The sequence below is a fragment of the Ursus arctos genome, unplaced genomic scaffold, assembly GCF_023065955.2.
Source record: "Ursus arctos isolate Adak ecotype North America unplaced genomic scaffold, UrsArc2.0 scaffold_37, whole genome shotgun sequence".
Lineage (NCBI taxonomy): Eukaryota > Metazoa > Chordata > Mammalia > Carnivora > Ursidae > Ursus > Ursus arctos.
The window spans coordinates 3,778,804-3,842,571 of record NW_026623053.1 but is presented as its reverse complement, the minus strand read 5'-3'; the positions used below and the strand labels follow the sequence as shown (position 1 = coordinate 3,842,571).

General features: G+C 50.7%; 6 protein-coding genes and 1 long non-coding RNA gene across 21 annotated transcripts; 3 read left to right on the top strand and 4 right to left on the bottom strand.

Moving 5' to 3' along the window:
- Positions 1–20,882: 20,882 nt before the first annotated feature.
- LOC113248493 (ribonuclease 7-like) lies at positions 20,883–22,516 on the bottom strand. Its single transcript, XM_044380599.3, has 2 exons — positions 22,312–22,516; positions 20,883–21,916 (listed from the first exon to the last, which is right to left on the bottom strand). Exons 1-2 carry the CDS (start codon positions 22,315–22,317, stop codon positions 21,407–21,409), a joined length of 516 nt encoding a protein of 171 aa, XP_044236534.1. The 5' UTR covers positions 22,318–22,516; the 3' UTR covers positions 20,883–21,406.
- A 3,080-nt stretch (positions 22,517–25,596) lies between these two features.
- Positions 25,597–27,957, top strand: LOC113248491 (uncharacterized). Of its 2 annotated transcripts, none has more exons than XR_003313518.4 (3): positions 25,597–25,838; positions 26,554–26,726; positions 27,214–27,957. It is a non-coding gene; the product is annotated as an uncharacterized LOC113248491 (long non-coding RNA). The 2 variants fall into 2 exon arrangements; XR_006408509.3 differs by having other exon boundaries at positions 25,638–25,838; positions 27,565–27,957.
- On the bottom strand, positions 27,171–39,143 carry TPPP2 (tubulin polymerization promoting protein family member 2). 3 transcript variants are annotated; one of them, XM_057306444.1, is made up of 6 exons: positions 38,846–39,143; positions 36,032–36,227; positions 35,232–35,465; positions 34,317–34,558; positions 33,914–34,067; positions 27,171–28,897 (listed from the first exon to the last, which is right to left on the bottom strand). In XM_057306444.1, the coding sequence occupies exons 3-6, from the start codon at positions 35,304–35,306 to the stop codon at positions 28,670–28,672; spliced, it is 699 nt and encodes a 232-aa protein (XP_057162427.1). In that variant the 5' UTR covers positions 35,307–35,465; positions 36,032–36,227; positions 38,846–39,143; the 3' UTR covers positions 27,171–28,669. The 3 variants fall into 3 exon arrangements, with proteins under 3 accessions (XP_057162427.1, XP_026345759.1, XP_026345758.3); XM_026489973.4 differs by lacking the exon at positions 27,171–28,897 and adding an exon at positions 32,886–33,165 and having other exon boundaries at positions 36,032–36,232; XM_026489974.4 differs by lacking the exon at positions 35,232–35,465 and having other exon boundaries at positions 36,032–36,232.
- Positions 30,772–31,455, top strand: RNASE13 (ribonuclease A family member 13 (inactive)). Its single transcript, XM_026489975.4, has one exon. It carries the CDS (start codon positions 30,772–30,774, stop codon positions 31,231–31,233), a length of 462 nt encoding a protein of 153 aa, XP_026345760.1. The 3' UTR covers positions 31,234–31,455.
- Positions 38,595–47,277, top strand: NDRG2 (NDRG family member 2). Of its 5 annotated transcripts, none has more exons than XM_026489959.3 (17): positions 38,595–38,673; positions 40,244–40,310; positions 41,009–41,089; positions 41,439–41,480; positions 41,869–41,974; positions 42,205–42,325; positions 42,511–42,573; positions 43,539–43,599; positions 43,821–43,907; positions 44,052–44,108; positions 44,280–44,383; positions 44,849–44,893; positions 45,186–45,237; positions 45,510–45,557; positions 45,807–45,842; positions 45,994–46,045; positions 46,288–47,277. In XM_026489959.3, the coding sequence occupies exons 3-17, from the start codon at positions 41,015–41,017 to the stop codon at positions 46,452–46,454; spliced, it is 1,116 nt and encodes a 371-aa protein (XP_026345744.1). In that variant the 5' UTR covers positions 38,595–38,673; positions 40,244–40,310; positions 41,009–41,014; the 3' UTR covers positions 46,455–47,277. The 5 variants fall into 5 exon arrangements, with proteins under 5 accessions (XP_026345744.1, XP_026345743.1, XP_026345745.1 ...); XM_026489958.4 differs by lacking the exon at positions 38,595–38,673 and adding an exon at positions 39,226–39,309; XM_044380580.3 differs by lacking the exon at positions 38,595–38,673 and adding an exon at positions 40,024–40,125.
- Positions 47,278–51,354: 4,077 nt separating this feature from the next.
- SLC39A2 (solute carrier family 39 member 2) lies at positions 51,355–56,403 on the bottom strand. 6 transcript variants are annotated; one of them, XM_044380582.3, is made up of 6 exons: positions 55,999–56,079; positions 54,925–55,040; positions 54,613–54,743; positions 54,338–54,388; positions 51,646–51,754; positions 51,355–51,481 (listed from the first exon to the last, which is right to left on the bottom strand). In XM_044380582.3, the coding sequence occupies exons 1-6, from the start codon at positions 56,001–56,003 to the stop codon at positions 51,444–51,446; spliced, it is 450 nt and encodes a 149-aa protein (XP_044236517.2). In that variant the 5' UTR covers positions 56,004–56,079; the 3' UTR covers positions 51,355–51,443. The 6 variants fall into 6 exon arrangements, with proteins under 6 accessions (XP_044236517.2, XP_044236522.1, XP_044236521.1 ...); XM_044380587.2 differs by lacking the exon at positions 51,355–51,481 and having other exon boundaries at positions 51,670–51,754; positions 54,338–54,383; XM_044380586.1 differs by lacking the exon at positions 51,355–51,481 and having other exon boundaries at positions 51,701–51,785; positions 54,338–54,383.
- On the bottom strand, positions 56,341–63,282 carry METTL17 (methyltransferase like 17). Of its 3 annotated transcripts, XM_026489957.4 has the most exons (15): positions 63,174–63,282; positions 62,870–63,023; positions 62,650–62,784; positions 61,638–61,719; positions 61,310–61,391; positions 60,916–60,989; positions 60,394–60,488; positions 59,794–59,864; positions 59,487–59,594; positions 59,144–59,212; positions 58,273–58,323; positions 57,934–58,026; positions 57,297–57,484; positions 57,095–57,222; positions 56,341–56,439 (listed from the first exon to the last, which is right to left on the bottom strand). In XM_026489957.4, the coding sequence occupies exons 1-14, from the start codon at positions 63,252–63,254 to the stop codon at positions 57,111–57,113; spliced, it is 1,395 nt and encodes a 464-aa protein (XP_026345742.1). In that variant the 5' UTR covers positions 63,255–63,282; the 3' UTR covers positions 56,341–56,439; positions 57,095–57,110. The 3 variants fall into 3 exon arrangements, with proteins under 3 accessions (XP_026345742.1, XP_057162420.1, XP_048073541.1); XM_057306437.1 differs by lacking the exon at positions 57,934–58,026; XM_048217584.2 differs by lacking the exon at positions 56,341–56,439 and having other exon boundaries at positions 56,970–57,222.
- Positions 63,283–63,768: the final 486 nt, after the last annotated feature.

Below are 63,768 nucleotides of genomic sequence, written 5' to 3'. Positions count from 1 at the left end.
CTTGCCATTTGCTATAATGGACCTTGAGGGCATTATACTAAGTGAAATAAGCCAGTGAAAGACAAATACCATATGATCTCACTTATATGTGGAAACTAACACACACACACACACACACACACACACACACACAGACGAGCACACAGATACAGAGAACAGACTGGTGGCTGCCAGAGGTGGAGGAAGGGCAAAATGGGTGAAGGGGGTCAAAAGGTACAAACTTCCAATTATAAAACGAATAAGCCATGGGGATGTCATGTGTGGCAGGGTGACTATAGTTAATAACACTCTATTGCATCTTGGAAAGTTGCTGAGAGTAGATCTTAGAAGTTCTCACCACAAGAAAAAATTTTGTGACTATGTGTGTTAACTAGACTGGTGGTGATCATTTTGCAACAAGTATGGGATCATTACGTTGTATAACCGAAACTCATATAATGTCGTATGTCAGTTATACTTCAGTTAAAAAAAAAAGAAACCAAATGTGGACTGTCATCTGGATCAGTTGTAGTTTCCCTGAGCTAGATGAATCTGGAGGAGGCCCGGTTTGGAGAGAATGTTCTGGAAGGGTTCCAAATTGACTTAGGGACTTTATTGGTGGACAAGGCCAGAGACTCTTTTACATAGCTGTAGTTCATTTGAAAATACAGTTTTATATTCTGGTTTCTTCCTAGAGCGTTGCCCATACGCATTCCCACGCATCAACATACTTCTTGTGGATTTGTCTTCAGCCAAAGTGGTAGCTTGCTGCTTCAGTGAAAGCACTAAGCCCTTGTCCGTCATCTGTTTAGTCACTCTCAATTTTGAGGAATTTGTATTATTTCTAACTTTTCTCCGTTACACAGAGTATAAACAGATACGCATACATTTATTCCTCCCCACTTCGAGTTATTTCCATGTAGCATATTTTACCAAGTAGAATTATTGGATCAAAGAGTCAGAGCCATTTTATAGCCCTTGTTGTCTGGTGAGGCGCTATCGGGAGGCAAGGGTCACAAAACTCCCTTAAAAGACTGAAGAGGTGTGAAGAGGAATGGGATGTATTCTGAAGGGCTCCCAGTGACTGGGGAGCAGCGAACTGCTGCTGACGGAGACGTAGATTCTATTCTATACAGGGCAATTTGAGATATTTGGAGCTGCCAGAAAATGGCACAGGCTGTCTCCACAGGTAGTAGATTCCTCCTCTCTGGAAAAATTTAAGCATAATAAGAGAATACAAAAAATTGTTTTATAAGCTTTCCAGATTTGCAATCCGTGTGTTTTTCTAGCCCCATTCCTCTGCTCTGAAAACAAAGTTTGTTCAACAAACACTTATGAAGACCTAACGTGTGCCAGGTATATCTAGAAACAGCCCGAACCCTCATTGGCAGCCTCCCAGCAGCGTCCTCCAGGGGCCAGGAATCTGGGAATTACAACAGCATGAAGTCATGCTTCCACCCTACCCCCAACTTCAGAACTGCTAAGCATGTGGGTTCAAATTTGTCTCCAGTTCCTTGACATCTCCTTTTCTGTGCTCATTGTCTGCTTCCAGGTCTCTGCCCATATTCCACCCATTCTTAAGACCCCTTATTCCAGAACTTTCTCTCGGTGCTGTGCATGCCTCCAAATGCTCCCAAGCCAAGCCTAGTACCTAAGTGATTGAGTCCAAGTAATTGTTATGTTGTCTTGTTTTTCTATTTCTGCCGAAAGATATTTGTATTTAAAATTAGGATTTTTTTTTTAAATGAGGAGTTTTCGTCCCCAGAGTATCAGTAACTGATGGAATATAGCAGTCCTAATTCCACTAATATAACTTCACTTTCTCACCATGAACATAATGGGTGTTTTTCTCTCTCTCTTTCTCTCTCTCTCTCTTCCAGGCAAGCAGCCTGATTTATTGAAGAAACCAGTTGCTTAACAATCTGTTGGTTTTGAGTTTTGTTTTTTTTTTAAAGTCACCTACCTAGTAAAATACGGTCTCAAAACTCCAAATTTGGCCAGGGAGGAAAAGCCCCTATTGAGGATGAAGACTCAACCATAGTCCCCGAATTTGACTTTCTCTTGGAGTGTGTTTTGCTGAATTTCTCTGCCAACACCACACTGGCCTCGGGGAAGTCCTGCTCCCCTTTCGCAGTTTCTCCAGAATGCAAGTCAGCAGAATGACCCACCCGGAGGCGGCACAGGGCAGAGGCAGGAGGGCACGGAGGAGAGACAGGGTTCCAGGTTCTGCACAGGGCAGAGGCAGGAGGGCACGGAGGAGAGGCAGGGTTCCAGGTTCTGCCCTCTCCACTTCGGTGGGAGGCCTTGAGCCTGAGCCTGGGCCATTGTGTCCTTAGTGACCTCCCTCCCTTCTGAGGCCTCAGTAAGACCAGCAAACATGGGAACACCAGCAAATACAATCACCAAAGGTCACTGTTCACTGTGTCAATGCAAACAGTGCAGAGAACCGACTGGTCTTGTAGTGTCAATGTGAATTTTTAAAAACGTTCTTTTGGTTCCCAGAAAATATATTCGGAGGGCTATCTTGGTGTTTAAAAATTTTTAAACGTATGTTCCCTATAGTAAAGATGCAATCAGAAGACCAGTTCTTCCGTAGCCTTTATGGGTTTTCAAAAATTGTATGTATGTATGTATATGTATGTATTTATTAAGTAATCTCTACCCCAGTGTGGGGCTTGAACTCACAACCCCGAGATCAGGAGTTGCATGCTCTACTGACTCAGCCAGCCAGGCACCGCTTTAAGCTTTTATGTTTAACTTACAAACAAGTACATTTTAATAATCACCTTAAAAGATTGTATTTGAGGGGCACCTGGGTGGCTCAGTGATTAAGCGTCTGCCTTCGGCTCAGGGCCTGATCCCAAGGTCCTGGGATCTAGCCCCACATAGGGCTTCCTGCTCCGCTGGGAGCCTGCTTCTTCCTCTCCCACTCCCCCTGCTTGTGTTCCCTCTCTCGCTGGCTGTTTCTCTCTCTCTGTCAAATACATAAATAAAATCTTAAAAAAAAAAGAGATTGTATTTGATGACTATTTGGTACTATTTATAATTAATAAGACAATATTTAATATTAAAATATATTTTATACTTTTGACATATTCCATGTCCTTATAAAGGAATTCAGTCATCTAACAAACCAGTAAGGCATTCCTGAATACCTAAAACACTAAACTCTAAACAATTTGTAAATATGGTGATTCAATTCTTGTTTCCTTCAATGTTCCTAAACTAATTGTATTTTATTATTTTTATTTTTATTTTTGTCCCAAAGCCCATTTTAAAGGAAAATTCTACTTCAAATTACACATTTAGGGTGTCTGGGTGGCTTAGCCAGTTAAGCATCTGCCTTCGGCTGAGATCATGATCCCAGGGGCCTGGGATCCAGCCCTGCGTGGAGCCCCGCATACATCGGGCTCCTGCTGCTTTGGGAGCCTGCTTCTCCTCTCCCTCTGCCCGCAGCTCCCCCTGCTTGTGCGCATGCCTCTCTGTCTCTGTCAAATAAATAAATAAAATCTTCAAGACAAAACAAATCACACATCTAAACCGATTACACATTTTATTTTTTGTAAGGTTTTATTTATTTATTAGAGAGAGAGGGAGAGGGAGCACGGGCTGGGGAAGGGGCAAAGGGAGAAGCAGACTCCCCCCTGAGCAAGGAGCTGGATGTGGGGCTCAATCCCAGGACCCCGGGATCATGACCTGAGCAGAAGGCAGACTCTTAACCGACTGAGCCACCCGGGTGCCCCACAATTACACATTTTAAATTAGAATTGTAAGGCCAATTAATTACTGTTAACAGATGAAAAAAAATTTTTAAATACTGCAAATACCTGGGTACCAAATATGCACAAATTTCTTAATACAAACATATTAATGCTATGTGTTTGATTGTTTTAAGTATTTCTATCCTTAATTTAAAAATTTCTGGATGTTAAAACAAACTTACCTACTAAGAGAGAACTGTGTCATCCCAGATGGCTGGGGAGCCCCTTTCCAAGTGACTTTTTGGAAACATGTTCTCAGTGGCCCAGCAGAGATTTTGTCCCAAGACTTTTGGGTGGCTCTTCTCAGGCCCCCGATGGCCCCACGGAGCCCTCTTCATGGCTGCTGGGTCATGGGCCCATTCCACAGTCCAAGGCCCCCTAGGTTCAAGTTACGCTTCATCTCATTCTTCAACCCACACACACGGAAGTCAGAAACGCCTACCCAGGTTGCTATACAACGTGGTTGGATGTAACTAATCTAGTGAAGGATTTATCCTATTCTGAATTCTTTCCACACTCTTTTCAGCTTTTGGGGCCACTACTGTTACAGATACTGAATGGTCCAATTGCTCCTAGTGTTGCCTGACTCTGGTTATAGCCCCGGGGGGGGGGGGGGGGGGAGGACGCCGGAAACAAGTAACAGGAGGATTTGTATTTATCAGAGAATGGGTTTGCTTAGCTGGGATGAATGAAACCCTAGGGGAGGTGGGAGAAAACTGCTCTCGAATCTATTTCACTGTACTCTCTCTACTTTCTCTATAACTGTACTTTCTGTTATCTTTGGATGGTGTTTCAAAGGTATTGTTTTTATTTGCCTCCTAAGCTAGATAACGAATCCTTGATTGCAGCACCTTAGGTGTGTTTGTCTAACTCCAAATCACAGTCCCCTCCAAAGCCATCGTGTGTGTTGGGCACACGTTAGGAGCCCAGGATATTTGGATAAGAGAAAACCCAAGAACTTTTGCGCCCTCTTAAGGCAGTACCTGGGATAGATGGGAATTAACAGAAGCAAAGGAACGGGGGGGGGGGGGGGGAATGAGTTCATACAGGTGTCTCTTAGACGAAGCTCTTGAGATTGGGTATGATGTTTCCACCAACCAAGACTGGGAGATCGCAGGAGGAGGGGCAAGTTTGGAAGCCAGGCAGATCGTGAGCTCAGTTCTGAGTGTTTTTTTCCTCAGATGCCTGCAGGACACGGAGGGGGCTGTAAGGGCAGGTAGAAATCGAGGCACTTGGGAGAGGGGGCATGGAGGTATGCCCTTGGGGGCAGGTAAGTGGCCGGTGAGGCCCTGGACGTGTATCAAGTTCCTCCAGAGAGTGCTGTTGCGAGAAGAAAAGAGAGCTAAGAATAGGCCCCTGAGGAACACCCCCATTTAAGGGCAGACGGAGGAAGTGGAGCTGCCCACGACACTGGGGAGATGCCCGAGGGGGAGGAGGGTGGTGTCTTTCTCTCACTTCCAGCACTCCAGTGGTCGGAGGCAGAGGGCTGGCTAGACAGCAACAACGAGGGGCCGAGCGTGGCGTCCGGGCCGCCTGGGTGCTGCGGGGGAAGCTGTATTTGGGGTGGGCCGGTGTGGGTGTGGTAGGTCGCCGGGAGCTCTGCCTTCAGTCTCTTTAGAAAGCTGGGAGGAGGGCTGGGAGTCAGAATTGTCGGATTCTCTGCTTTCTCTGCCACTTCATGTTTCCCCAGACACCCTTGGCTTATTCTGAGCTCTCATCTGAGTAGGAGGGAAGGAGGCCGAGCTGGTGGAGGGAAGGAGAGCGGCCGCCTCACTGCTGAGTGTTCGTGCGTGTCGATGTGTGTCTGTGTGTGCTGTCCGCACACGTGCGCGCGTATGAATGTGTCCCTGTGCACGTGTACGTGTACGGGTGGGTATGCCTCATGTTAGTATTTATGTGTGCGTATGTGTACGATATGCGTATGTTTTTCTCTGAGCTTCTCACAGGAACAGTATAGAAATTGAGAGGAAGCATCGAGACACTTTTACGCCAGTTTGATGGAGTGATTTTATGTTAATCGAATCTAATAATAAGACATTCGGCTTTGCGTTGTCTATATGGGTATGCTCTATTTCGTTTTTCTAGTTATTCACTTTATTGTATCTTATGAAAACGCTGGTCTGTGGCAGACTGCGCACAAAAGTGCTCCTTCCTCGTAGTTATCAGCTCTAGTTAGGACCAGATCAACATTCTGGGAAGGTCCTGATTCTGAAATTCCCAAGAGAGAGAGACTCACTTCAGAAATCCGAGGTTTCTGCTCTGGGTCCTATCAAGGAGGCATGAGGACAGACAAAAGGGGGTCAGGCCTCCGATGTGACGGGCATCTGGGGGGGGGGGCAACCTGCTCTTCCTCCCCTTCCCTCCCCTAAGTGAGATAGGCTCACCAGGCCGTTCTCAAGTGGGTGGGAGACTGAGCCCGCTGTGCCTCCAAGCCTAGGCCTGCTCAAAGGGCTGCCCTCCCTCCTGCTTGCAGAAGGTGGAGCTGATGCCTGAGAGGTGAGACGGGGTTTCCAAGCCTCCATCCTTTCCCTGGGGTTGTCATGCACACTCAGTATGAAAGAACAGAGCCTTTTATTACAGCAAAACCAGACGCCTTGTCCAGTACAGGGAACCCAGGGAGATCTTCCTGCTTTTCTTCCTTAGATAATCTCCCCTGCCTGGATCCCTCTGAAGTGTCCAAACACAGCCCTCCCGAGGCCCTGACTTGGTTGGCACTTGTCATTTTATATTCCTTTTCTTTAAGAGGGTCTCCAAAATTATACACGCCTTAGGCCCCACAAAACCTGGATCCTTCCTTGCTGAGATCCTTAGTGCTTGACCCTGGAGGGGCCCACAGTGTCACACTCAGAAAGCAAGAGAAGCGGCAGCGAAGGGCTAAAGAGAATGGCTCCTCTTTCCTCATCATTTGGAGCGTCCATAAACCCCCCTATGGAATTAAGAGTATGTGAAGTTGGGTGTGTGGGAGGAAAGTGGTATTTGCAAAGAGGGGAAGGATTAGTCAAGAACTCAGGGGTGGAAATTCAGCAGCGATGTCCGGAGGCTGCAGAGCTTGGAGTGGGGATGGGGGGGACACCTGGCTTTCGATAGTATTACCAAGTGCACGGGGACCCTTGATACCAGCTGGAACCGGGCCATCTTTCTGCTGTGGAGGGACATAGACCATGGTGTAGGGAGTGGCCAGCTGCTTCTCTTTGTACAGCAGTCTGGACACCTTGGCCAAGGTGGCAGTTCTCCTGGGCGTTCTTGCAGGCTACGGTGCGGGTCTGACAGGTGGCGGCCACATGGGAGAAGGATTCATGCAGGAAGGTGCCGGGGCCTTTACAGTGCGTTGTGGACTTGTTGACACTGCCCATCGCCGTGTTGCAACTCTGGGGCCTGGGCTGCATTTGCTGAGTCTCAAACCCCTGAGCTGAGGTCATGTGACTGGGCTTGGCCCTGACTGGGACCTCAGCCACCCACAGCCCCAGCAGCAGGGATTGCCGCAGAGGGCAGGAGCCCGCTCTGGCTGCTGCCCTCTCTTGTAGGGGAACAATGGCACAGAGGAACAGCACGACACCACGGGGGGAGACCTGCTCACCCCTCCAAGCATTTCATACCATAAGGCAATTACTGCAAGCTTCTATGGCCTCAGACATTAAGAACAGCACTGATGTTTTACGGTTCAGTCCCAGCGGATAACGTGCCCTTTTATGCCCCCCAATAAATACTTATATTGTTTACCCCTCATAAGAGTTTTATGAGGCAAGTATGATTACTTTTTTTAACATATGAGCAAACTGAGGCTCAGAAAAGTTAAAGAAATTGCCCATCACCACACAGCTGAAGAGTGATTTTAATCACAGGATTTTAATCAATGCCTCTCGGTTTCCAACACCCCTGTTCTTTCCACACTCCCAGGTTTCTTGTTTGAAACACTGGGAAGTCAGACCACAGGGGAAAGGAATCTCAGAAGAAAAATGGGCTAAAGGTCCACACTCCAGTCTCCCAGGCTAGTTCAGGTGTTCCTGAGTCAATATTAAGGTGGTGGGGTGAGGCTCATCCCTTTCTGTTCTGTGGCCTAGGTTCTCACTGAAACTAGAAAAACAGTCACTTCCGGTATGAGAATCCCTGCTCCAGCTGGCCAAGCAGCATGGCGCGTTGGGTTCTTTCTGTGGCAGACATTTCCCCTGTTGGAGAAAGTCTTGGCAGACTTTCTGGGAGCTGGGAGAGTCCTCAGACATATCCCAATCAACTCCCTATTGTACAGATGAAGGAGCTGCAGGTCGTGAAAGAGCGCGTGCCCTTCCCAAGGCCACTGTGAATGGCAGAGCTGGGGCCAGGAGCTTTCTGACTTTCAACCCACCCGTTGGTGTGGTGCCAGGCTGAAAAGGGAGGGAGAAAGTGGTTCCCATAGAGGGAGAGCACGGTGTGTCTCTGTTTGTAGTCTCGGGCGGTGCATGAACATTGCCTTCAATAATTCTCTTCTGATCCTTGTGATAACATTTAGGAGGAAGTCTCCTATTGGAGCAAGGAGGTAAATTCTTTCTCCCCCTTTCCAATGGAGACCGCAGATCTCAGGCTGAGTCTTCAGCTGCAAATAGTATCTGGATAGAATTTTTAAAAATTGGATGACACGGGGGCTCCTGGCTGGCTCAGTCAGTGTACCATACGACTCTTGATCTTAAGGTTGTGAGTTCGAGATCCACATTGAGTGTAAGAATGACTTTAAAAAAATATAAATATAACAATTAAAAATAAAAGGGATGCCTGGGTGGCTCAGCTGGTTAGGTGTCTGCGTTTGGCTCAGGTCAGGATCTCAGGGTCATGAGATCAAGCCCCACGTTGGGTGTAGAAATTGCATAAAATAAATGAGAAAATAAAATTTTTAAAAATTGAAAAAACCCAAAGGAAAAAAATATATATATATATTTTAAGATTTATTTATTTATTTTAGAGGTGGGGCAGAGAGAGTCCCAAGCAGACTCCATGCCCAGCGCAGAGCCCCACACGGGGCTCAATCTCACCACCGTGGATCATGACATGAGCCAAAACCAAGAGTCAGATGCCCAACGGACCGCGCCACCCAGACGCCCCTACATATGTATTTAGTAAGTTATAATACCCGCAGTAAGGGGATATTGCTGCGATTGTCAAGGGACGAAGCAAATGGCTACAGTTGGGGCCCTTGCTCTGGGCTACAGCTGCTCAGGTCCCTGTGGCTGTTGGGCCCCACCCAGCATCTCCACCTCTGGGATTTGTGTGACTTCACTGCCATTGAGATAAAATGCTCCTTCAAGTGGCACAAATCCCTGAGTCTCCTAGCATCTGCGTTGCCAGAGGGGAAACTGCTGGGATGTTTGTCCCTCTGCCCCTGGGGTGGGGCCTGGGTCACCCACCCGGCTCCCCTTTTCCACAGCGGGGATCTCTTCACGCGCTCCTCCCCACAAAGCTAGCGACACTGATTTTTGAGGCCAGGAGAACATTATCCAGCAAACAGTTGACTGGGGCCCCAGAGAGCAAATATATATATCTATTTATCCAGGAAGTCATTTCTCTTTTGCAGGCCCTCAGCCGAGCCTCTCCCAAGGGGTTGGGAGGATCACCAAGGGATTATTCATTAACAGTCGCAGACCCAGGCCTCCGGGCTCTGGAGTGAGGGCGGGGAGGGCGGCGGGAGCCGAGGGCTGGCATGAACATTCCGTGCTGACCAAGATGGTTGACCACAGATTTGCAAGCTCTGAATCCAATTAAGTTGCAAACGTGCTTTCCCTCGGGTAGGTACAGAGCTTGCCGCCGGCTGACCCCGCTCAGGCAGGCCGAGGAAAGGGTTCCTTTGATTATGTGTTTGGTCCTAGTCATTCCTCATGGCCCTTCCCACGGCCACAGTCTCAGGGCCCTTTTACCCATTAAGCACCAGATGCTCAGTGCCTAGGGTTTGGGAGGTTTTCAAGGGCCCAGGCGATGGGAGCCCGGGAAGAAAACTATATTGGCTCCGATACAGGAACAGTCAACTTCAAAATCAACTGTAAAATATGTAATAAAGTTAACTTCACTTATTTTGAAATCTGGCACTCATAAAAAGTTTATTACATTGTAGAACAATCTTAGGTTAGATTTTCTCATTTTATGGGAATTCTCAAGTACTGCAACTGGAAAAGGAGCGATACCAATTACAAATGAGTTGTAATTTCAAAAGCAAAGCTTTACATATCATTTCAGATACATTTCTGCAAGAATGATACTGAATGAGGAACATGTATATTAAACATATTCGCTGTGATGAAGTGTTAAGGGGTCTAGCAGGGCATGGTGGTACTAAACACGAGCCTGCTTATGGGTCCAGCTGGCCCAGGCTGCACCGCAGCAATGGAAGGAAAGGATACCACTAGCCACCGTTTCGTGAAGGGCTGCTTGGCAGTGATAGGTACTTTGTTAAGAATTACAGCTATCATTTTAGAAAGTATTTACTGGGGCACCTGGGTGGTTCAGTCAGTTAAGTGTCTGACTCTTGATTTCAGCTCAGGTCATTATCTTGGGGTCCTGGGATGAGCCCTGCATAGGGCTCCGCGCTCAGTGGGGAGTGTGCTTGAGATTCTCTCTCCTTCTCTGTCCCTTCCCCTACTCATGAGTGTGTGGGTGCTTTTTCTCTCAAATAAATAAATCTTTTTATTTTTTAAAAATTTATTTATTTGTTTGAGAGAGACAGAGGGTGCACACAAGTGGGGTGAGGGGCAGAGGCAGAGGGAGAAGCAGATTCCCTGCTGAGCCGGGAGCCCAATGCGGGGCTCCATCCTGGGACCCTGGGATCATGACCTGAGCCAAAGGCGCGTGCTTAACCGACTGAGCCACACAGGTGCCCCTCAGATAAATAAATCTTTAAAAAGGTGTTTACTGGGGCACCTGGGTGGCGCAGTCGTTAAGCGTCTGCCTTCGGCTCAGGGCGTGATCCCGGCGTTCGGAGATGGAGCCCCACATCAGGCTCCTCCGCTATGAGCCTGCTTCTTCCTCTCCCACTCCCCCTGCTTGTGTTCCCTCTCTCGCTGGCTGGCTCTCTGTCAAATAAATAAAAGCTTTAAAAAAAAAAAAGGTGTTTACGATGTGCCAAGGCATTGTACTATGTATATAACTTTATCTACAAAGCAATTATGTGGTCCATGTATTACCCCCATTTTACAGAAAAGGAAATAGGCTTGGAGAGGTTCAGGTTACAGATTTGGTAAGTGGGACTGAAAATGAGGTAGGTCTGGCTCCAGAGTTATGCTGTTGCTTTTTTTTTTTTTTTTAAGATTTATTTAAGGCAGACGCTTAACCACTGTGCCACCCAGGCGCCCCATGGTGTTGCTTTCTGCCACACTGCTTTCCCGTTTATCGAAGTTGCCTTATGGGCTAAGAGTCACCTGGTGACCAAATTCTGTTCTATCAGACTGGTCTTCCTTTTGTCTCCTGGGCACGTTTTGCTCTTTTCTGCACTGTACTTGCGTTTTGTTTTGTTTCTTCCCTTCCCTGAGAGCCCTCACACGTGGGTGAACGCTCCTGTCGCATCTACCCTAGGCTAGTCCCTCCTGACCTCACGCCCCTCAGCATTACTTCTGGTACCACTCATTTGGGTTCTTGATCGTGTGCCACCTTGTTTTGTTACTTGATGCTTACATGTGTGTCCAGTCTTCCCAACTAGATGGAGAACTCATGGGACAGGAATCGGGTTCTCTCGTGCTTCGCTGGCTCAGAGGGGACACTCATTGACTGTGTTGCCTCTCAGAATCCTCGTCGTTTGTAACGCCGGGATGAACAGTTGCAGAACTTGTAAAATGCCGCCTGGTACGAACACTCTAGGAAACAAGAAGAAACATCCAAGCCCTCGCGGCCAGACCAGAACGTATGAAGAGCCCCCACGGACCCTGAAGGTAGCTCAACAGAGGAAAAGCAGAGAATCAGCCACTATCCCCTAAAGACCAGTGTTTTCAGGATACCCGAGGAAGGGTGGATAAGGGTGCCAGCAAAGTCTGTCTGGGTCACTGGCACGAAGGACAGCAGCAGCAGGAGGCTAGAGGGCAGTCCTTGACCCACAAGTGCCACGCACCGTCAGTATGGGTCCTCAGGCTTCCCTCTCCCAATGTCCTCCTGGTGGTGAGAGAGGCAGACTCTTCAGGAAGAAGGGGTTCTGGAGGAGGGGTGGTGAAGGAGGGGCCAAGGCCACTACGAATGACCAGGCGTGGCTAAGGGGATCATGGGGGGTGCAATTTCTCATCCTTTGCTTGGGTCCTGTGTGAGCTTGTCCAGAAGCGGTTCCCGGTCCCTCGGTGGAGGGCAATGGTGGGGTCCGTTCATGGAGCTTGTGTGCGAGGTTCCGCTGCGACTACTGAACTGGAAGCGACGTGCTCTGGTAAGTTTCTCGGGACGACAGGGTGTGAGAGGAACAGCTGTGCTGTTGCCCGGAGGCGCCGAGGTGGGGACGAGCTGGGATGCAGAAGGCTTGACATAGAATCCACCCAGAGGCAAGCCCAGGGACCGTAGAACAGCAGCCGCTGGAGGCAAGTGACTGCTGACAGTTGTGTCTCTGGGCTCCACATAGCTTTTCAGCTAACTTTCTGCCCAGCAGCTTGACGCCTCCATGGTGGGCCACCTGGAGCCAGGACAGGGGATGGGCAGGAGCACTTCCTCCTGACCGTGATCCCCGCCGTCCTGGCCTTTGACCGGCTCCGGCTGTGCAAACTTGCTGCAATGCTGATTCAAAACTGAGACTGTGATTGTGAATATTTAGTTCCCCAGGGATGTCCTGAGTATGTACAATGACATCCCTGCCCGCGCACGGGAACAGAGAAAGGAACAGAATAGCGCAAACCGAGTGAACGTCGAGGAAATTGAGTAGAGGCGGGCTCAGGCTGGAAAAGCCCCGAGGCGAACGAGAAGGGTGAGGAGACGGCAGGGCAGCGTCCTGCTCTTGAGCAGCTCCGGAGAACGACGAGCCTGTCGTGCTGGCTCGTCAGAATATCCTTCCTCTGCTTGCTAGGATCCAGGATCTTGGCGATGAGTCAACCACCAGGGCTGGGGGAGCTGGGTTGGTCTCACATTGAGGCGGGGGTTTTGTCAGAAGCTTCCAACAGGGAATCTCTCCAGGAGAGATTCTCGTCCGAGGGGTCCTTGGCTCTGAAGGCCCATGGCCATGACGTATCTTGGATCCTGGTTTCTGAACTCTGAGCCTTAGAGTTGTTACAAGAAATTCATTGCCATACTCTTTCTAAAAAGTCTCACGCTTTGCCCAGTGCCTGACCCTGTCTCCCGCCAGGTCCATTTCCTCTTTACTGTGTACCTCCTCGGAGCCTCCTCGGGGAGCCCAGGCCCACCATGATCTTGCCTCAGCAGGTGGACTGTTGCCCTTTGTTCCTGACTATAGGCTCTGTCCTCAAGAAACAGAGCATGGAATCTCCAGCCCAAACAGACCTGAGGCTGGCGGCTCCCGTCACGTGCGTTTTGTGGTCTGTGACTTACTGCAAGCCTGTGAGCAGCATTCTGACCTCCCAGGGGTAATAAAAACGACATGGATAAAAATGATCATGGCTAATATTTACTGAGGGGTTCCTATGTTCCGGTCACTCTTCCAAATGCTCCATGTCTGTTTTCTTTCTTTCGCTCTCTCTCTCTCTCTCTCTCTTTTTTTTAGCATGTGAAGGACCTCCCTACTGCCCTTGTCCCATAACCAGCTTACCTTCCTCACCCAGTTCTTGAAAAGAAATACTGATTAGAGTCTCAGACCCATGGAGAGCAAGTTAAGGAAAACCCCATTAAGGCCAGTGTACTCCTACCTCTGACTGAATGCGGTGGGGGGGAGGGGGCATACAAAGACACAAGATAAATGTCTTCTTTCCCAATTTTCCCGAATTGTTTTGGGGGAAGAGGAAGTAATTGAAAACATTATTTTTACATAAAATAAAACTATATGATGGAATATATTGAAAAATTCAAATAAATTACAGGTTTGTTTTTTTGGTTTTTTTTATAATTTAAACTGTTTTTGCTTTGAGGTAATCTCAAATTTTTATGTAAGTTTCAGAAAGAGTATACTGAGCTCCCCTATATGCTTCAACCAGATTCCCCAATTATTAACATTTCTGAACTGTTTGAGAATAGGTTACAGACATGAAGCTCCATTACCCCTTAATACTATGAGTGTCTCCTAATTACAAGTCTCCTTGCTACATCAGCCCAGCACAGACATCCAGACCAGCAAATTAGCATCGATCTATTATTACCCACAAATGAAATTTTAAGAAAACATATAAAACATCTACGCACATGGCTATTCTAAAAATATTAGTTAAGTGAAACAAGGAGGCTTCAGTGAAGGCCCATGCTTGCTGGGCACGACGTTAGGTGTTTTAATGAATTCTCTTCTGCCATTACCAGCTCTGTAGGGACAAGTCTGAGACACACCGCTCTGTGTCTAGTCGACCACGAAAGCACAGCCCTGGATGCACCAAGTTGGCAGGTAAAGAACCGTGACCCTTACCAAAGATAAAACGTTTCAGGATGTCTCAGGCCCACCCAGAGGTCTGCCAATGTTTTCACCCTGACCCCAAATAGCAGATGGAAAGCGAAGACCTTTGTCCTTGCTGCGTGCCCTTATTCACGTCTCCAACAGCCAGTGGTACAGCCCAACGACATGCTTGACTGGTTTATAATCCAGTGCTTAGGTACTGTTTTGTTCCCATCTCACTGACACAACACGAACATTCAGGTGAAGGGGATGTGTTCCATGGGTGAGAGGCAGAGATGTAAACATGTCAGGATTATGGACACTGAACCCTCTTTTGAACGAACGTGCTTTTGTCTCAAGTCCGGGAATCTGCCTATCTGCAGATTGATTTCCCAGTCCATGGACAGTGAATTTGATCTTGGAAAATGTCTGAGATCCATCTGGGACAATTAATTAGGATGCCAGTTTGGAAATATCACTGGACTGGTTCAAGAAGCCTGAGTACTTACTTAACCTAGCCACGTGAGCTTAGACGAGGTGTTTAAGTCCTCTGGGTCTTATTTTTCTCATTTGCAAAGTGGGGAAAGCTGGACTAGGTGATCTTTGAGGTCAGTGGATACCACCTCCTGTAACCTTTTAATTTGAAGAATATCTGCCGAAAGCTTTGCAGGGGTGTAGATCTGCGTGGTGCTAAATGCCACAGGCCGAGCAGGGACTTGCACTCATTTGCACCAGGTCAGTTTATGCTTGAAATGTGTAAGCTCAACGAAGTTTCTATGTGAAGACCGTTGAAAGTGACAGCTATGATGCTTTCCCACTGCAAGCAGTCCACTGGAAGGCAGGGAAGGACCATGAGCCCTGGGCACTGGTGGCAGTTGTGAGTGATGGAAGACGAAGTAGGAAAGGGAGCTGTATCCGAGAGTGGGAAGAATCGAAGAGTCCATGATGGAGGCAAGGGCACAGTAAGCTCCCCTGGGACTGATTTCAATGTCAGGAGGGGAAGTTGGATTTTCACTAGAGCCCTCTTGCCATTAATTGCTGTGATTCTTGAACCGTTTGGAGAGGAGCTGGCATGGAGGACAGCCTCAAAAGTTAGTGGCCCTAAATCCTCTGCCTTCTTTTTATATCTTTTTTTTTAAAAGATTTTATTTATTTATTCGACAGAGATAGAGACAGCCAGCGAGAGAGAGAACACAAGCAGGGGGAGTGGGAGAGGAAGAAGCAGGCTCATAGCAGAGGAGCCCGATGTGGGGCTCGATCCCGGAACGCCGGGATCACGCCCTGAGCCGAAGGCAGACGCTTAACTGCTGTGCCACCCAGGTGCCCCTCTTTTTATATCTTTTGATTCATGGAGGGTAGAGTTGGGAAAAAAAAACCAAACCCTTTAGTAGGCTTAACAGAAATACTCAATTTAACACCCCCCTTTTCTTCACTCCAATTGAAAGCATTGCCCCCTCCCCCACCCCACTCCAAATTATTTTACCTAGAGAGATAATGCATATTGTCCTTTTGGTCTGACCTTGAGCCTTACTTCATCCACTCTTGGCTAGGAGCTACATTTGGCAAAGGGAGCCTAAGGAGGAGTTTGGCCTCTGTTTAAATCCTTTGTTCTTCTGTCACGGAAGTCAGGCCAGTTCCATCCATCACAGGTTTGGCCAACCAACATTTGACACCACAGCAGTAAATATAAATGATAACACCTCTTGAACTTTTCCTACAGGCCAGCCACTGTACTAAGTGCTTTAAACATATCATCCCATTTAATCTACCTCATATTCCTATGAAGTAGGTTATCTTTATACAGACGAGGAAATTCCAATCTCCCTGTCAAGAAGATTTCCCACCATAATGTGTATTTCCTTTATGGGTAGACATCTTTCTTTACCTCCCGTCTTGGGAACTATGGGCTTCCTACAAGGCCCCATTAGTGATGTGTTCTCACGCTCCTGTGGCTTCATGGGTGCTCCCAGGCTGACTGCTTTGGAGTCCTGCACAGGTAAACATCCTGGCCAGAGCTGTACCTGCTCTTCCTTCTACCTTCCATGGTGGGATAGGGGTTGTGGAGACCTTTAAAAGAGAGAATCTAAAGTCTTCAAAGTCCTTTTGGCAGCTCAGTCATGCAGGAGCATAAGAATGGGCCAAGGCTCTCTCAGAGGAAAGGCTCCTTGGATGTTATTGCTATTGGTATGTTTTCTGCCTGCCGTAGCCCTGGGGTTACCCCCTGAGCCATGGATACTATGAAGACGGCCATTGACATGATGAATCAATGTGTGGAGAAGGGTCCTCATCTCAAGGGCATTTCCTCTTCCCACATTCTGCCCTTGAAATCAGGACGCTTCTCCTCATGTTAATTCAGTTGGCCTTCTTCATAGTGTCTATGGGTCCTTTACTTCAGGGTATGGAGACTTTGGGAAACCAGGGTCATGTAAAAGCATCTCCTACCTAATGTACCTCAGTTCTCAGTTATAGGAAAGTGAGTGAGCTCTAGAACCAGTTCTTGGGTTACTTTCTTTCTTTCTTTTTTTAAAAGATTTTATTTATTTATTTGACAGAGAGAGACAGCCAGCGAGACAGGGAACACAAGCAGGGGGGGAGTGGGAGAGGAAGAAGCAGGCTCCCATCAGAGGAGCCGGATGTGGGGCTGGATCCCATAACACCGGGATCACGCCCTGAGCCGAAGGCAGACGCTTAACGACTGCGCTACCCAGGCGCCCCCTTGGGTTACTTTCTTTACTGAACTCCATTTCTTTTCTTTCTTTCTTTTTTTAGAGAGAGAGTGCACATGGGTGAGCTGGTGGGGGGGGGGGGCACAGGAGGGGGAGAGAGAGAATCTTTTTTTTTTTTTTAAGATTTTATTTATTTGACAGGGATAGAGACAGCCAGCGAGAGAGGGAACACAAGCAGGGGGAATGGGAGAGGAAGAAGCAGGCTCCCAGCAGAGGAGCCGGATGTGGGGCTCGATCCCAGAATGCTGGGATCACGCCCTGAGCCGAAGGCAGACGCTTAACCGCTGTGCCACCCAGGCGCCCCAGGAGAGAGAGAATCTTAAGCAGGCTCCTTGCCCAGCGTGGAGCCCAGAGCCTGACATGGGGCTCCATCTCACGACCCTGAGATCATGACCTGAGCAGAAATCGAGAGTCAAACGCTTAACTGACCGAGCCACCCAGGCGCCTGTACTGGACTCCATCTCTGCTCCTTAGGTCCAGGTTGAAATAATTTTCTTTAAAGCCACCTATACAAAGCTGGGTAACATTTCCCCGCACACACTCCTCCCCTCTCCAAGCTCCCACCCCAGAAACAGTAGAGTTTAATAACTAGTCAGCCTCCTTTTCCCATCCTTCTAGTTTCAGGTAGGAATGTGTCATCACGCTTCAGCCAGCCTTGGTAATTGGCCCAAACCTGTTAATCGCTTTGGACCTCACCTTTGACCTCTGGAGAGCTGAATAACCAAATGCTTATTTCAACATTGTTCTTGGCATCTGTCAGCTTGGCTGTGATCAAGGTCATGTGAAGGAATGAGTGACTGTCAAGCCTAATCAGTTAAAGCGTCAGGAATGAGAACAAGGCAAGTCATTTGGATTCATTGTTAATACCTGGATCATTTTCAAATATTAGTGAGCACGCTAGGTGTAACTTGGGAGTGAAATTTTCCTTATGAACTTTTTTTAAATGTTGAAACTCTATCAGCCAGTAAAAGTATAAATGCACATTTATTATTTTAAGAAAAATGCTGTAGAGGGGCCTGGGTGGCTCAGTTGGTTAAGCATCTGCCTTTGGCTCAGGTCATGATCCTGGAGTCCCGGGATCAAGCCCCGTGTTGGGCTCCCTGCTCAGCGGGGAGTCTGCTTCTCCCTCTCCCTCTCACTCTGTCTCTCTCTCAAGTAAATAAATAAAATCTTTAAAAAGAAGAAAAAGAAAAATGCTGTAATAATGGTTGTCAAAGCTTATACTATATGCAAAACAATAAAGGATTTTCACATAAAGTAAGAAAATTAGTTGACAGTTAATATATAATAAGAGATAGTGTTTAGCTGGATAACTTTAAAAAGAACCTTATGTACTTTTTGAGCCAAAAGTATTTATAACAGTTTAATAAATAGTATAAGAACTATTAAATTCAAAACATAGTATAAGAGATAACAAGGTTATATCTTAATTCTATGATTCCCTGATATCATACTCATTACAGAATTGATATATTAGCATTTATCATGTTAAATAAAGTAATTCTTAAGAACTCTACATTCAGGAGGATCCTTTGTTGAGGCATAACTTACACACAGTCAAGTACACAAATCTTAAGTGTACAGCTCAATGGATTTTCACAAAGTAAGCACATCCAGACCAGGGAAACAGGTCTAGCTTGCCTCTTACCCTTCCCAGTTAGTGCTCCCCAAGATACCACTATTCTGAACTCCATCACCACAGATTACTTTTGAATTATGCTGAACTTTTATTTAATACTATGTAGGTCATGAATCTGTCAAGAAAAAATTTTATTTGGAAATTCCTCTCATTGGAGAGGATGCATTAAAGCATCATTTTAGCCACTTCATAATTTTGTGACGAGGAAGTCTTCGAAACCGTAATATCCATAAGAAGAAAATCAATATATATAATTTATATTTATATATGATAAATACCAATTTATACAATTTATGTTTACTTGAATATACAGAGTTGTGAAAAAAGAATAAAGGGAAAAAATCAATACCCCTAAGTATCTTGCTTTTCTATGCATCTCAGTCAAAGCCTTCTATTTAGAGTGACAAATGTAGAGTATACTGACCGTAGGAAATACAGATTTACACTCAGTCGTTCGGCATTTGGCTACAATGTGTATTTAGTACATCTGTACTTCCAAGACTCATAAACGTATTGACCCCACGTTCTGCTTGAATTGTTCAGTGTTCTGCTCTTCCTTCTGACCATCCCCTCCCTACCTTCTCTCCTCCTCTCAAACCACCCAGGCCGACTAGCGGGACTCTGCTCCCAGGCTTTGTCCTCTAGCCTGCTCATGAACGTCACTCGAGCAGTAGAAAGCCCTCAAGGAAAATGGAGTGGGGGATTTGCCTTCATCTGCCTGCTTGCCAAGGGGAATATGACTGGACTATTATTTGCTACGACCAGTGATCATTATTAAACGTCTACCAGTGCCGAGAGCGGATTGAGGCTACCTAAATATCATTTCCAATCTTTCTGCAATCCTGTTGGGTAGGTGGGATTACTTCCATTTCACTGGAAACACAGCTGCAGGGAGGTTCCTTAGTTTGCTCGAGGTCACATAGCCAGGAAGACCGAGCCAACCAAGATTTACACCCAATTTTATCTGGCTCCAAAACGGACTCTGATTCTGGTAAGGAGTAAAGGAGCCCTGGCAGTGGCGGGGAGGGGCAGGAAGAGAACAGGAGCCCCGGTTGGGAAGGGAAGGTCTAACAAGGTAACTGGGCGGTGAAGTAGGGTGGGCATGGGGCATCGTGCAGTTTGTCTGGGACTGAAGTAAAGGAAAGAAAGAACGGGCTGGTGATGGTCCGGGCTGCGGGCAATGGGAGTGGGATGGGGCATGGGCACCATCATAACAGAGCCAAGGTGAAGCTGTAGCTTCTTCAGTTCTGCTCACTAGAGACGGAGCAATGGTGTCTGCAGCCCGGGGGGACAGGGAGATGGCATTTCCACATCTCAAACCCTCCGGCCTGGGCGGACTGCCAGAGTGGGGAGCCAGGGAAGCACCGAGGCAGGACAGATCATTATCAGAGGAAGGAAGCTCTGGCAGCTCCCACCAGCCTGTTTGTGACCAGCAGGCTCTGGGCCACGGAAGTCCCTTGAGGTCAAGGGAAATGTGATCCTGGAGCAGGGGGATGAAACTGGGACACTCCCCTGACCCTATGCCTCCAGGCCAAAGGGATCCAGCGGGAGCCAGACCCGGGGCCCAGGTCGGAAGAGCAGTGGGCTAGAGAAGGGGGAGGCCCGTTAGAGAGGCAGAGACAGAATGAATTAAGATCCCTGGAGCACCTCATAAACAGCTTTTGGCCGGAGAGCTAATGACCACGATTGCAGCGGGCACAGGGTAATTGGCTCCTCAGAGCACTCAGGGCACATTTCTTCATGCGTGAACTCTTACCTAGTTCTCTCCTCCCTGCAGAGGTCTCTCCTTTTTTGCCCAAGGGTCAAGTACCAAGTGAGCTTTATTTAGAATAAGGAGACCTAGGTTCAAGTCCAGGTTCTTTTTTTATTTTTTTTAAGATTTTATTTATTTATTTGACAGAGAGAGACAGCCAGCGCGAGAGGGAACACAAGCAGGGGGAGTGGGAGAGGAAGAAGCAGGCTCCCAGTGGAGGAGCCTGATGTGGGGCTTGAACCCAGAACGCCGGGATCACGCCCTGAGCCGAAGGCAGATGCTTAACCACTGCGCTACCCAGGCGCCCCCCCCCTTTTTTAAAAAGATTTTATTTATTTATTTATTTGACAGAGAGAGAGACAGCCAGCGAGAGAGGGAACACAAGCAGGGGGAGTGGGAGAGGAAGAAGCAGGCTCCTAGCGGAGGAGCCTGATGTGGGGCTTGAACCCAGAACGCCGGGATCACGCCCTGAGCCGAAGGCAGATGCTTAATGACTGTGCTACCCAGGCACCCCTCAAGTCCAGGTTCTGCTACTAACCAATTTGACTAATTATGCTTTCTGAAAGCTCCATTTCCTCCCCCGAAGAAGGCCTGTAATCGCTCTCGAGTCTAGCTCACCAAGAACTCATGGGGCTATACCATGAAAACCCTAAAATGCTATATCAATACGGAGGGGTACTTTGCTTTCTTTCTTTCCAGCCGCCTCTCTGCACACAGGTCGTGTCCCTACCTCGTTAGCTGGGGCAGATTCCTAGTTCAGGAACAGGAACAGTTCTGCCCATAAATCCCACACCCTCCTTGTCTTTTCATTTCCTCCTCTTGTCATGCTGCCGTGAAAAGACGGGCAGGGGAGAGACGTACAGGGCACAGACCCGGGAACCCATCCTCCTAGCTTGCTCAGCCCCTCTCCTGGGGATAAGCTCCTGGAAAACAGTCACAGAAAGATGAAAGACCACCTCTTCTGGAGCTCAGCCCTCTCAGAAGAGGCTGAACCAGGAAGGGCCCGAAGACATGGGAGGAAGATAACCTGAGGAGTGGCCCAAAGGCCCAGAGAGGGAAGTCAGGCACAGCACAAGAGGGAGGAAGGCCGAAAACCTAAAGGATTTTGTCCACGTGCACAGGAACCAGCTTGAATTTCCCAGAGTCCCCTTTCTCAGGAGGGTCACAGGCCACGATGTAAGAAGCGACCTGTCGCTTCTCTTTGTACTTGCAGCCTGGGTACTTCCTTGAGGTGAGCTCACATGTGCTCAGGGACACAGGCTTTTTGCTCTGGTGGCAGTTCCTTCGGCCCTTCTTGCAGGCTACGGTGGGGTTCTGACAGGTGGCAGCCACGCTGGAGAAGGACTGATGCAGGAAGGTGTTGAAGGGTTTGCAGTGTTTTGTGTACTTGTTGACCTTGCCCATCGCCGTGTTGCATCCCTGAGGCTTGGGCTGCACGTGCTGAATTTCAAACCACTGAGCCGAGGTCATGTTGCTGGGCTTGGCCCTGACTGGGACCTCAGCCACCCACAGCCCCAGCAGCAGGGGCAGCAGCAGAGGGCAGGAGCCCACGCTGACTGCTGCCATCTCTCTTAGGGGAGCAGTCAGGATGGAGGGCTGGGGTTGCTGGGGACAGAGAGCAGGTGGTGAGAGAGTAGTCTTCCTGGATGTGTCCTTCTATCTCATTACCCTCCCCTACTGTCTCCTTCCTCCCTTCCCCTGTGTCTTGTCTCCTCTTCCTGCTCTGTGTGCCCTCCTCGCCCACTGTGACCCCATCCCCCTCACCCCATATGCCTGTCTTCCCTCATTCTGTCCTTCTTGCCTCCTACTCTTTGTTCTGTCTCTTCTCCCTCAAGCCCCCTCCCCCTTGTGTCCTTATCCCTTGCTCTGTGTTTCATCCCCTCTATGACACCACCCCATGTCCCCAGTGCCCCCATTCTGTGCCTCCACCCCAGGATCACTCTCCTCTCTCCGTTACGTGTGTCCTTATCCCCTCCTCCTTCGTCTGTCATATCACTCACCTGCATCAGAAGCCGTCCCTTCCCTGTCCTCTCTCCTCACCCAGGTCCCTCCACAGGCCTCACCGCCTCACTGAGTCCTCCACGGCTCTGGGGCTAAGGATGCCCTTACCTGCCACTGGCCTCGGATCACTTGCCTTTTAACGCCTTAAGAGCCGGCCTGAGCCTCGTGGCTTCTGTTTGGGGATCAGGAAATGAATCAAGCATACGTGCCTTTCCACCTATGTGTCCCAAATAAGTGGATGCCTGTGGGGCTAGTGTGCCTGCCAGAACGGGTTCAGCGATGAGGAAACTTCTTCGCTCCTCACACTCAAAGACTAGATTTGGCCCCTGGCCACATGATTCTGATGACTTTACTAAAGCACCTGACCCTGGTGTCAACCCCAAGTGAATTTCAGGGAGATTCGCCATCTATCTCCTACATACATCTCTGGTTCATGATTCCGGGAAAAGCCAATCACTGTGGCGGCAAGAATAGTTTTCTTTCTAACCTGAGATACAGAGGGAATAGCCGAGAATATTGCTTTGTATGATTTCTTGTCATCGGGACTTCTGCTTATCTTTTGGAGGAGACGGGGGAGACGGGGGGGGGGATGAGCCATCACGGTCACGATGCCCAACAGCACCCCAACTCAGCTCTTCGCCGTGGTTCACGCCTCTGGGCCCCTCAGTGCCAGGTGCTGGGCAGGGCCACCTGGCTTTGCCTGGCGAAGGCGCCCGACACCTTTCATCCCTCGCTCTTTTCCTCCCTCCGTCATCGAGATTGGCACAGCTGAAGCACTGTCCAAGTTTGAAAATGCTGTTGGTGGTGGCGCTTGCTTCGTTGTGCCTTAGGCCTTGACCTTGCATGCGCGGTTCCCTGCGGTATGATAGGTGTGTGGAGAGCCCGAGCTGGTACCGCTCTGGGGGCTCCAGTGAGCTTGGCATATGGCATCCAGAAGAACCGAGACCCTGAGGAACAGAAGCATCCTTCTCTGTGGGTGGGAAGGTCTGGAAACCAGAGACAAACAGTCCTTTTGTTTTCAGGATTCACCTGCAAGTGGTGGGCGATCTCAGAACACTAGGTGGAGGTCCATCTCTGCGGTCCGCAAGTGTTTCTCCAGCACCTACCATGTGCTCGGGTGCTCGGGACAGATCAGTGGAGGGAAGAGACAAAAATCCCTACCTTCGTGGCGCTTACATTCCATCGGGGAAAGAGAGTAAAAAATAAATATACCCTTTGCTTGAAGTGCTAACTGCTAAGGACAAAGGGAGAACAAGAGGGAGGTTGGTAGAGAGTGATTTTTTTTTTAATTTTTTTTTAAAGATTTTATTTATTTAGTTGACAGAGACAGAGACAGCCAGCGAGAGAGGGAACACAGCAGGGGGAGTGGGAGAGGAAGAAGCAGGCTCCTAGCGGAGGAGCCTGATGTGGGGCTCGATCCCATAACGCCGGGATCACGCCCTGAGCCAAAGGCAAACGCTTAACGACTGCGCCACCCAGGCGCCCCAGAGAGTGATTTTTAAATAGGGACATTAAAGTAGGTGACTCTGGGACAAAGCCCTGAAGATGAGAAAGTGAACTTGTGCTTGTCTGGGGAAGAAGGGTCCAAACAGAAGAGCGCTGCGAAAGCCCTAAAGCAGACGGATGCGTGAGTGGTGGAGAAACAGCCAGGAGTCCAGTGTGGCTGGAGCAGGTGATGGGTGATGGCATCGGAGAGGGACCAGAGGCCAGATCATGGAAGGCCTCTGAGACCAGTAAAGACCGTGACTTTTACTCCATACACAGGGTGGAGGCCCTGGAGGGTGGGGGCGGTTCTAAGCAGAGAAGTGAAAGGCCTTTGTGTAGATTGTAACTGTAGCAAAGCCACGTAGAGGGTCTTGATTGGGCGCCTGGGTGGCTCAGGTCATGATCTCAGGGTCCTGGGATGGAGCCCGACGTCCTTGAGCTCTCTGCTCAGCAGGGAGTCTGCTTCTCCCTCTCTCTCCCTCTGTGATCTCTCTCTCTCTTTTGCTCTCTCTCAAATAAGTAAATAAAATCTTAAAAAAAATAATAAATGGTCTCGATTGAAAAGTCTGAGCTCTGGTCCAGAAGTCAGACGTTTGGGTCAGGAAGAGGAGATGTTTGTTTTTGAGGCCTGGGGGACATCATTTTAGTAGACGGAGTATCCAGGATGATTTTTGGAAGAAAAAGTGCTGTTGGAGTTGGGAGGCACCACTAGATGGGGACAGAGAACCAGGAGCAAGGCCCACAGGCCTCTGGCTCCTCCGCTCTCAGGAAGGCCTTGGCTATGGGAACGACGCCGGCGGCTTTGTTAAGGTGCCTGCCTCTCGGCAGTGTGAACTTCTGGATAGAGAATTATGCCTCTGCTGCTGTAGAAATGCAAATGTTTGGAAATAAAATCCATGGTTGAAAGCAGACTGTGGACAGAATGTGGATCAGCACAGGCCTGTCCGGCCCCGGACCGGAGGCCCGGCTCAGGGGAGGGGGTGGGAGGCCAGGAGCTCATTTGAATTCTTAGCTAGGACTCCTCACTTCTCATTATTCTAGAGTGAGATGTTTCCAAACCACGACCTGCATTGCCCTGTGCTCTTGTGTTTTCCTGTCATTATAATTATTCTAGTTTGCTCTTCAAGTCCATTATCCTGAGTTCTCCAGAAGCCGGCCTGAGTGCTCTGTGAAAGTCAAACACCGCCCTACTGTCTCAGGCCAAAGACCAGAGAGAGTAAAGGTTTAGGTCTGCATACAAAAATTAAAGGATTGAAATTACCACCTTCACAACTCAAGCTGAAACCCTTCCTTTGCCTCAGTTATTTGGATAAGGCAGGTGATTTTGTTTATTGGCTGATTTGCCCCAACTCTGCAGCATCCAAGATCTGCTTCACTTGCACTTGGCAGGATAATTTTGCCAGTGTTCCTTCACCCCGTGTAACGAGCAAGAGGAAAAGATGGAGGAAGGGGGACAAGATTAGGGAGAACAAAAGGGGTCAGGCATCAGGCCAAGGACTGATCAGAGAGAGTCTGGCCGAGGGGAAAAGAGAAAAATTAGACAGGGGTGAGCAAGAAGCAGAATGGGGGGCGAAGATGGGAGGGAAGAAAGCCCCTCACACAAGCAGCCTCTACCGGGGAGATGAGGTAACTACCCCCGCCTCCTCGTTCTATGGCCATAGTCACAGCTCTTGGGCCAACCCCTGCCAGGCCACTACCATGCACGTGTGTGTGCGTGTGTGCATGTGCATGTGTGTGTGTTTAAAGTCAATCGGGCGGGAGTCATGAAAGTCCCAGCAGCGCCAGGTGGACCTCTGCCTGTCTTCCCCACAGGACAACAGCTGCTGCTTCCTCTGGCCTGTGCTGAGAGGGGGTGCGGGGAGCTGGCCGAGAGGAGGGCCGGGCCTGGATTGGTGCCCACCTTTCAGAGGCCAGCCTCTCTCTCTTCCGGAGTTCCACACAGCCTCTGGATACCGATGGAAAGCCCATGAGAGTTTCCCTCCAAGCAGGAGCAGATCCAAATTCTGTTATCCTAATTTTGCTGCTTCTAGGATAAATAAAGGTAATGGGCTCCTTTTTGTAGACAGGGAAAGTGAAACAAACAGCAAGTTGGGGTCAGATGTGGGACTAGCTCTGGGTCTTTGAATTCTCATGACCTTTCCTGGAACAGCTGTGGGTCTGGAGGAGGCGGCACTGACAGAAGGTTGGAATCCTTGGCTCCCAAGCCAGTGCCTTTAGACAAGCCAGGATGCAGGAGAGGGGGACCTGCCCCGGGGCTGAGAGGCCTCATTAGGTCACTCTATCTCAGAAGCCATTGTCGGCTCCCCCTTTATCTCCAGAATAAAATGCAGATTCCTTAGCCTGATTTTCAAGGTCTGCCACAATTTGGCAAACCCGTCTTTCGAACTTTGTCTCTGACTTTTCTTCCACTGAAGTGCCTCAGTTCCAGCCAAGCTGGTTTCCTCTACTTTCTTAAACATACCTTTCATAATCCTCTTTATCTCTACTCCACTCTTAACTATTCTTTGAGATCCATCCCAAGGTCCCAGGATGACCCGCCCCTCACACAGAAAATTTGCTCCGATCCTCCGATTCAGAGGGATCTTCTCCCCCCTCTAAATTCCTGCAATTCTGTCTTCAAGACGTATGATGTTCTGCCTTGAATCATCGGCTATTTCTTCATACGTATTTATCATGTTCCTCCAGCTTAAACTATCGATATTCAGAAGTTACTCTTCTGATATTGAGATATTATTCTTCTTTCCTACTTCCCACAGGGATAGCTTAGTGCCTTGCATATAAATGCTTCTTAACTGATTCAGCGTCTGGGTTAGAAGGCGTTCATCGTGCCCCTGAACGATCTCAGTCCCAGGTGGAACCACCAGCAACCTCAGCACCAGTTAGCGAATGGAGGAACTGACAGTGCAGCTCCTGGACTTCAACCCTGGGGGTGAGGTGAAGTCATGACAAGAAGGTTGAGCTGCATGAAGCAATCCTTTGGGTTCAGGGACAACCCAGGAACTGCCCATGACATGCTATGCTGGTTGGGTCAATTTGGGTTGGACAGGGCAAAAAGTGACCCCACTGAGATTGTGGTAAGCTGCACCTGCCACTCTAGCCACACGTTCTGGAAACGCTTACCACTGGGGAGGGAGGGAGGGAGCGGATGTGTAGAGGACTATAGGCAGAGGGTCCCCCTTACGGGAAAAACCACTTAAAAGTCGTTTCAGCAGTGAACATTCAGTGCTCCTCTTGCTGGTAGAAAAACCATCACTACTAAAAAAATCTAACAAAAATATTTCTAAGTTCTGGAGGTTTGCCAACCCTTTTCAATATATAAGGCATAAGTAATTCTGCCCTTGTTAGGAAATCTGATTCACTCATTAGACCAGAGTTTCTTTTCTTTTCTTTTTTTAAGTGTATTTATTTGTTTTTAGTGATCTCTGCACCCAAGGTGGATCTCGAACTCAAGACCCTGAGATCAAGAGTCACGTGCTCTTCTGCCTCAGCCAGTCAGGTGCCCCAGACCAGGGTTTCTCGACCTCAGCACTGTTTACATTTGGTCTAGATAATTCTTTGTTGTGGGAGCTATCTTGTACAATGTCGGATGTTTAACGACATCCCTGGCCTCTACACACTAGACGCCAGCAGCCCCTCCCAGTTGTGACAACTAAAATTGTCCCCAGACATGACCAGATTGCACCCCCCCCATTGAGAGCTACTAAATTAGACATATGACCTTGAGCAAACTACTCCCTCTCTCCCAAACTTAGTTTCTTCATCTCTAGGATAATTCCCGTGTATGTAAAGCCCAGTGTAATGAGGCAACGGATCCCACGAATCTCAGGCTTCGGGAGCAGATGAAACCATGACAAGGATGTCAGCATGGAAGCAGCAACGCTATGGATCGGCACCTCGCAGACAGGATTTTAAAGACCGGGGCCACTAGAACTGCAGTCTGGAACCCGAAGGCCCGTCGCACACTCAGCACCTTTCCTGGTCCTGTGCTCAGGCCTCTGTAACATATGCTTATACGTGTGTCTTTCTTGCTGACTTATAAATGTAGTCTGGGCAAAGCTGTTTTGTTTACCTTTATACTGCCCCCCATATTTGTCACAGTGCTTTTCAGGTGGCATTTAACAACTTAAAAAAATAAACTTAAAAAAATTTAAGGTAATCCACACAGGGCATGGCTAATAATAGAAAGCTTCGTGAAGATGGATATAAAGTCAGGTGTCAGAGGAGGCTCTGCGTTGGCAGAGCAGGGATGGGGGAGGTCACTCGGATCATCCGGGGAATAAGAGAGGCTTTGCTGATGTTGAGTTGGGGAAAAAAGCGAGCTGGCGTAGAACCAGGAGATCACATCCAGTTACACATTGTTCATACACCGTGTGATGGTTCAAAGTCAGGTTCATGCGGACCATCTCACTTTCTTCTTGCAGCCTCATGATGTAAGGAAGGTACTCGTCCCATTTGAGAGACGAGGAAGCAGAAATTCAGTAGGTTATCTGATCTCAAGTCCCGAACTCTTTCCTCCCCGATGCGCTGCTCCGTTTCTGTGGCTGTGTGTGCTGAGCTGGGTGGTGGCAGGTGGGTAGCGAAGGAAGGAAGGGGAAGACCGGGAGCCTCTTCTCAGGGAAGCTGCAGCCTGGAGGAACCAGGGAAGAGGCGGCATGCTTTGAGGTGGGGACAACAGCCGACGTCCCCAAAACCGACACTTGAGGCCGCCAGGCTCGCAGCACCGCGAGGCTGCCCTCCGCGTTGGCCTGCAGACCCGGCCTGAAGGGCCCGCGCGGGCGTCACCGCCGCTGGCTTGGCCGTGCGCGCTTCCCCGGCGTGGTCTTCGGGCAGAAGCTTCTTCAGCAGGATTTCCGGGTTGAGCCTTCTCATGAGCTAGCTCAGTGGAGGTGATGGGGTAAGAGTGGGAGGAGGTGAGGAACAGCATCCCGGGTAAAGGAGGCGGCGTGAGCCAGGATGAGGAGGTGAAGGGAGGGAAACAGGCGAGGATGCAGATGCAGTTGGGGACATGGCGGGGGTCAGGTCATGGAGGGTCCTCTGTCCTACGAGGTGGAGAGCCTTACTGGAGTTGGAGAGCGTGTGGTGTCCTGGAGAGGGGAGAGCCTGAGCAGGGGAAGAGACAGGGATGGAAGGGACAGTTTCCGGAACAGTCTTAGATGTCAGGGCTGCGTGACTAATGGACTCATGCTCATCTTGAGTACTGACCAGGTGCCAGGCACTGGGCTGAAATCTCTTGATATACAGCATAATGAATTCTAATACTGCCGTGAGGTAGAAAATATCACCCCCATTACTAGATGAAGAAATTGCAATTTATAGTGTTTTTAACAAACGTAGACTGGTGACACACAGCCTGTAAGCAGCAGAGCCAAGATTCAGCGAGGATTTCTGGTCTGACTCGATAGCCTTGCTCTTAACCACCTTGCAGCCACTGCCTCCCCACAGGGGGAGTCAGGGAAGGGGAAGGGTCCAGGATCACAGATCGCAACTGAGGAAACGGGAGACAGGCAACACCGGAGGGGAGGATGGGGTCAGCGTCGGACTCCTGTTCACGCCGTCAGGAAGGGCAAGCGTAGGGGGCTACGCACGAGCAACGCCAGTACCCCCAACGCCTCCAGTACTCTGCACCACCCCCAAACTACACATTGGCCTTGGAACACTCGGGGGTCTGTGTTCTGACTCCTGACTCCCATTCTCTAGGACAAGGATGGTAGGTTGTCCTGCAAGGAAGCCCACAACCCGGACGATATACCCTGCAGGGAGGCCAGGCGGAGAGGCCTGCGGAAGTCAAGGGCTGTGGCTAGCAGGCTCTTTAGTTCTCATGAAGCAGCAGGTGTTGACGAAGAGAGTGAGGAGTCGGCCCTTTCCCAACATGACAAACTACAGTAAGAATCTGATTCTCTGGGCTCAGGGGGCCCACACTTCCTCACGTCCAGGTTATGCTGTCTCATCCCACCCGACAAGCTGGAGCCTTCGGGGTCAGCATGCATAGGTTTCTGGGAGCGCTCTGACTCTGATAGGGCCCAAGGTCGTAGGTGAGGGAGTGGGCTGATAGCGTGATTGGGATCGGTGTGGACGTGATGATGGCGACTGTGGGGGTCCACACTGAGGTCTCTGATTCTCCACCCAGCACTCTAGTAGGAGGCCCTTGTGTGCGTGTGTGGCCTCCGGTGAGTGGGATGAGTTGCAGACCCTCTGTTCTCCGAGGGTCAGGAATAAGCTGCACTTTGTTCCTCAGAAACATGACAGTGCTTTCCTTCTCACCTTTGCTCAGGGGCATGGCCTACAGAGCAGAGAAGACATCAAAGAAACCCCAAGAACTTGGCGCTTTCTGGCAAGGAGCTGGGACTAAGAGTTCCGATGACAACAGAAAGAGACCGGACAGCAATGTCTCTATCCTCCCACCCATCCAACCCCCTCAGCACAGCGGCTCCTCGGACTCAGGGGACGCTCCCTCCTCCCAGACTGGTCTTTGTCCAGAGAGCTCTCTAGCCTCTTCTCACCGGTCTTTGGCCTTAGGCTAGAAGAGTTCCTGCTGCTGCCCCGCTGGTCTTCCAGCTCCTGTCCTTTCCCCAGAGCGGCCAGAGAATCATAGTTCAGCCTGTGCCTTCTGACCCCTTTGCGTTTTTTACCAGAAAGGTTGACCAGAGCCGGGGATAATCGGGACGAGTCGCTCACCCAAGGACCAGTTGGACCTCTTATTCCGTGAGTGTTACAGTTCACAGACTGGGGGAAGCTGAGACCCTGGGGTGGACCGAAGGAGTGGGGGGAGTGCCTGAAGGTGGCCAGCCAGCTGAGTGACCTTGGGCAAATGTCTCCTCTCTCTGGGGACGTGAGGACCTGGGTTAGATGATCTTTGAAGTACAGGGGAAGGCACATGGGGAAGGCGGGGGGAATGCTGGAGGCTCTGGGAAGGGGCAGACAGCCACTCTAGACCCTCCTCTGCCACCAACCACTTAACTCTACCAGCAGGAGAAATGGCACCGGCTGTGGCCCGGGTCCTGTTTCTCCAGCTTGTTCTAGGGCCAACTCTGGTCGTGGACATCAAGGTGCAGATCGCCATCAAGAACTTCCGCATGTTACACATCGACTACCCCAGGGTCAACTACCCAGAGGGGTTCCAGGGCTATTGCAATGGTCTCATGGCCTATGTGCGGGGCAGAAAACAGAGCTGGTATTGCCCCCAAATCCATTATATGGTGCATGCCCCCTGGAGAGAGATCAAGAGCTTCTGTTTGGACAGCGACAGCTTCTGCGAGAATTACAATGAATACTGTACAGTCACAGAGGACTCCTTCCCTGTCACGATCTGCTCTCTGGCCTCTGGACAGCCGCCCATGAGCTGCCACTACAATGACACCCTAACCAACCAAAGGCTCTACCTGCTGTGTTCTGGAAAGCATGATGCTGAACCGATAGGTATCATCGGCCTCTACTAGGAAAGGAAGGCTTTCATTCTGAACGGCCCCCTACTGCCCCCACACACCAGCCTGTCCCTACTCCCAAACCTCTGATCCCTGGTCTAAGGCTTCCTCCCTGACTTCAAAGGCAGGCAGGGTCCCCTCCCAACAGACCAGGGAGGTAGGACAAACGTCCCGAGCTTCAGTCACCGTGCAAAGTCATACCGCCTTGTAGCCTCTTTCTAGCTTGTTTACCTCCTTTCTTCCCCCCACCATCCTCCCTCTCCCACAGACAGTCTTACCCACCCAAGAAGCTGACTGTGTCCAGTTGGCAGTGACTTTCCATCCACTGGGCCAGATCCTGAATCCTGGATGGAGGCCCAGAGCCTCAGCTCACACCATGGCAACAGGCACCCAGCTCCATGTCTCAGCTTCTCATCCCCACTACCTTCCTCTTCTCAGCTTTCCCCATCTCCCTTAGGACTCTCCACTCACTCACCTAACAGCAGGTCCCTCTAGCTACAGGGATCTCCCTGAGACCCTTAGACGCGTTCTAGCCTCACTCCTCTGGAACCCTCCTCAGTTCCCAGTCTGCTCCTCTCTATGAAATCAGTGATCTTCTCTCCACATCACCTGTTCTTTCCTTTCTCCTCTACCACAGAGCCCAGGGTAGTCTCTCCCTGACATTCCGAACCTCTTGTAGTCACCCTATCTTCCTTTCTCTGACCCTTTTTCCTTCCATCCTTCTCACTGTGGCTCACTGGAGTTTCAAGTTACCTTCTTTGACCTGTTCCCTCCAAGATTACTGCATCCCTTTCCTCCCCAAAGCTCCTCCTGACACCCCCAGACTCCAGGATCTGCCGCTGCCAGGACAGGGCTGAGGTGAGCCTGGCTGTAGTCAACAGAAGGTTTTAAAACCACATCTGAATGATATAAGATATAACCATTGGGTGAAAGTGGGGTGGAGGGTATGTGGGACCTCTCTGTACTATTTTTGCATCTTCCTGCGACTCTAGTCATTTCAAAATAAAAATATAAAAACACATCAGAATCAGTTCTGATTTCATTCCTTTTTCCTCAGCGCACCAGAACTCCTACTCCTGGAGTCCTGGAGGCCACCCACCTCTGGTTGTCTTCCTGGGCTACACTTAGCAGTGAGTGGGATCTTCTGTTCCATGTGTGCCATGGTGGAGGTGGGGTGGGGTAAAACTCAGTGCTGGGCTGGTTGTTAAAAGCCAGCTCGAGCACAAACTCATAATAAGAGTCAAACTGAGTAAATTCTTGGCCCATTCTAGCTGGCTTCTGTTTCTCCAACAAAACCTGGACTACAACAGAAGAGGAAGGTAGAGGGACAGGGAAGGGTCTAGATGGTGGTGTCTGAGTCATACTATGTCAAATCAGGACTGCTGCTCTCCTCTGGGAGATAAGGACGGCAGATACCAGTAATGTATAAACGCAAAGGAGCACATACTTTTGCCTCCGCATCTGGTTTGTCTCTTACCCCGAATATATTCCTCAGCTCTGTTCTTAGAAGCAGTTGTTGAAGGGAATGCTAACTTCTGGCGGGGAGGCATGAGGCTAAGTAGAGAAAGGATGCAGAACTGGCAACTCTACTCCTTGGGCTCTCTCTTCTGTCTGCATCGGTGGGCCCATCTATCCCTCATCCTGATGGAAGACAGAGCTCACGGGCTGCTGCACACAGATGTTTATTGTTCCCTAGGCTCCCTGGTGTTGAAGATGCCGGGTTGAGGACTAGCTGACCCTAGTTGTTGAGGCTGCTTCTTATTTGCTGCTCTTCTTCTCATAGGTGCCAGCACCCTTGTAGCCACTCACATAGCCTGAGTTGTCGGTCGTCTCTTCCCGTCCTGCGATCCCTTTGCCCTTGCCACTCTCGTCAAAGCGCTCCTTGTGGGTGCCCGTGTACTTGCTGGTGTCCGTCAGCCGGCTCACCCCACCCACTGTCGTTGCTTTCTGCAAGCCAGAGGAGGACGGGTCTGATCTCTCTCCTTCCCCTTCGCCATCACACCCCTTCTCCAAAGATGGCCTCTGATGCTGCTGGTACTAGTGCTCTGTTCTACCACTGGCACGGGGCTGCTTTCTCTAGGGCCCACGTGCAGCCATGGACGGGAACTGAAGAGCCAGCCACTCGTGAGACTTTGGTGTATGGGAACGCATGGGTGTGTGTGTGGATTTTTCTATTTCTAAGGGAGTTATTTTGACCAGGCTGCAGCCAGAGGACTTCAACCCAGACCCAATATGCAAGGTCCCTTCTGCTGGGAGGGCCCTATTTGAAACCTAGGGTAGAGAGGGGACTTAAAATAGAGAGAGGATAAATAGGGAACAGACTGGTGGGTGAGAGGCAGGTGGTCAGAGATTGCACCTCACAGAAGAGCAGGAAGAGGGGTGGGGATCACGTACCAAGTCTTCTGCGCTCAGCGTTCCCCCAAAGCCACCTGGACACTTGGGAATAAGTCTAAATTTTACTATTAAAATACATGTGGACCCCTCTCTGGACCACGTTCCTCATCTCTGAAATTACGAGATGATCTCTGAAGCCTGTTTCGATGCCAACAGGGAGCCAGAGGCTTTCTGCCTAGTCTCCCTACAGTATTACTAATGGCAGAGGTGAGAGACATTGGAAGATGGGAGGCGAGGCCGGAGCAGCAGCAGGGATCTAAAGAAGTAGAGTCAAGTGTGAGGGATAAAGCGTGTCACTCACGGTAACTCCAGTGGTAGCTGGATCCTTGCCTTCCATGAGTTTATAAACGTTCTCCAGAGCTTCATCTGGGTTCTTGTCCTTGAATCGTTTCTGGGCCAGTTCCTTCATCGCCTCCTGGAACTGTTGAAATGTGATGGTTCGGGCATTCTTGGCCCTGGTCAGTCAGACAGAAATCCAGAAACTCTGGAACATGAATTCATCACCTTCCAAGGTCCAACCCTCCCCTTACTCGGATTTGGTCTCTTGACACTGAGTGTCCTGAGGACAGGAAATAGTACAGGGCCAAGGACCCAGTAAGTGCTTAGTAGAACCATTACACATGTTCTGCTCCATGAACCCTTCCATGTTCCACAGCCTTGCTGATTCTACTCACTGCCCCTACCTCCCATCTCTGGTCCCTTACTTGACTTTGCTGAATACGATGTCCACATCAGTGGAGGTGACTGTCTTGCCATCCATGATGCCACAGTCTTTGCATAGCTTGGAGAAGTTTTTGTTGTTCATTTCAGTGCCACTGCTTGATGATTCTCCAAAGACAGCGAACCGCTGGAATGTTTTCCCTGCTTCTGATGCCATGATCAACTGGAGGTGGGGGAGGACAGTGCGGGGGGAGACTTGGGGGTGAAGGAGGAGGGGAAGGGAGGACTGAGGAGTAATAAGGATGGGGGTTAGGATAAAATCAGGATCAGTAATAGGAACAAAGCCCCTCCTCCCTGTCCCTCTCTTTCCTTTCCCCCCTCACTCCCATCCCACCTACTGTTCCCAGCACTAGTGGTACTAGTGTGGATCCTACATACTGAATAATCACCGCTATCACCCTCTTCCCTAAGACTTTTGTGCACCTAAGAGTACCCGGATGGTGTCTGACCCTTCACAGCCTTTGTTTATGTGTGTGCAGGGATGTGGGAGCCAGCTGACTGGAGAGACTGTGTGGCAATGGGGAAACAGACAGGGGAGGAGAGGGAAGCTTCTATGACGTCAGCAGTGTTTATGTGACATCACCTCCAGCCCCAGCTACAGCCCTAGTCTTGGGAAAAGGGTCCTTTCATTTCCCCACTTTGCATGCTACAATGAGCAAGTTGCCAACCTTCTGGTCTCTCCAGCTGATCAAGCTCTCCCTCATAATCCCAGCCCAGTCTGACCCAGTCTTCTGGGTCCTGGTCAAATTGGTTTATGCTCTGCCCCAAAAAGCTGAGAGGAGCCCAGGGAAGGGGTTAATGAAAACAGGCCTGCATCAGTCCAGCAGTGCCCTCCTTTTTAGTCTCAAGCCCAAGATAGTGACCGACACGGAGAATCCCAGTGCCTTTGGCAGACCAACCTCAGTAAGAACTTTAAATGGCTTCCAATGTTGGGCCCAACATGGAAATAGCACAGGCCTTGGAGTATAACACATCTGGGTGGGTCAAGGAGAGTGAAGTCAGGGTGAGGGTGAGTCTCAGACTCTGAAAATCTTCTAGATAAGTTTCTGTGCAGGTCAGGGATGTTCCTCAGGGGTTTCTCTTAGGCCTGTTCTCTGGCCAAAAGCCATATAGATGGATGAACTTCAGGGATTCTAAAACAGAGCAACTAGGTTGGTGATTCCCCTCCCCTTTCCTTCTAATCAGTCACCAATTGCTATGAATGTCACTTCCTTGTCTAATAAACCTTTTTTCCATTCCTATTGCTCCCACATTTAGTCAAGTCCTTGTCGTCTCCTATCTACTTGATTTCCCTGGTTTCTAAAGGATCTCTCCTAGGGGCACCTGGATGGCTCAGTCAGTTGAGTGTCCAACTCTTGATTTCAGGTCAGGTCCTGATCTCAGGGTTGTGGGATTGCGCCTGCCTATTGTTGGGCCCCTGGCTCTATGGGGAGTCTGCTGAAGATTCTCTCTCCCTCTGCCCCTCCCCCGCCCCTAAAATAAATGTCTTTAAAAGAAAGAACGAACGAAAGAATCTCTCTCCTATATGGAATGCCCCCCCAATCCATCTTTATCACCCACCTATCAGATTAATTTTCACAAAACTATTTTTTATCCATTAATCCTTCTCAAGTACTCCCTAAGGATCTTCAGTGCCAAGACTCTGCCTGTCCTTCAAGCACTTTCACATGAGGACCACACTTTACCAAACAACACCCACCTCTCATCAGTGCTATTCTTCATCTGGGACCGTATGGCCTGATAGGCTGCCTCGCAGTGTGGCAAGAGCAGAGTGGAATGAATCTGGGTGGGGATCTGAGTCGTGGATTTGTCATTTACAGCACTAGGTGGCTGGCCTTGGGCAAGTCACTGAAGCTTCTGTTTCAGAAATCTCTGAGCTTCATTCAGCTGCTCACCTGTACTGTGAAGACGATAATAGTATTGTGGGGTAACATATAGGAAGCAGCTTGCACACAGCAGCTAACAGTCAATTCTTCAAAGTAACTTCTGTGTTTCTGCCCTCACACTTTCCCTCATGCTCTCTTTCTTCCTGGATAGACTGTTCCTCTCTCCCACTCAAATATGCCGTGGTTGTACTCCTCATAAAGGTACACCGTAGGAACAAAACCCTTTTCCTCTTCTGAATTATACGACGATAATGGTTCTTAGTCTGTGGGCTGTAGTCTCCTGGGGAGGGGAGTTCTGAACTCTTGCAAGGGCCCCTGGAATCTATACATACACGAACATTAATCATCAACTGAATAAATAATATGCTTTGCACACGTAGCTATTGCTATACACACAGGGGTTATGATTGCCAGAATTCTATACAAACTGGGGAGCCTAGCCGGCGTGGTCAGTAGAGTATGTGGCTCTTGATCTTGGGGTTTAAGTTCGAGCCCCACCTTGGGTGTAGAGATTACTTAAAATCTTACAAAAAAAAAAAAGAATTCTCTACAAACTTATTTAAAAATATTGCTGAATTCGTGGTTTGTCTCCATCAGAGGATACTAAAACCATCGGGTGGGAGGGAAATCTCTGATCTCCCACTTGAGAAGGGTGGGAAATGATTGCCATAGAATTTATTGCCTAAACAATCTTATCTAAGCATCATTTTTCTTAGCGTTTTCTGTATTTTTTATTACTTCTCGCACCTCATCCATCATAAGCTTCTAGAGAGGGTACGACTACCCGTCACCTTTCTTTGAATTGCGTGCATACAGTGGCTTGCACACAGTAGGTACTTAAAACCGTTGCTTCACTGAAGGTATAGTTTGAAGCCGCTTCTGGCCCAAAGGAAGGAAGTTAGAGAGAGATTACCCTGGTTGGGCCACTTACAGCTGGGCTGTGCTGGAACCTGCCCTACGGAGACGAAGCCTACCTTAGGGCTTCTGCCTCATTTCTGCCTCTGGGAGGCTGAGACCCCTAGGCCGCTGCAGCAAACAGATCCCAGTGGAAATTTCCCACCTCCCCGCCCGCCACGCGCCCCTGAGTAAGCCCCTTATCAGGTTCCCCCTGAGTCATCCTGACCCAGAGACGAATTTAGATGCTGGAAGTTCCAGGTCCTTCCCTCCCCTATTCCAAGAAAGACTACTTTAGACACATCAGAGCCTTGCCTGGGCATTTTTTCTTCCCCAGTTCCAGGAGGGCTGGTGAGATCTCCCTCCTGTCCTACACAGCTTTATCTATGATCCTAATGCCAGCAGGCTTTTCCTTGTCCAGGAGAGTGTTAAACGGGCATCCAGAGGGGAGAGGGGACCAGGCAAGCTGCCAGGGTTGCCCAGCTTCTGGGCCAGTTTCTGAGGGGAACAGTTATGAAGAGAGTGGGGGAAGGGAACAGAGGAAAACTTCGGTGCTCCAAATTGGGAGCAGGTACGGGGGTCCTTTAGATGTGAGGTTGTTGAAAGCCGGGTTTGATCCTGATCAGCTCTCCTACTCTGGGTCACCTCCTCCCTCTTGGCCCCTCCTTCTTTCCAGTACACCCTGCCAAGTGGGGATGAAAGGGGCATTGATGTTCCTTGGATGGGAGAGGATTGTGGGTGGTGAGGGTGGTGGTGGGGGTGGTTCCCAGGCAGGAGGGGGAGGGTAATTTGGGGGTCTTGGGGGGGCAGTCTGTGCTGGTGTTGCGGTTGGCAGCTCTAGCTCCATTGGCCATTGTTCCCAACTGGCCTGCCGCCCAGCCCCCGAAATGGTAACTCAGGAACCAGGCTTAAGGAAGATGGAGTGGGGACCCTGGTGGGGAGGGGGTGCTGGAAGGGTGCAGGTGGGGAGATATTCAGTCTGGTTTCCTTGTGCCTAAGACAACTTCGGAACCCGAGGGAACCTCTCCTAACTGTCCCATTCCAGATGGCCTTCCTCTAGGGGCACAGGGAGGGCGCATCTACGGTGGGGGGAGGACAGGGTGAATGAGGGGTCTAGGACTGCAAACCCACCCCGGGCCCCGGGAGGGACACGCAGCAGTCCCTGAGAAACCAGCTCCTGGGCACTGAGATTCAGCCGTGCCGAGCTTGTCTCACCCTCCTCCGGGCCGGACTAGGAGGGGTTAGCGCCGAAGCCACAGGGTCTCTTGGGTTCCAGCCCGGGACACAGCGTCCTCCCCAAGCCCCCACTCCACCCCCGCAGAGTTAACTCCGCCCCTGCGCCTGTTTACCCTAGAGTCAGAGCCCCTGGGGGTCCCTGGCCCCTCCTCCGCCCCCCCTTGGGGCCTTGACCCGGGAGTCCCCGTTGGCCATCCTCTCCCCCCTCCTGCGATCTCCCTCTATTTATAGCGGCCCCCCGCATTCCCCGCCCCCCCCCCGCCTTGTTTTCCAACTTCTCAGGGAGCAGCCGAGAGCAGGCGTCGGGACGCAACAGAGAGAGGAGGTACCAGGACCCTGGGCACCCCGAAGTTGAAACTCTTGCGCCCCCGACGGCCCCCCACCCCTGCCGCGCTCCGTTGGTGCTGGCACACCTGCCCCTCCCAGCCGGCAAGACCCTCGCCTCCTCAGCGGCGATCCCCGCCCACCTCCTCCTTCCTCAACCTAGCTGTGTTTACCCGCGAGCCGAGTCGAAATCATGGGGTGTCAGCACCCCGGGTTCGTCTCCCCACCACCCGTCCCCGCTACTGAGTCTGGGGGCGAAAGAAGGAACCACAGTGCGATAGGCAGATCCAGGTCACGGGTGGGGGCGGTGTTGAGGGCGGGCGTGGGGATCCCCCGCAGGACTAAGGGATCCGCGCACGCCCCACTACCGCCTGGTCGCGGGGGGATGTGGTGGGGAGCGCGGAGGCACCCAGCAGTTTGTTTCCCTTAGAGTACCCCTGGGGCCCCCAGCACAGCCCCTCCCTGAGCGGCGCACAGCCTGGGGCGGGGTTTACTGGGGGTCTGGGGCGGATCCGCAGGGAGCTGTCGGCCCGTGGGCGGGCTGGGGCGGGCCGGGGGCGGGTCTGTGGGGAGCCCGAGCCGGGCGGGCCGGGGAGTCAAAGGCAAGTGAAGGTGGAAGCGGCAGCGGCGGCAGCAGGTAGGGGGAGGGGCGGGCGAGGGGCCGCAGGGCCTGGATGGCGCCAGCCGGGCGCGTGGGCGGGTGGATCCCAGCCCCCGGAGCTGACCGCCCGCGGGAAGAGGCCCGCAAGGAGGGGCGCCGGGCTGCGGCGCACAAAGGCGGAGGCTCCGCGAGCTGCAGGGCGTGTTTGGGGCGTGCGTGAGGCTGTGTCCAGCGTCCGGGGCGCTCCTCGCCGGCCGCGCGACGGTGTCGGTCCCCACGCGGACGGACAGCGTTGGGACTAGTAGGGACAGGTCCCGGGCGCTGGGCCCGGTCGGTCCCATCGGTCCTACCCATCCCTTCCCAGCTGGCGCTCGGCCCTTGCGGGTCGTCGGGGAGGCTGGGAGGAGACTGTGGGGCCGCCCTCCCTCCCCTTCTCCGCTCGCGGGACCCACACCGAGACTGGGTGGAGGAGAGACGCGAAGGCACGAGGCTTTTTAAATTTTGTTTTTAAACGTTTAACTGGGAAAACAGTCATGCTCAGCTATGCTCATCTCACTTGAGAGCTGTCAAAAATCTTGAGGATCCCCTAGTCCCTACTTCTAGTTTGCAAATAGGAAATCGAAGCCAAGGGAAGTAACTGAGTGGGCCAAGGTCACACCCTTCGCAGCAGAGCCGGGACTAGAATCCAGAGGTTCCGACACAAGCCACGCTCTTTCCTCCACATCAGCACTTCCTTCTCTCCTCCCCCAGCCTGAACTGATGATACCTGCTCTCCACGTTGCCCCGCAGGCCCCTCCAGCCTATATTGATTCTAGCTGAAGCCTAGAGAAGACGTGTTCATTGGACTCGTGGGTACAGATTAGGGAGGGTTAGTGACCCAGGTAGTCTAGATCTTGGCTGAGGCTTTCTGTCCCTAAAGGACCCAGCGTCTGTCTCCCATGTCATTCACCTCATTGCCTTGTTTTCTCAGACCCCAGAGCCAGGAGGAGAGAGAACCCTGACCCCTAACCCCACTGCATCCAGCCAATAGGAGTCTAGTAAGTGACCCCACCCCCAGGCTGCAGGCTCTTAACTGTCGAGCTGCACAGGTGTTCTGCTCCTCACCAGCCCCACTAAGGTTGAACGTATGCTAATTTATTCACAGTCGGGAGGGAGAATCTTGGGAGGAAGGGAAGGAAGTATTGGGTCAGTTGGACACAGGTGCCCCTTGTTCTTTTTGTTTCCCTCTCCCCCTCTTGGTCATGGTACTCGGGTCACTTTTAGCCCCTTTCCCTTTGAGGGGCTGACCTTGAGGCTTAGTTGAAGGTCACAGTTAATTAGGAACTCTCACTACTCCATCCCTCAGTATCTTCGGAGTACCCAGTCAGGAGCCACAAGTTTCATCCCTGCCTAACTCTGGGAGTGTGGGGTGGTCCCTAAATAGAGCCTGGGAAACCAGAGCTGCACTCCTGCCCCACCCTGGTATTTCCATCCAGGACAGAAGAGGGGGTTCCCAAGGTGTGGGGGTTGAGGGGCAGCCGTGGGGATGGCCAGTGGGAAGAGAAGGGGTATCCTGAGTCATCGGCCACCAGCCCTCCTTCCCAGCGGCCTGGACGTGGAGCCGGGGGGGAGGAGAGGCCCCGTGCGTGTCCTGATGCCCTCTGAGCTCCGCACTGCCCTGGGCTGAGAGAGGAAGCCAGGTGTAGGAGACGCGGGGAGCAGCCTCCCCAGCCATGGCGTCTCCTCGTCCTCCCAGGCCACCATGGCGGAGCTGCAGGAGGTGCAGATCACCGAGGAGAAGCCGCTGTTGCCAGGGCAGACGCCCGAGGTGGCCAAGGTGATGAGACCCCTGACTCCCAGGCCCGAATTCCAGACCTGCAGGCATCCCCCTCGCCTCCTGCCTTCCCGAACCCATAATCATTCTAACCCACAGCCCCGTTTTCTCCACCTGTACCCATGTCTCTCCCCCGTAGACCACAACGGGAGTCCAGGCCTCTGTCCTGTCACTGCACTAACCTTCATCCTCTCCTGTCTGTTTGTGTCATCTCTTTCTGTCTCTCGTCTCCGTTGCTCTCTTTCTCTACCTTTCTTTATCTGTGTTTCTCTCCATCTGTGACTCGACATGGCTGTGTGTCTCTGCGTGTATCTGTTTGTGTGTGTGTGTGTACGTATGTGTGTCTCTCCAGGAGGCTGAGTTAGCTGCCCGAATCCTCCTGGACCAGGGACAGGTAACAGCTTGGGGGCTGCCGTCCCAGGGCAGGAGGAGGGGTTCTCTCTCCCGGGCAGGAGAGGGCTGCTCCCCTCTCTGCTCCCTTTCCTTCCAGTCCAGTCCTTTCCCTTCCCCATCTCTCCTTTCCCTTCCTTCCTCCTTCTCACAGTTCCTTAGCGCTCTCCCACCCTTTAGGGTTCTTTTCCACCCTCGGAATCATTTTCTACTTTTTTATCTACCAGAACCAAATTCTTGCTGATCCTATTTTTAATTCTTTGTGCCTGTCTCCTCTCTTTGCCCCTCCCCACCCCAAATCCCCGACTTTTGTGGGATTTTGTGGGCATCCTTCTCCAGCCTTTTTTTCCTCTCAGCCTGACTCCTCCCTGATGGTGACCGTTTTTCTGCAGACTCACTCTGTGGAGACACCTTATGGCTCTGTCACTTTTACTGTCTATGGCACCCCCAAACCCAAACGCCCGGCGATACTCACCTACCACGATGTGGGACTCAACTGTAAGGACCTGAGCTTCCCCACCGCTCCTTTCTGGGAAGAGGCTGGTGGGAAGGGTAAAACCCCAGGGGAAGGGGAAAGGTCAGTACGGGCAGGAAGGGAGCCATGTGGCATATCAAGGGGGAGTTCTGTCCTGGTCTGACTATGGCATAAAAAAAAGAGGGTGGGTTCAGACTTGGGGATGCTTTTCCCTGGCTGATTCTACTGTCGGGGTGGTGGGGATTCTCTTTAGATAAATCTTGCTTCCAGTCGCTGTTTCAATTCGGGGACATGCAGGAAATCATTCAGAACTTCGTGCGGGTTCATGTGGATGCCCCTGGAATGGAAGAGGGGGCTCCTGTGTTCCCTTTGGGGTGAGAATTAGCTCCCTCCCTCCTCACCAGGCTTCGAGGCACAGGGCAGGGGCGGGGAAGAATGGACCAGGGGAGGAGGAAAGGGGAGACAGTGGAGACTCTGGGAGAGGGTGAGTAGGGCACCCTGAGGTGCAGGGCACTGGGGGGCAGCTTGGTGTTTTCCTTAACGTTCTTCTCTTCCCCAGATACCAGTACCCATCTCTGGACCAGCTTGCGGACATGATCCCTTGCATCCTGCAGTACTTAAAGTGAGAGGCCTGGGGACCCCTCCAAACCAGAGTTCTCCATCCGGCACAAGGGGGCCTTAGAACTCCTCTGTCCCCGAGGGTTCCTGGGCAAGTTGTGGCCTCTGGCCTAGATAGATCCTTCCTCCTCTGTGCCTCCACCTGACTGTTGAGAAGAAGAGGGGTAGGTTTGGAAATGGCTTGAGTCGGCAGAGCAGTCCTGATGGATAGAGGCAGGAAAAGGAAGCGGCCCTGCGTGGCCCTGCCTCAGGCTGAGGAGGGGCTTCTCGGATCTGGAAGGTAGAGAGGAAGAGGCGGATGACAGAATCCCAAGGAGCCAGATAGACTTGTCTCTTTTCCTCCCACTTCCCCTCCTCCAGACACACACCTGGTGCCCGGGAGCCCTGGGTGTGAGGGAGGGTGGGAGAAGGAAGGGAAAGCCCGGTGAGCCTCTGTGGAATGCACGCTGAGTGCTGACGACTCCTGGCTTCTGGCCCTGGCTCCACTTTTCCTGGGCACCCGGGCCCTGGGCAGCTCGGGTTCACCTTGTTGGCTCTGTTTTCCCCTGTTCTCCCTGTTCACTGAAGTTGTGTCTTTTCTTTCTTTCTTTTTTTTTTTCCCATCTTGCTTCAAGTTCCCTTCTTCCCGGTTCCTTACAAGGAACCAGGAACTAAAACAGAACAAGTCGAACTAGCTCCTGAGAATTGAAAATGGACACAGAGCTATGTAGGAAAACAGTGTCTGCTTGGCAGATGGGTGTTTCTTTTCAAGATACTAGCTCCCCAAGAGAGAGCTGAGGTAGATTTCAGGGACCTAACACTGGCGACCAGTGTCAACGGTTAGCTCCTCAGCACCTTCCTTCGTCGCGTCCCTCCAGGGAAGGTTGCGCTCTGTCCTTTGTGTGTGTGGCCTTGGGAGGGAGGGTGAGGAGTCTGGGAGCTAAAGTTTTGGACACCAGGGCCCATTAGATACACGTTTCTCTTTCGCAGTTTCTCCACAGTAATTGGAGTTGGTGTTGGAGCTGGAGCCTACGTCCTGTCACGATACACCGTAAGAAATGAAAAAACAAACAAACCCAGACAAGGGGAAGGCAGGTTTAAGGCCCATGACTGATGAGGAGAATGTTGTTTGCTAGAGTGTGTTTGTGGGGAGAACTTGGGTATAAGGGTGGGGGGCAGGCCCCAGGGGAGCCTCAAACTGGCTGGAGCTCAGCGGGAAGGGAATAAGGCCCCGCCTAGCCTCTGATTTCCCTTCTTTCTGCTACTCCTCAGCTTACCCACCCGGATACGGTCGAGGGTCTTGTCCTCATCAACATTGATCCCAATGCCAAGGGCTGGATGGACTGGGCAGCCCACAAGGTTTGGAGGGGCCTGTGTGGTGAGGTCTAGGGTGGGGGGGGGGCCCTTGGGACGGGGAGTGCAGCAGGAAAGATGTGTCACTTTTTAGCCTGGGTCTCTCTTCCTCAGAGTATCCTGAGCTTGCTCACCTGCCTTTCCTCATAGCTAACAGGTCTCACCTCTTCCATTCCGGAGATGATCCTTGGACATCTTTTCAGCCAGGTAAGTGGTTGTTTGTGGAAGATGAAAGAAGTGGAGGGGACCGGCAGGGGCTCGAATGCTTGGGGTGACTTCCTTAGATGGGACGGGATCTGGGGAGGGAAGAAAGCTTGCCTCTTCTCATCCAGTAACTATTGACTTCTCAACCCTAGTTTCCCCTTTTCCTTCCGTCAGGAGGAGCTGTCTGGAAATTCTGAGTTGATACAGAAGTACAGGCATATCATTACACACGCGCCCAACCTGGAGAACATCGAGCTGTACTGGAACAGCTACAACAAGTGAGAGCGGGGTGCGCGTGCGGGGGAGAGGTACAGGCAGCAGCCGCGCATCCTGGGGAGGCGAGGAGGAGAGGGAAGTCCGGGACTCACACGGCGCGAGGGGGGCAAGATTTGGTGCGCAGCTGGGCAGCTGCGGGCCAGACCCCGTGGGGTGAATTGTAAGGAGCTGCCCCCTTTTTTCTGTTTACTTCCCTTGGGATTTTGGATTTCCAGAAGTGAGATGATCTCTTCTCCTTGTGCCCTTCCTCCCCCTTCACTGCCCTCCGGCCAGGGACCTGGGGTACAAGTGACCACAGGGATTTGAGGCCTGCCTGCCACTTTCCCCTTTGGTTCCCACTTTTAATTGTTAATAGTTGACTATAATTTTTGGGAGGAAGATAGGTTCCTCAAGGAGGAGGTGGCTTCCATCTGGATGTCTGGTGATGCCTGCCTAAAATTCCTGCTCTTCTTTGAACCCCTCTTTAGCCGCCGAGACCTGAACCTTGAGCGTGGAGGTGCTGTTACCCTCAAGTAAGGCTTTAAGAGATAAAGCTTTGCCTCTCTCCCTGGATCTTCCCTAGGTGCTTATATCCTTTAGAAGAGGGAAAGTCTTTTAACAGGGAATTTTCTCCTCATCTCCCACCCTATTCTATGAAGCAAATCCCACCTTCTAGTCTTCCCCTTTTGGGTTGTCTTGGAAGGGCCAGTGGGGTTCAGAAGACTGTTTCCTCTTTGGAGCCAAACATTTTCCAGCTGCTCTTCTGGGAGGCGGGTGAGGGAATAGCAGGGGCTCACCTTCTCCTCCCTGACACTATGCCTCTAGGTGCCCCGTGATGCTGGTGGTAGGAGATCAAGCACCCCATGAAGATGCAGTGGTCAGTAGAGAATTTTGGGGTGGGTGAGGGAGGATTGGAGTCCTCGGGTGGTGGTCAGAGGGGTGTCTTGCCAAGAGGCAATCTCTGTTTGGAACTGGGAGAGCAACTGTGGGGCCTAAGAGGTTGATTCCTGGTAAGAATGAGATGGGCATGGGGCTGATGGGAAAGGAACTGGGATCTGGGTCCTTGGGTCCCTGGGGTCCCTGGGTCCCTTGGATGGGAGAGGCCACAGGGAGTATGACATCATTCATTCAGCCTCCTGCTTACACCAGGTGGAGTGTAACTCAAAGCTGGACCCCACCCAGACCTCTTTTCTCAAGGTCAGTAACCCTACTCCAGGCCCGCCTGACTCCTGGCCCCCTGTCCAGAGCCATAGACCCTCCCTAGATTCGGTTTCCAGGCCTTAAGGTCCTGCCTAGGAGCAAGTGGGGTGGATAAAGAAAACATACCCTCAGGGCCTGGTGTGGGGAAGCTAGGGAAGAGAGAACCTTTCCTACCTCTTGGCATGGCTGCTTGTATTTATGTCTGTGTCACTTCTTCTGGATGGCTGTCACCCATCTCCTGAACAGATGGCCGACTCTGGAGGTCAGCCCCAGCTGACTCAGGTGAGTACCGCTGTCCTCGTGAGATGGGATATTAGTGGTACTGAAATATATACTTTGCCACTCCCCCCACCCCCACCCCGCCATGGCCTTGGGCTCCAGCTCTGCTTTGAATTCACCTCACTGTCCACCTCTCCTCATCTTACTTCCGCAGCCAGGCAAGCTGACCGAGGCCTTCAAGTACTTCCTGCAAGGCATGGGCTACAGTGAGTATAGGGGTCAGAGGCTATCATGAGAGCAGGGAATTGCTGCACAGAGGAGGGATGGGCAGTGAGGGTGGGGAACCATTTCAGGCTAATTCTGGGACTTACCACCATCTGCCGAATCATAGACCCCCACCCCCAGCCCCATTAGTTACTCTCATACCACCCAAGCACCCCACTTGGAGTTGCCGGCCTCTCTTTCCCACCTCCTGTCTTCCTGCCTGCTTATGCTTTTGTCTCCACAGTGGCCTCATCCTGCATGACTCGCCTGTCACGATCGCGCACAGCCTCCCTGACCAGTGCAGCGTCCATTGATGGCAACCGGTCCCGCTCTCGCACCCTGTCCCAGAGCAGCGAGTCTGGGACTCTCCCTTCAGGACCCCCGGGGCATACCATGGAGGTCTCCTGTTGAATGACCTTTGTTGCCCTGGTGTAGGACCCAGCCCTCACCTCCCCCAGCACTAACCTGGGAGGTGCACAGGGCACTGGGCCAGAGTAAGGGAAGATGGGCAGATCATGTGGGGAGATGACCTTGATCTTCGATTGCTACCCTAACCTTGACCTCTAACCTGTGATTCCCCTCAGATCCTGGGAGAGATGTCCTAATATCTCTTAGGGACCCAGACCCCTGAATTATCCCTCTCCCTCATTTTGGTGTTAAGGTGGAGAGGGCATGTGTTCCCTCTCCCTAATCTAGGTGTCCATAGATAAGAGATAAGAGGTTGTTGTAGTTGCCCCATGGTGCCTCCATCAGACTCTCCCTACTTATCCCATTGCAAGGGTAGGGGACTTGGGGCTGAGACTCCATTCACCAAAGCTGATATGGCTTTTCATTAACCCTTCAGATCTCTGAAGAGTATGGGCCTAAATGAATGTGTGTCGGAGGAGGCTTGCTGGTGGGTTAGTGGTCCTCAGGATGGGATAGAAACATCCGGTGTGTGAAACGGAAGTTGGAATGGGAAGTGGTGGGCAATGAAAAAGCGTGAGGGAAGGATTGGAGCTGGGGCAATAGGAAGGGGCCTGGGGCCATTGGCTGCACTAACTTTGGTAGCTGTCTAGACAGTGTGTGTCTAGAGTGGGAGGGGGAGGGAGCTAAGCTGGAGCAGGGCTGCTTGGCGCTTGGCATAGGGGTGGGAAGGGCTATCTTGGGGCTCTGCCCACACTGCGTTATGTGTGGAGGGTGCCCTCCTGTGTCCCACAACTTCTGCTGTAACAATAAACTGTAGAGGAACTGAGTGTGGTTCTTCCTTGTCTGAGTATGCCTGCATTGTGCCCCTTTTCCCACCCTCCCCCTGCCCAACTCACATTCTCTTCTCAGATATGGCCTGGATACCCCATGGGATGTGACTACATAGGCACGCGCCCCTGTTCCAATAGGATGGTATTATCCTTGCTATTGATAGTATTTCCAAGTTTTGGGAAGAGAGGAGCTACTTAGGTCTTACAAGACTTCCTTATTAGTTATGGATCCTTGAGAAATGCCATAGGATTTCAGAGATGTCACCAACATCATGATCTTAAGAAGGAAGTACAGAATGCTGCCTGAAGTGTCCAAGGACATCTTGTGATCATCTTCCTATAGGATCCTCCCTAGGGGGCACCTAGATTCCATTTTAGACGGTTCAGTACAATGCGCAGACCAGGCCCCACACAGTTACTCGAGAGGTTGTGTTGCTCATAGTTGGTCCCAATCTGAAGACTCCTTCAGGAGAGTAACAGCCCAAAGGAGGAAAGGAGAATTTCCTCTAAGGAGTCCTCCTCCCCCATGAAGCCAAGAATTCGGTGTGTTTAATGAACACACTATGTCTGTGGTTCTCTGAGGAGCTTTTCAACAAGTTGCACGATACTCATCAAGAGGACCTCAGATACTCTGTGGCCGTGGCAGGCTGATTCTTGGGCTCTTGGGGCACAAGAAGTAAAAAACGGGAAGGTACTTTCTATTGTTTTTGATAAGAGTACTGTGGATGGAATATTACAAGGTCACTTGCCGGATTGCTTTGCAGAACTTCCACAGACAATGACGTGCTTTCCTCAAGGAAACGTGGCTGAGGCCTAATGCTGCTTGATGTGTGGTGCTGACACACTGACATGGAAGTGAGGCATGGAGTATGTTATTGACTCTTGAGCATTTCATCACTCTCTCCTAGGGCTGAGTCTATTTTAACTGCAGTAGGCCCGGATCAGAAGGGGCAGGGATATTAGATGACTCGCAGAGTTCTAGAGCTAGCTATTGATGGCAAGGGTGTTGGGTGACCCATGCAGGACAGGCAGTGAAGAGTGCTTACGTGCTACCCTAACGTAAAGAAATAGAATAATTGGACTCACTGGACCAACTAGCTCCTAGGTAAACAAAACATGAGGAAAAGGCAGAGAACTCCAATGGGCATCAGCCTTGACCAGCAAGAGGCGCTGTTGTGAGGGGCACTTGGCTGGTTCAGTCCACAGAGTGGGCGACTTTTGATCTCCAGGTTGCAAGTTCGAGCCCCATGCTGGGTGTGGAGCCTACTTAAAAAAACAAAACCAAACAGAGGTGGTGTTGTGCATTGCGGAAGGGAAGGCAGGTCTTCTCAGCACATTCGCCTACACAGATAACACTGTCAGCAAGGGAATCTTCAGAAGAGGGAGATGATATGTGCACATGTGTGAGTGTGTGTGTGTATCTGTCAGAAGTTGGTGTGTGAAGTGGGCGGTGACTGTGTGTGTCTCTCTCCTATAGATGTGTCCGCACAAGGAACCCAAGAGTTGGGAAGGGGGAGAGATGCTCTCTGGGGGGAGCAAGGCAGAGGGGGTTTGCTGTCCTTGCCTGACCTCTTTGCTGTGTTGGTCCCAGACATTCCAGGCTAGCCCATGGGGATGCAGTGCCCTCCTGTGGTTGGCGTGGTTCTTCCTAACTTTCTCTAGGTCCCACTCCCCTTCCTGTATCTCTCAGCGTTCCTTGTGATTCTAAGTAGTAGCTACATAGGGAGGGAGTGGTCTGGGGCTCCCGCCTGTTCTCAAGATCAGAGCTCAGAAGAGGTGAGCAGACTTCATAGAAGCAGAACCACAGACTCCCTACTTTTTGTCTCTGCTTCAGGCTTAGGACTCCTGTTTCTCTCTTATTCTCATTCTCAAGGGATGTGTTTTCCTGACTTCAGGGACAGAAGCCCAAGAGAGCTAACACAGCGTTCACTGGGAAGGAGAATAGAACTAGAAGAATATGGTGATGAGAGCCTGGTGGGGTTAGCTTGAAAATTCTGGAACTCATGAAGAGATTTTAAAGAGTGATTCTCTGAAGGTACACACAAAATGGCGAAACTGCAGCAGAAGGGGTAGATGTTAACATTTAAGGGCACTCCTTTACATACTTAAGGGCAATGCCACGAGTGGGAGATGCCACCTTTCTAGAGAGTTGGGGACTAACAGGAAAGTGAGAATCAGTTCTGACTAGAGGCCAGGGGTGTGGTGAGGGTAAATGGTGCCCAGAGCAATCATGTTGTTTGCACCCTCTCTCCTTACCCACGTTAGAATGTTCCCCCAACTGGATAAATACATAGTAAAAGTAGAATGCATTCTGTATTTGACATTCAATACATCTAAAGATAGTAATTCTGAACAACACTGAAATAAAAAAATCATCAACAACTGGCCCCTTTAAGCATCCCTGCAGACTGGGGCCTGGGGGTGTCACCTCTGTCTGCACCCCTTTTGCTTCACCTTTGCTAGTGGCCACGGGCTCCTCCCTGAGGTGCAGGGGCTGGGAATATGAGGGTGTCTGGCCAGTTGGCACACTCACACGCACACATACCAACCCACTCCAATTCTGGCAACTGTTCTTTGTACTCTATCACCCAAAGCCAGGAGCCAGGGCACTGTTTCCTATGAGGGAGGCAAGACATTGGAAAACTGTCCTTTGGGGGTGAAGCACCTGGAGCTCTGGGGTTTGGTCCTGGGTGCCTCTTGTTCATAGGTGCTGGTCTTTGGCTGACCTCTCACCCTGCCCCAGGATATCAGCCTCTATTCTCTTTGATGCTATGTCCCATCTCCTCTGAACTGTAAAAACCCAAGCCTCGGCTTGTAGGGGAAGGAAAGGTGGGGAGCTCCAAAGTGTTACTTCTGGGAACCATTTATTGGTGCAAGAATGGAAAGCTGGTTCTAGGTGAGAGGATGGTTGGAGGTCTCATTCTTCCATTTGTTTTTCTTCTATTTAAATATATAAAAAATACACATGTGGGGGTGGAGAATAAGGGATGGGGAACGGGCACAGCGGTTCAGGGCACTTAAAAACTGTTCCACGTAAATTCTCTTGTGACTATTCCAACTAGCTTCTTCTCTTATCCTTTTTCCTAACCTGCATCTTTCCTCATATTTTTTTCAACTCTTATGATTCTAAATGTTTTCAGTTACGACCTATCTCTCAAGGCTGAGTGAGTACGGGTTCGCTCCTGACTCTGGCTTCCAGATCCTTGGCCTACTACTTCAGCTCTCGCTCCTGTCCATGGCTCTCATGCCCATTCTCGTTCCATCCTTCCTCGCTGCAGGCTCCCTTGAAGTCACATTCCTCTGCGCCCTTACAGCCCTCTCCGACTCCTGGCTGGGGATTCAGAGCTTTGGAAAATGCTCTGATGGTTTCTTTTTCCGATCCTGATGTTCTAAGGAGCCATTCTCTCGCTTTATTCCAGCTCTTGCTATGATACAGTTTGAACTAAAGAGGGTTCCTGTTCGGGTTCGTAAGGTCTTGGGAAAAGGAAAGGAAGTGCTTGCTCATGAGAAGGAGAGAAAGCACTGATGGCTGAAAGCAGAGGGGGCTGAAGGCGAATGTAAGGGCTCCCAGGGTAGGAGGAGGCAAAAAGGGCGTGACTCACCCATGCTTGGAATCTCCCAACCTCTGCTCATTGCCCTCAGATGCTGATAGCATCGGTGACCCAGAAACACGCGAAGAGCCCGAGTCTGGTAGCCTTCTCCTCAAGTCTCCTTTCTGTAGTCCTCCAAACCCTCTGCACCTAAAATAGCTAATGTCCGTATCCTTGTGTCCCTTCTAGTTCCTCCTTCCAAAGTCCTGGCAAGACCAGTTGAGTGGAAAGCAGCAGAGAGTGGACGGCGTGCTGGATCTGCCCGTCCGGATTTCTTGACCCGCCTCACGACGCTGAGCTATCCGCCATGCACTGTCAGACGGTTCTGTCCTTTGGCTTCGGTTAGGGCACCCAACAGGAGACCCTGGAGCTGGCCAACAGAGCAGAAGCAGAGGGAGGGTACTCCTCTGGCTCCTCCGGCTCGAGGCCCTGTGGGCTGGCTGTCTCCCTCCACCAGGGGCCAGGCTCTTACTGGCGGGCCCCGCCCAGCCCCCCGGGTATCGCTCCACCGTCTGGGGCTCTGTCCAAACCCTGCCCACACCTCCCTGTAGACTCCCTCTATGCAGCTTGCCTCAGTTCTCCAACGTGCTCCCCGCTTTCTTCGGAGCCCCTGACACAGAAGATGGGGAGGTAAAGGTAAGGGAGGAGAGAATCGCATATTTGAGCTTTCCTTAAGATCAGAGAAGCGTGGGTTTGCAGCCCAGCTAGCTCTGCGATCGTTATTTACCTTTTGTGCGCGTGCTTCCCAGGGCTCTCAAGAGGGCTAGTATCTACCTGGCGGGGTTGGGAGGGCCGGGTGGCGTGTGTGCCGGCGAGACCGCAGGGCCTGGCACGAGGCAGGTGCTCTGTGCGGAGACGCTACCATTATCACACGTACGAGGCGCTGTGGGGAGAATGTATCCCATGACTTCATGCTGAAGGGAAAACAAAATAGGATGGTGCTTCAGGGAACCTGTTTCCTGTATCAGATATTTTTATTTAGTTTTGCCTAAAGCTTGCCTTCTCACTCAAGCCTGGGCGCATCCGCCGGGCTTGTGAGGCGGTTTGTGCATCTTAGTTTTTGGGGAGGGGAATGGGATGGACAGGAGACGACTGTGACAAGAAGGACACTCAGGAGGCCTTGTCCAGGTGAAGGCGACTTGGGCTTCCGCACTGAGAGTGTCAGGAGGGGCAAAGTGGGGAGAGCGATTGAGCTCGCGGGGCACACCTTCTCTCCCTCCTTCTCCACTAAGTCTGAGATACTCCTCCATGTCATGGGTCGGGGGGCTGGGCAACAGCCAGATAATCAGCTTTGTGTTTGTCTTTAGTAGTTTTTAAGAGAAGCAACACACCGTAGGGGTTACTCACACTGAAAGACAGATGGCCTGGCGGGGAGGGGCCGGAGGCAGAGGGCAGGGAGAGCGGGCAGAAGGAAAGCCCCTAAGTTGTGGCAAAGCCCAGTAATCACCCTAGGCCTTTATCTGGCGCCTCTCTCCCTCTCCAAACACACTGCTTCTTAATCCCTCAGCACCAGGCAGCTGGATGGAGGCAGAGGCTCAAAGAAGAGCCACAGCATCCTCGAGGCTACACAGGGCTCAGTGTGAAAAACAGGAACCAGATGGAGGGAGGCTCTATTTAGCCTGATCTCAAGAGTCTGCTGTACACACTGTGGTTGGCTGATAATAGGGACTGGGAGTGGGGTGGGTGTGGTTAGCGTAGGAAAAAATCTGGATCCCGTGGTTTCTGTTTTTACCCTTCTTCTCTCTAAATGCTGGCAAGTCTGGCTCAGTTTCTCAACACCTGTGGGCAAGGCAGGAGTAGGCTGTTGGAATTTCGGCAATGCTCCCACGTGTGGAGGGCATGGCCTGCAACTGACAGAATGGCTAGGGGCCTGGATTCTAGAAGAAAATACAATATCCCATATGCAGCCTTTCCACTCCCCACTCCACCACTTCCTGTACCAGGCAGCTCCTGGGCAAGCTGGAGAAATGAAGCCTGGCTGAAGGTGGACGGTAAAATGGACATTTTATTACACACAGTAGCACAGACGGGACAAGAGTCAAATCTAGAGTGATGGTCTTCCCATCAATTCTCCAATTTATAGGCACTCCACCTAGACGTCCTTTTCTCAGTCCTGGAAGAGAAATGGATCTCATGCAGGAGAAAGCTGTGGTCCGGTTCATGAGGATGATGCCTAGTGAATGTCACGTAGTCTCAGGGGAGGGCCAAAGCCATTTGGGAAGTGTCTCCCGAGGGTAGGAAAGCCATCCTAGATAGGTCTATCAGAAAAATCAGGAATCTCTCAGGCCCACAAGGCAATAAAGGCCATGAAGGCAAAACCAGTGGCTACACAGCCCCATTTGGCCAGAGGGGCCTCAGGGCCAGCTAGCTCCCGGGGCAGAATTTCTAGGAAGGTGACATACAGAAAGGTGCCAGCTGCCACACCTTCTAACACAGCCTGGGCTAAGCCCTGCCCCCCTTTAGAGTCCCCTCGGGTCACAGCCAGGCCCAGGACTAGGCCCATGGGGGACATGAGAGCTAATGACAGAATGGACAATGTGGCCCATCGTGATCCAGTGCCTATCTGCACCAGCCGCAGCCCCACCCCAAACACTACGAGCCCCTTGTGAGCCAGCACGGCAAGACAGAGCTGCACGGCAGTTGCTACTGTTGGCTGCAGCCCCACGGCCAGCCCTTCAAACACTGAGTGAAAGGAGAGTGACAGCAAGAGGACAAGGGCCCGAAGGGGACGCTTGGAGGGTAAGGGTGGAGATCCATGGCTGTGGAGTTCAAGGACATGAGTCCCACTCCACTCCTCCTGCACTGGGGATTCTCCAGCAGCACCAGGACAACACTGCAATGCCAGCGACTCCAAAAAGAAGACAAAGAAGAAGCCCAGGGAGATGATGAGCTCTCCGTAGGGATACTCCATCTAGGAACAGAAAGAGGGGCTGTGAGGTGGGAAGGGAAGAGAAGCGAGCACACTGGGTGGCCACGGGAGTGGGGGACTGAAGAGAATGGGAAACGTGGGACTGTGTCCAATTAGTAAGAACTGGCCGCCTGTTTGCCCTGCTGCCTCTCACTCTGGTCTGTAGCCTTATTCCCATCTTTATCAGATGCTTCCGGACTGATGCAGCATATTGGGCATAAAGAAGGGCAGGGGATTGAAGCCAAGAGCAGGTATGGACAGCAACAAGAAGAATCCCTGAGGGACTAAGGGACACCAGAGTGACAGGGTTAGAAATATGGGAAAAGAATGTGAGGCATGTCAAAGGGCCAGAGAAAGAATGAAAGAGTAAAGCACAGCTTTTTCTGGGGTTCCACAAACCCAAAAGGATTGGGTGGGCTCCTCCTTTCCTCTGAGCTGTCTGAGCTGAGGAGCAGGGGGATTCCTGGTTTCCTCACCGACTCCTACCTCAAAGGGTCTGGCAGTGAAAGGAGACTCTGGGTCTCCCCCCCCAGGGAGGGACAGGGGGGAGATACTTACCTGAGCTGAACCAGCATCATCAGACGCATTTCCCTCCTTTTCTGTCCTGTTCTGGGAGAGAAAAGCAGAAATCAGGTTGGTGATAGAGCCGCCCAGCTTCCTGTCCTGCTCCTTCAGCTCCATCACTCTCCTTGAAGCCCAGCGTGACCAGTTTTCACTACGCCACCAAAGAGCTGTCCTCTTCCCTGTCCTTCCGCCCTTGCCCTTGGCTCTGTCATTTCCTGCCTCATCACTCTGGCCTCACAGCCCCGCCGCTCACCATTTCTGCGGCTCACCTGCATCTTAAACTTCTGGATCTCGGAGTCGATTCCCTCCAGGGCTTCAGCGGTCATGTGCATGAGCCCCGCTCCCAGGAAAACACCAGCAGAGGCGCAGCCCAGGAGGCTGAGGACCCGGCGGTGACGACCTAAACAAAGGAGGAGTCACGATCCAGTGGGCGATGAGATAGGAGAGGTGACAGAAGAGCAAACAGGTAGCACCCGATATCCCCAGCTCAGGGGTGGTGAGAGCCTCCGAGCAAGGCGTCAGGACAGGTGATAGCGCCACAGTTAGGTGGAGGTTCTGGGGCCGGGGCGGCAGGGCTGTACCTGTAGCGGCATCAATCTGGAACCACTTGAAGCAGATGGGAATAAGGCCACAGACCAGGGTGAGAACCAGCAGGGCAAACAGGCAGCCAATTTTCACTCCTAGTAGTGGTTCCATCCTTGGGATCCAGGAAAAGCAGAGGCCTCAGAATAGCAAATGCGAGTTACGATCTTTGGAGCAGGAGTGTGGAAGTAGGTGGTCAAAGCTGGAGTATCTACTCTCCTGAGTTCCAGGAGGCCATTGGGATCCTCCTCCTGTTCTGTGTTGCCTCTGCTTGCACAGCCTTGCATAGCTGACTGGGGCCCTGCCCCAGATTCCCGCCCTCCCCCTACGAGGAGGCCCCTCCCCTGGCTCACGCCTTCCAGAACTGGGAAACCAGAAACTCCAGACTCCCTGCCAGGCACAGCCTGCGCTGTGTGTCCTCTCCTCTTCGCTGCCATGACTAATCCAAATGCTGTGGACAGTCTTCGTCCGTGCCTGGCACTGGTCTAATCTGAAATGGGAGTCTATGTAGGTTCTCCCCAGCTGTTTTGTACGGGGACACCTGGTCCTGCCTCATTCAAGACATCTGATCTAAGACTCCCATACCCTACCCACCCATGTCTCATAGGTTGTTAGGCTGATATCTGAACCCTACCTTTTCAGAGGGGATTTGGGGCCACCTTTGGGTAGGAGGTGGGGCTGAGAGGTAGTGCTGCCACCCGCCACTCTGTGAAAACTAGTAGATGAGGGGCCTCCCTCTCCTGTAACCCCAGAGGAACAGTTCCAGGCATGGCAATTTCTAGTGGGGACTTGAGATTTCTAGTATTACAATATTGATGCTGTTCCAACTTTTGACTGTGCCTGTTTCTGGATATATACAGATCTTCCTCAACTTTTGAGGGGGTGATGTCCCAATGGTTCCATCCTAAATTAAAAACCTCCTAGGTTGAAATGCATTTAATACACCTAAGCTATCAATCCTAGCTTCGACTAGCTTTAAATATGCTCGGAACACTTACATTAGCCCACGGGCTGGGCAAAATCATCTAACCAAAGTCTGTTTTATAATAGTGTTGAAGTCTAATGTAATTTACCACATCTGTCCTGGAAGTGAAAACCAGAACGGCTGTAAGTGTACCAGCCGTTTACCCTCACGACAGCTGCGGCTGCCCTGGCATCACGAGAGACTGTCATACTGCACACTGCCGACCTGAGAAAAGATCCAAGTTCAAAACTCAAGGTCTGGCTTCTACTGAATGGGCCTCACTTCCACATCACCTTAGAGTTGAAAATTTGAAAATCAAGCCACGGTTAAGTCAGGACCGTGTGTACTGGGAGAGAGCCTGAGAATTTTAAGACAAAGAAAGGTTCTCTAGCTCTGAAACAGTGAGGCCCAGGGAAAAACTGAGAAACGAACCAAGCAAACTGAAGGCTCCTGCCTGGAGCTGCAGGGGTGGAGACGGAAAATTCAGTCTTGATGGGGATCGACTCTTGAGGAAAATGTATCAGGCAAATTCCGGGGGAGCTGATGAACCCTGAGGAAGACAGAAGGAAAGGAGGGAGAAAAACAGGCTAGGCTGCCTGGTTCCCCTATTTAGGTGGCCCACCTAACAACCGTGACACCTGCTAAGCCAGTGCTCAGGGACTGGGGGCAGCTTTCCCTACTGCCCTGGATTACTTCCCTGGGAAGTCCTGGTCTCTGGTAGAAGCAGCAGCATTATTATAGGAGAAGGTGAGTTTAAGATCTGTGTGGGGAGGGGCGCCTGGGTGGCACAGCGGTTAGGAGGCTGCCTTCGGCTCAGGGCGTGATCCCAGCGTTATGGGATCGAGCCCCACATCGGGCTCCTCTGCAATGAGCCTGCTTCTTCCTCTCTTACTCCCCCTGCTTGTGTTCCCTCTCTCACTGGCTGTCTCTATCTCTGTCGAATAAATTAAAAAAAAAAAAAATCTAAAAAAAAAAAAAGATCTGTGTGGGGAGATAGGCACTGAATATCTGAGGATTCTCTCTGTTACAGCATAGGACATGACAACTGATCTTTGTACCTTTTAAGAATCACGAGATCCATTTCTACTCTTTGGAAACTTTTTATTATTATTAAAGCCTCAAACAAACAGATACACAGGGCTACCAGCACTCCCACCCTGGATACCAGGGAGCTTCAGCCTTGGCAGGCCTAAATAAGAAAATACTTGTTACGACTCCTTGTCAATTCCCAGGGGGGTCTTCAGGAAGGGACGGAGGAAGTTCTGACTCTGAAGGCGTGATCACAGGTAAGAGATCTCCCCAGGAGCTGACACGGGCACAGCGATACAAATCCCTAGGGAAAAGAGAGGTCAGCGTGGGCTGCAGGTTCTTGCCACCTCTCCCTAATTTTGGTCACACCCTTTATACCTGCCATGCTGGCGGGCTGTGATCACGGCATGCTGTATATGCCCATCGGGACAGCACAGGTGACAATGCACATGGCGTGGCCGTTTAAGGATAGGCTGAGTGATACGGGGCCAGCGGTTAGCCTCCTCTGGAGACCCCCGGGCAAGAATTACCATCGAGAACTTTTCCTCTTTTTGCTTCTTCTTGTTCTAAGATAAGGATATAGAGAATATTTGGAGAAAAAAGAGATGGGAAAAAAATTGTGACCTCCCCTCCCATCCCTACAGCCCTTTTAATATTCTATAAGCCATGCACACTCCAGCCGGAAAACCTCCAGGCTCTTCTCTGACTTCTCCAACTCTTCCCACCTCTGACTCTTTTTTTTTTTTTTTTTTTTTTAAAGATTTTATTTATTTGACAGAGATAGAGACAGCCAGCGAGAGAGGGAACACAAGCAGGGGGAGTGGGAGAGGAAGAAGCAGGCTCATAGTGGAGGAGCCTGATGTGGGGCTCGATCCCATAATGCCGGGATCACGCCCTGAGCCGAAGACAGACGCCTAACCGCTGTGCCACCCAGGCGCCCCCCCACCTCTGACTCTTTATCATCCTGTTCCCCCAGGCTATTTTCTCTCTGCCATAACATTCTCAGGATACATACCCAGCTGAAGGGGATGCAGTGGTAAGCCTGAGAAAAGCTACAGGCCAGGGGCTTAGACGCGGTCAACTGGGGACAAGGAAGTTCATGTGGACACTGTGAACACACAAGACCAAAGAACCACAAAACCATACAACTGAAAAACGAGGAGTGATAGAGTTAAGAAGGGCTAGGGCAATGGGAGCATAGGAGCTGGAGGTCGGGAGTGCCAGGGGAACAACTAAGAGAGAAAGTAGATAGGGACACAAAATAGTAGAGGGTGGCTTAGCTTTCCTCTCACTGTTCCTGGCCACAGCAGAGTTCACATCTTTGCATGCTGGGAAAGGTAGAAGTAATACTCACTGGGGCAAAGACAAAGCCAGGTCGAGGGTCCAAAGGTGACTTCTCTTTTCCCTGAAATCAAAAAAATTAAGCTACGTATGAGGGGTCTATTCTCATAACTCAAACTCTGCACTCAGTAAACTGACGACTCCTTTAACATTCAATTCTGGTAATTATTAACTAGGCTCCTTAACTTAAGCTGGCTGCTTCTCTAATACTCCAAACAAAGAACTTTCTCTCTGCAGTAGGAGAAAAGCAGGAACTTGGCGCATAGTATGGTGCTCTCCCTTGTCAGCAACCTCTACTCTCAAAAAGATCCCACTCCAGGACAGTTAAATTTATGATTATACATTGGCTCATACTGTCCCCAAAAGATAAGGTTCTCGGCTTAGCAATGCCCTGGATCAGGGGTTGGCACACTTTTTCTTTTTTAAAGGCCCAGAGAGCAGGCAAAACCTGTTTCCATCCCAACTATTCAGCTCTGCTGTTTATAGTATGCCTTTGGCTCAGGTCACGATCCCGGGATCCTGGGATCGAATCCTGCATCACGCTCCTTGCTCAGCAGGGAGCTTGATTCTCCCTCTGCCTGCCCTTCACCATGCTTGTGCTCGCTCTCTGACAAATAAATAAAATCTTAAAAAAAAAAAAAAGCAGCCATAGAAAAGAGACACACCAATAAGCACGGCACATATAAAAACAGGTGGCAGGCCAGATTTGAGCCACAGGTCCTAGTTTACTAATCACTACCCTATATCATAAAGACTTTATATGCCTAATATCCTGAGAGTCACCCCTACCATTTGTATGACAGAGTCTCTTCAGTTCTTAAGGGAGTAGCAGGGACTGGTGACAGATGGTTGGGCAGGGGTGAAGGAAGGAGAAAGAATCTTACCTTGAGGACCAAGTCCCTGGCATCCATGAGAAGGCAGTGCCCAGCTTTTGTTCCATTCTCTACCAATATCTGTTCACAAAAAAGGAAAATAAGCATAAGCCCTGAATTACATGAAAATATAAACGCTAGCAGCTCTGTCAGAACATTCACAGATGGAGTAGAGGCCCTAAAGGAAAGGGCCATCCCCACATAAGATGGGAATGGAGAGCCTAAAAGAGGGACAAAGGGATCTACGCGTGAGACAAATGGTCAAGAATGAACACAAGTTCCAAGGGAGAGAAGGAAATACATGAAACCCATGACGCTGCTTTACAACTTGAAGGGAAAAAGGATTTCAACTCACCAGGAAATGACTTGTCTTGCGCCACAGGGTCTGGACTAGCTCAGTGCGGTCGGCCTTGCTGGGAAGCTCGCTTAGGGAGAAGGCGGACACTACCACATCGAACTGTACCTGAGGACCAAGACAAGGAACGTGACAGACCTGACATTCCCCTTGGCCCCCCTTCCAAGAGTATAACCAAGTTCTATCCCCTTACATTTTTTCTGTTCTCTTTTATTGTCTAACACTCAAGGCTGGGTTGCAAAGTTGAAGCCACAGTTTTCCATCTGCCAAATTCCACATTTAACACACTTTAAACATTGTCACTTGCCTTGGGTGATACAGGTAGAAACTGTCTGAAGAAGACACCTGGAACATAAGGCTCCCCAGATTCTGAACCACCTGTGGGGTGAAGCAGAGGAGTGGCAACTATGAGCGTACAGGTATAAACCGAAGTGCTAGCTCGGGAAGAAATATGGTCCAAAGGCTAAAGAAAACCACCAGGTGGGGCACCGGGGTGGATCAGATGCTTAAGCGCCGGTCTTTGACTCAAGTCATGATCCAGGGTCCTGGGATTGGGCCCTGGGCCCTGGGTCAGGCTCCCTGGTTGGGCTCACTGCTCAGTGGGGAGTCAGCTTCTCCCTCTGCTCTTCCCCCCGACTCATGTTCTCTCTCTCAAGTAAATAAAATCTTAAAAAAAAAACAAAAACAAAGGGCAGGGAAACACTGGGTTGCCTATCCTGTTTATCTTACCCAACCCACCCACCATCCAGCAAAGGCCTCCACCACCCTCTGCTTGACCATAACACTGGAAAGAAATCAGACTCGTCTAACTGTTAGCCCTCCTCAAATCCCCAATAAAACATTCTTTCTAGTTCTCTGCTTAACTCCTTCAACTTTGAAGAAGCCCTTCCTTATCCTTTATCCTCACCTTTCAGTAGCTTTTCTGCCAAAACCAACATAGCAGCTGAGCTGTCCACACACATATATTCGCGTAGGCTCTGGCCCCAAGCACTATGAGCAGCCCTAAGATGGCAAAATATAAATCACCATTTCTCATGACAACTAGTCATCCCTACAAGAGATCCCTCTGCCTCCAACCCCACCCCTGGGAAACAGAGTATTATCTTAAAATAGTTAGAAAAACTAACAGTGTTATTTTCTTATTTCATTTACTCAGAGAAACTATTTGTAGGTAAAAAAAAAATCTTGGTGATATGCCCTAGACTAAATTCCTTTCCTTGTTTATCTTTCTAAACATGGGTCTTTTTTCACTTGAAGTTTCTTTAAGTTCTGGCCCTAATCCATATACTTTCTTATGCCTTACCTAATCTGAGAGAAGAAACATTCTAGTTCCCAATTTTCCTATTCTCCCTCTGGTTCCGTAGTCTCTTGGAGTGTTATACATGTGGCTCTCTAGAGCTAGAATTGACAGAGACAGAATGATACTTACCAAGTGACAGAACCAGTACCCGAGCCAAAGTCCATTAAGGTTTGGGGCTGGAACTCTGGAACTCGAGCCCGGATCTGAAGAAATATGTAATGCCCCACAGTGGGGTAAGTACACCCTTATTTAGGGCCCCAAGGAATTAGGGAACCATGACAGGGCAGATGAGATGTGACTGTTTTTTTGAGATTCAATGTAAATATAGAATGGGAACCTCCTAAAACAGTGATTTTAAACCTTTCTTGGGTCATGAAACCCTTTCAGGGGATAAAGAGAGCCTCTTAAAAAAAAAAAAAAAAAAAAAAAAAGCACATGCAATGTCCCAAGAACCATACCCCAGGAGACTACTTTATGAATAAGGGAACTGATGGTAAAAAGTTGGAAGTTGAGGGGCTTTCACCTCGTGGAACGCCCTGGAGACTGCTGCAAAGCCACCATCCAGTCTTGCTGCCATATACACCAGGCTCAGGCTCTCATTGTAGCTGCCAGAAAAACCAGAGTCATACCCACCAGGAAATAACCTCCATCCCATAGTTAACCTTCTAGATTTTTAGGAATGAAATCATTGGAAAGGGCTCTTCCAGCTCAGTACTTTCACTTCTTAAAAGAGAAGAGTCCTGAGTTACAAACCAAGTAGGCTTTTCAAACACGAACGGTGTAATAGTACTTCCCCAGTCTTCCTAGAGACAAGATTTTTTTTTTCTTTTGCAGCCCTTCTAGCCCCTTACCTCAGTTCTTGCCAATGGTATGTAGTTTTGCGTAGGGCTCGCAGCACTGCTTCACGAAGTTTCTCCTCCACCTGAAGTAAGTCTGTGGTGAGAACAAGAACTGAGAGTGAGGACCTAGGAAGAACAGGGCTCAGATCCAATATCTGAATATGCTGCTTGCCCATTCCTCCGCAACTCCCATCATAGGCAAAATCTCAAAGCTTAAGAAAGAAGTGAAACCTAGAGAAAAATTGCTGGTAAGAATTAACAGCAACCACCGCCGTCATCACCAGAATGTATCAGATAGTATTTTGCCTCCAACAGCAGTTTATTTAACAAGACCAGACCCATCCCACAGGTTTTGCTCTCTTTTAAAGGGAAGTGTCTCAAAGATTTAAAAGGACAGGATAAGGACAATATTTTGTGGATTTTCTTCAGTTCCCCCAAACTTCAGACTGTGACATCTCCAATGTTCCTAGAGGGAAGAAAGGGGCTTGAAAATCTTAAGTCTCAGGATTGTGTTCAGTTCAGTACTATTTTATCTACTGAGCACTGACTAGGAACCAGGATGTGTGGGGGAAGTGCAGGGAATACCAGATGAATAAAAGGCAGGTCTATAATATTAAGGAGCTCACACTCATGAAAATAACGCGATGAATTAATTATACTCATTCTCCTATCCCTGAAGAGTGTTTCAGTACTGGAGAGGGAGCCATAGAGGGATTTTATTCCACTTGAATCAAAACTTAGACCGTTCTAATCCAGTGGATTTGGAGGAAAAAAACCAAGACCTAGATTTTGACAGGATACTGAAGTACCTCGCTGGACCTTTACCAAAGGCCCAAAAGCAACCCCGGAAACTGTCTTCTTTTAACAAGGCATCACTGTAACAAGCAGCTCTGGCCAGAAAGTCAAACAAGAAACCGCAGTATGTATTTGAGATAGATGCTCAAACAGATCTGTAAAATTATTTCTTGCTTTTAATTTCCCATCGATATTTCAATTTGGCCTACTCCTTATTCTTAGACGCTACCTGGGTTTTCCAAGAATTTTTCCTCAAGATGTACAGCCCGTCTTCGCAACTCCTCCGGCTCTACAGGTAAACGCCGGCTCCACAGATAATTGGTCAGTGCTTGCACCTTCTTCTCCACATTGGGCATCGAGTACTCTATGGGCCAGAGATGAAAGGCGGTATCATTTAACGCAGACCCAGTCCGCTGCTTCTCGGGCTTCCTCTTCCCACCGTTACTCACCGAGCAGCAGGAACTGCGCAGCGGCAGCCAGTGCTTGCGGCACCTCTACGCATGGCAGCCGCAAGATGCCGGGGTGCTGGCGATGGGGCTTCTTCCCCAGAAAATCGGAATTGTTATCGACCTGGGATACGCCCGGCACGACGGCGGCGAGCGCCTGAAGGCAGGGAAAGAAAAGCTGATTGCGGGGCAGAAGGGAAAGCTCTGGCGTTCGCTGAGGAAGGGGCTGCCGAGTGCGCTCTTCCTCGGAGGGGAGCTATTCCTGAGATCGAGAGTCTCTCCGAGAGCAGGGAAAGCAGACACTCACGCGGGACGGGGGAGCTTCTCCACCGCGGCGGCGCCACCTGCTAGATGTCAGCAGATGCCTCAATCCCCTCGCGGTCGCCATGGCACCGGAGGCCAGCGGAAACGGAAATGATGAGGCCTGTGACCCGCACGGAGCAGTGTCAGCCAATGAGAAGAGCGAGTGCTTCTAGTAGCCAATAAACAACTGATATGTAAATCACCTCGGAAGGTAACGGTACTTGGGTGGGATCAGGCTCTCGGTCCTCAGTAGCCTGCCGAAGACGGGTGCCCTCGAGGCTGGTCTCCGCGTCCAGAAGTCGAGGGGCGGGGACGGGCCCTTGCCTGGGCGCAATGGAGAAGCACCATAGACGGGAGAAGACTATTTCTGGATGTATTAACTACCTGTGTTCCTTGCTTTTCTCTCTGGTTAACTCTGAAGTCTTGGGATTTTTCTCCCGTGTAAGAACGGGAGAATTCAGTAAGGGAAAGGTAAGAAAAACCCAAATTTAGCTAACCCAAGATAAGAGAAATTAATAGTTTATAGATTTATGGTTTAAAAAAATTATTCTCCATCTTCAACTGTCCTCTTAGATAAATAGCTAACAGAAAATTAGGTA

Bases quoted from the DNA above. Each gene is read 5' to 3' on its own strand.
- RNASE13 (XM_026489975.4), top strand. From the start codon at position 30,772: ATGGCACCGGCTGTGGCCCGGGTCCTGTTTCTCCAGCTTGTTCTAGGG.
- TPPP2 (XM_057306444.1), bottom strand. From the start codon at position 35,306: ATGTGTTATACTCCAAGGCCTGTGCTATTTCCATGTTGGGCCCAACAT. The intron at 34,559-35,231 runs GTTGGTCTGCCA...ATTACTCCTCAG, and splicing joins CATTTAAAGTTCTTACTGAG to TCCTCCCTTCCCCTCCTCCT. The intron at 34,068-34,316 runs GTAAGGGACCAG...CTGACTGACCAG, and splicing joins ATCGTATTCAGCAAAGTCAA to GGCCAAGAATGCCCGAACCA.
- NDRG2 (XM_026489959.3), top strand. From the start codon at position 41,015: ATGGCGGAGCTGCAGGAGGTGCAGATCACCGAGGAGAAGCCGCTGTTG. The intron at 45,238-45,509 runs GTCAGTAGAGAA...TGCTTACACCAG, and splicing joins CACCCCATGAAGATGCAGTG to GTGGAGTGTAACTCAAAGCT. The intron at 46,046-46,287 runs GTGAGTATAGGG...TTGTCTCCACAG, and splicing joins CCTGCAAGGCATGGGCTACA to TGGCCTCATCCTGCATGACT.
- SLC39A2 (XM_026489963.4), bottom strand. The intron at 54,744-54,924 runs GTACAGCCCTGC...TCCTTTGTTTAG, and splicing joins CCAGATTGATGCCGCTACAG to GTCGTCACCGCCGGGTCCTC. The intron at 53,783-54,337 runs GTAAGTATCTCC...TTCTGTTCCTAG, and splicing joins ATGATGCTGGTTCAGCTCAG to ATGGAGTATCCCTACGGAGA.
- METTL17 (XM_026489957.4), bottom strand. From the start codon at position 63,254: ATGGCGACCGCGAGGGGATTGAGGCATCTGCTGACATCTAGCAGGTGG. The intron at 63,024-63,173 runs GTGAGTGTCTGC...CCCTGCCTTCAG, and splicing joins GAGAAGCTCCCCCGTCCCGC to GCGCTCGCCGCCGTCGTGCC. The intron at 59,595-59,793 runs GCAAGTGACAAT...CTTGGTCCTCAG, and splicing joins TTCTACCTGTATCACCCAAG to GTACAGTTCGATGTGGTAGT.